Source organism: Adiantum capillus-veneris, chromosome 7 (genome assembly GCF_014529385.1).
Source record: "Adiantum capillus-veneris isolate H3 chromosome 7, ASM1452938v2, whole genome shotgun sequence".
Lineage (NCBI taxonomy): Eukaryota > Viridiplantae > Streptophyta > Polypodiopsida > Polypodiales > Pteridaceae > Adiantum > Adiantum capillus-veneris.
Window position 1 is genome coordinate 157,823,928 of NC_140937.1, and position 72,089 is coordinate 157,896,016.

General features: G+C 40.7%; 2 protein-coding genes across 2 annotated transcripts; both read right to left on the reverse strand.

Moving 5' to 3' along the window:
• Positions 1-2,705: 2,705 nt before the first annotated feature.
• On the reverse strand, positions 2,706-11,133 carry LOC147454903 (uncharacterized). The gene is made up of 4 exons (XM_086516719.1): positions 9,875-11,133; positions 4,140-4,207; positions 4,000-4,037; positions 2,706-3,929 (listed from the first exon to the last, which is right to left on the reverse strand). The coding sequence occupies exons 1-4, from the start codon at positions 10,769-10,771 to the stop codon at positions 2,944-2,946; spliced, it is 1,989 nt and encodes a 662-aa protein (XP_086372845.1). The 5' UTR covers positions 10,772-11,133; the 3' UTR covers positions 2,706-2,943.
• A 5,837-nt stretch (positions 11,134-16,970) lies between these two features.
• LOC147454904 (uncharacterized) lies at positions 16,971-18,172 on the reverse strand. The gene has a single exon (XM_086516720.1). The coding sequence runs from the start codon at positions 17,703-17,705 to the stop codon at positions 17,133-17,135; it is 573 nt and encodes a 190-aa protein (XP_086372846.1). The 5' UTR covers positions 17,706-18,172; the 3' UTR covers positions 16,971-17,132.
• Positions 18,173-72,089: the final 53,917 nt, after the last annotated feature.

Below are 72,089 nucleotides of genomic sequence, written 5' to 3' on the forward strand. Positions count from 1 at the left end.
CTCTCACTCTCTTTATCTATTTCTCTCTCTCTCTCTCTATCTAACATTTCTCTCTCTTCATTTATCTCTTTCTCTCTCTCTATTTCATCTAATACTATCCAAACAATCATTTTCAAAACATGCGTGACAAATCAATCATTTTCAAACGTGCGTAGCAAAGCAACCATTTTCAAACGTGTTTAGCAAAGCAACCATTTCAAACAAACCGTGAGAAACAATCATTTCCTAATGAACGAGGTATGTTATAATGGATTCTCTATTTTTTAAATTTATGTGTGTGTGTGTAGTAGAAAACAAAAGGGGAAGAGGGAGGATGTGCTTTTGTGTTTACCTCTTCTTTGTAGCGTGGTTGAGCTTTGAATAGGTTGAGCGTCCAAAGAAGATGACGGAATACCCCCTTGACGAAACTTGGACGAAATCCTCTTCGACGAAACTTGAGAAGCTTGGAGAAAGAGAGAGGGGGAAGGGAGAGGTGGGAGGGGGGGAGCTTTGTTGAAGGAGAGAGAGAGTAGGGAGGGAGATGGGGGGGAGGCTTGTTGAAGGAGAGAGAGGGTAGGGAGGGAGATGGGGGGTGGGGGGGGGGGGGGGGAGGGGGGAGAATCTTGGGAGCGATAGCGGAGAGTAAGAACGTAGGGTATGTTGCAAAAACACGGCATACTCTACCTTCTTTCTTTTTTTAGGTGCCAGTTATTACCACGGATATTACCGCGGCTATACATTATATTATTTTTTAGCCTTTTGAGTTTTATATATATATATATATATATATGTATATATATATATATATATATATATATATATATATATATGTATATATATGTATATATAGATACATATATATACATATAGATATATGTATATCTATATGTATATGTATATGTATATATATATGTATATATGTATATATATATATACATATATATAGATATATACATATATATATATATGTATATATCTATATATATGTATATATATATAGATATATACATATATATATATATATATATATATATATATATGTATATATCTATATATATATACATATATATAGATATATACATATATATATATATGTATATATCTATATATATGTATATATATATATACATATATACATATATATATACATATACATATACATATAGATATACATATATCTATATGTATATATATGTATCTATATATACATATATATACATATATATATATATATATATATATATATATATAAAATTGAGATACCTATACCAACCATCCCTTTTACATACATGTATCAAACAAAAAAGGGAGTGGTGTGTATAAGCTTGCTAACAGGGTATAACTAAAAGGACTAGAAAAACCCAACACCCCCTCCCCATCAAGGAGGGAGGCTAGTACTCTATACACGAAACGGGTAAGCAAAGCTACTAAGTATCTGATTTGTGAAATTCTAAGCCTTCGACACATGGTGCATGTGGTAATTAACAAAGAGATGGATAGATTAGCATTTCTTATGCATATACTTGTAGTTTCTATTCATAATGGAAAATTCTTTTGGAGAATCGATCAACCTCAAAAAATCCAACCCTCTATACTTCGTTGAAATATTGTTTAATTTTGTTTGTCTTGATTTTTTTGTATCAACTATTAGAATTAATTAGTGCAACCATTATAAGATTAATCAATTACAATTGAGTAAGAAAGAGAGTCCAAAATGGGTGGCCAAAAGGGCATGGCACACAAAACTACCTACAAACATGAAGAAAGGTAATATAAAGGCTACCATAAGGACGTGCAAAATTAAACTACCTACAAACATGTATTTTGACACCCATAAGGGCTTAAGGTGAGTGCCACTAATCTAGACTACAAACAATGTTTTCTTAAAACCAAGAGACGGACTCTCATGTACACTTACAACTTTTAAGCGAGGCAAAAGGTGACTTGGATATAATTTCACAATGCTCTTGACATCCGCTTCATAACAATAGGATACAATTACATAGACTTGTTGTCTACATAAGAATATCAACCAAAATTCATTTTGAATATGAAGATAACCTCCTTCGTATAGCTGCAAGGTTTTGTATAAGTATTTAGTTTAGTTTAAGAATTATTATTTTGATGATAAAAAACATACGATGGAGTCTCAATTTGAATATTGTCTCTACCTAATTGAAGACTATAACTGCACACACACAGGCCAGGTAATGCGCATGCCATTGATGTATTAGCATGCTTAATGAAGTTAGGTTTTTGTGTCTTTATTCATTAGGCTTGTCTTTTTTTGGTACAATGATATTGATATGCGTACAATTTTTCATACTTGCAATAAGTCTTCCCTTCTCAGCAATTATAAAAAGTACAAAGGATATTAAAAGAAATTAACCCATATTTAAAATTGTTAATAGGTAGTTAAAACATCCATTTTTTCTAACAACATTTTTGTTTTACTTTCGAAATATAACAATAAAATTTCTTGTTGTAGATGAGATGTAATAAAATTGTAAAAAAACCAACCACTTTTTGTGGCCCATTACAAGCCTAGTGTTTACTTTAACCACACGAAGTGCACTTACAATTTTAAGGAGGTGCACCCTGTAAGGATGGATCCTCAAGCGTGCTCATTGAAAAGAGTTGTGAATTTAAAGAACCAATTTGTGTTGGAGGCTGCTAGTTACAAAGCCAATTATCACAAGTGCTAAGGCAAAAACACCATGAGAGCATGAACAATCATACAAATCGTTGAACTTTGCTTCTTGTGTGGAGACTAACAAAGTGGCGCCTAGGCCGAGCTCAAAGTTTGAACAAGACGAAATATACAAAGATGTTGGTAAAAGCTCTATAGCTAGATTCTAAAGGTACACATGTGTTTACAACTCTTCAACGTTGATGTGAGTATATTTCTTTCTGTGGTACAAACACTATTTCATGAAAGAGTGTGTAAAATATAAGGCCAGTTAATCAGGGAAAGTCCGATCTCCACTCGAAGGGATCAGTGTTAAGGTGGCACTCAGGAAGAGGAGACGATGGAGGCCTCCTCAACGGAACGGGAGACGGCGGGTGTACCACCCACACTGACGAGGAGGCCGCATAATCCTGCAGGCAGTCGGCTACCGCTGGCCGAGCGCGATCTTGAATGTCGAGCAGCCGTCGGATGCACGGCTTGCATTTCTTTCTCCAGCGGCTCTTTGAGTTCTGCTGCATCTGTTGCTGCTTCCCTTGATCACTTCCGCTGTCGCTGTTCTCTTCTTCTTCGAACTCCTCGTCGTCTTCATCGTCGTCGTCGTCGTCATCCTCCTCTTCTTCTTCTTCATCTTCTTCTTCTTGCACCCTTGCCACCCTCCGCGCCCCTCCATCCTGCAATACTGAACTCCTTGCCGGCTTTTGCCTCTTATCGCTCCCCGGGGCTGGCCTTGCTGATCTGCCAACAATATTAATGAGGGGCTCCTTATTCCGCCGCTTTGCAAGCCTCCGTGCTGCGCTTGTAGCGTGCTTCTCCCTCATCTTCAGCGTGTGGTAGTGGCAGAAAGGAGCCCCGGGCTTCACCACCTGGTCTTTGCACTGCCATCGCCGACCGTCTTTCCGTCTGCAGCGCATGGAGTCGGCAAGAATGGCATGATCATGGGAGGAATCTGGTGCGGCTGAGGAGTAATGAGTAACGTCGCCATTGGCTGCAGCTGCATCGCGTTTCCTCTTCTTGGATGCGCAATTGCTGGGAGAGAGATTCTTGAGTGGAACGCTAATCACCTTCTCGCTTGCAGGCAGGGGCGTTTTCTTCAGCTGCGTGCCGGCCTTCGACTTCTCTATGGGGAATACCTTTACCTTTCTTTCTGATGTTATGATTTTGCTGTTGATCGGGGCGTGGTGGGCGTCTAGGTTCACACGGCCCAAAAGTCCGGGCGCCGCCTCATTCACAAGGCGTCCGCTCGAGCGCGCACGGCGATGACCTGAAACAAATTTTCTTTTCTGTGAAATAGTGTCCAATCAAAAGTTAAGTAAAAGAGGGATTTGTATTACCCTGCCAGCTAGAAACGGGCCAATCCGGAGATTGATCACTGTCCGTAACACATGCCACAAAAAGAAGAGGAAAAACTATTAATTACCTCAAATTCAATTTTCTCGTAACTCAAAATCAAATGGGGTCTTTCGTAACGTACCTGCTGCTGAGGCCTCCTCTCTCCTCTCTCATTGATTTCGACCCGCCTTGTATTTTCACGTCAGAGCTCTGCCCCGTCGAGAACCAGAATTAGAAGCGCTCTCTCTCTCTCTCTCTCTCTCTCTCGATTGCACCTAGTACGTCCACTGTCCACGCACTCTACTAGTCTATACAAAATTAGTTCACATGTACAACGACCACACCACATACATAAAATCACAAGGAATTTTGTCGCATACTACACATGACCAGTGCTAATTTGCTCAACAAGAGCTTTTTTAATTTTCAACATATCCTGAAATCATTCAGCACCGAAATTCATCTCTCCAATTTACAGCTCAAAATGATGAACTGCATGGGGAGCGCGACTAGGGTGCACTCCCGAGTCCCACCATAACTTGGACAAAAAGAAAACAGCAGCTTATTAAGCTCAACAAAGAGCAAGGGGGACTTAAGCCCGCTAAACTTACATTTTTCAGCATGTATAGGTTCAGTGTTAAAAAAACTTACACCTTCTTTGTTGCAAGGTGTGAGTCATTGTCCCTGAAGTCATGCATTGGTACAGATCGGATGTGGCCCGGAGGCCTTCCAAGTATTAGACCTAGAATTCTTTCGTCTCCCAGGAAAGCATTCAGTAAAGAGGTCAACACCCTAAAATTACCTGCATCGAGACCGACATTGAGGTGGCGGAATGTGAACCTGCCACTTTGCCGCCAAACCTGCCGCTTATACTCACACACCCAAACCAAGGCAACTAGCCTAGCCTATTTTTCTGCAGAAAATACTAGAAAATTAGAAGAGCTGCTGTGGAGTGGACTACACTAGGGCCGTTTTTTACCAGATATCCAAGACTTCCACGACAAAAACAAGTCCTAACTCCACCATCTAGGCATAGTTCTTCCTAGTACATGATCATGCAGGAACATATATAGCATCGGTTTCTCTCCAAATTGAACACCATCTAATTTGCTGCTGGGAACCCATCAAAGTGTAGAGTTAATGATTTAGAAGACTGTTAGCATTCTAATAATAGACATGGAGTTTTAAAAGGGTACCGGCATTCAGTACAATCAACATTACAAAAAGAAACTTCTAGCATGTGAACTGGGAAGACAGAAGGGAAACTTCCACCTACAATCTCAAAGTTGAGACTTGACTGGCAACCTGCAACCTCAGGCCTAAGAATTAAAATCCTTATCAAAAAGCTCTACCTTAGAATCCTGTGGAATTTTAAGCAAGGAATATACTGTCACAGACAAATTTCAAAGAGCTAATGTCTAAAATTCTTCCCCTCAACTAATGTACAAACCATCTATTATAAGCATGAACAATGGCTTCCTTCCAACAAGAGCTATGTTTAGCAGCCACATGATGAGACCAACAAACAAGAGATCTTGATCACAATTCACTAGCTTCTTCGCTTATCCTGTTAATATATTTGCAGCAGAACTAAGAAATACTTGGGGGTGGATTGATGACACAGCACAAGTAGTGTACCAGCTTTTCCACATCCACATATAGTGTTGATGGATCATCATGTTAGGGCCTCTGGTCCCCGGGGGTGCACCACCTATAAACATGTAAGTGTATCATGTGCACTCCACAGGAGGGTGTATAGTAACTCCTGATAGTTTCAGGCTCACATCTAGAGGAGGGGCTACAAGTTTGTGAAGAAAGAGGGATCGTTGTTTTCCAATGTCAAAATGTGTGTAGAGAGGGTGTTATATGGACCCCTGATCACATGTTATCTACGAGTTTTCAAAGGTACACCCCTGAGCTCTGGTCCTCAGAACATGTATCCTAATTAACCAATGCACCATGAGCAATCTGGAAAACAACTTCTTCATTAGGACTTCAGAATGTTGTATATGCTTCTTTGGTGAACGCTTGATGACAGTTTGATCGAGGGCTGTTCCAGCACAATAACTAATGGGTGCAAGATTTCTGTCTTTACGTTGTAAGTGATGATCAATACACATGTAAACTTTGGGATAAATTATAAATGCAAGATGTCCATGCTCCCTAGAACTATAACATGCACATTCTAATCTCATCGACCAATTATTGATGCCACGAATTTGTGTTAATAAATTGCACTTCGACTATGGACGAATATATTTTAAAAGCTTCCCATACTCCTTGGTCAGATGACAGAAACTGTGGCTTGCCAGCTGAAACAAGCATATGGTATCTAGAGATTATCTACATCACCTACAAGGCCTTAAGCATGCACATCTGTCACCCATGTGCACAATTCAGAGTTTCTTGCAATTATAAGTAGAGCATTGTAGACATCTCGTTTAACATGATAAAGTCTAGGTATACTTTCAGAGCTTCTTTCAAGGTCGGTAGGACCTCGGGTAGAACGGTTAACCAAGAGGTGGCTTCACACTTGCCATAATAATTAGCTGGCTGAAACAATCGTAAACACTTACCTCAGCATGCCAAAATTAATGACATTATAATATGGTTCAGATTACATTAGTATACAGTACTCAACTCCTGCCTCCCAACATTATCTCATTTTGATGCATGGTGCACACTTGTGAGGCCCCCTTATGAGGAGAATCCATTGGTGTACACATCTTTAGTGAGATTCCAGCTTAAACACCAAAATGGTCATTGTTGTTATCACTGAGCTATGCGCTCGGCCCAAATTATTTCCTAAAATATTTCCTATGATTCTATATCAGGTGTGTGAACTAGTGGGTGGTCGTGAAAGGTCCGTAGCTGCGGGCGGTGCATTGGCATAGTCCGTAGCTGCGGGCGGTGCATTGGCATAGTCATGCCGCTTAAGCCGTCCATACTGTATACTGCACTAGCCTGCCACCTTTGCTCAACACCATAAATAAAGATCATCGCTACAAGCCGAGGCATTATATGTTTGTGGATATCCAGCCCCAGCTATTTGTATACACTATTACCTTAAAATGTTTAATCACAATCTAAGCTTTACCTTGAGAACTTTCAGGTGGACAACGCTATCATATTGTATCTTTTGACAATCAAAATTTGTTATTCTCTTCATTATCTAAGTTAAAATATTTCTCAGCTACTTCCATTTACTACAAGATCCAAACTTTGCTGTTATTTTATAGTACACAGATGTCTCTAAGGCACCAATACTGAGCCCTTCTCTTTTAGTAGGTCTTAATGACCATACATGTAGAGCACTTCACACTTGTACTCTCAACACTTGTGAATTCAACACAAGGGGTCTTTCAATTCGTTCCACTTTAACAAAAATAGGGACCTAACCAGCTTAACACCGTGAGAGTTTCTTAAGAGTGCACTCGGCCCTAAGGCTGCAAATATTTTTACATGCATAATGGATCAGTTTTATCTAATTTCATTAAAGCTGTATTTGAAACTAAGCCTGCATGTTCTCCCTACTTTAAAGACTGCCAATATAATCTCTGTACATGCAACTGAATGGATGCTATGCAAACTACTTTGTGTTATTAAGGAGTTGTGCTATGGTCCACATGAGCACAGGCAATTGAATACCCATGATAAATAGGGATATTTCACGTACACAAAGACGGAGCTATAATTTACCATTAAGAGAGAGCCACACATACATAATACCGTACCAGTCTTATAACAATTCTGATATTTCTATCTTACCAACATGATTGGACGAGTGATTGGTCTATCCTGATTTTTGCAAGGAAGAAATTAATGATTGGCTAAATGAAGTAGAAAACAAGAGGGACACCCTTTCTAAGACCCCTCTAGGGATAAATGATCTGTAAAGAACCTGATATCAGGAAGCCTCTTGTTAATTACAAGACTTGAAGATCTTATATTGAACTTCTTCAATACAGCCCTTCAGTACTAAGAATACGCAACTAGAAATTTTGTAAAGGGTGGTATTGACATTCCTAAGAAGCCCCTAGCACCACACAAAGACTTTGGAGGACGAGAACCTCAATAAAAATCCAGTTCCAAGCTGAAGCATTTGACAAAGTCTTGTGTCCACATACCTTGGGGAGTACATGCACCTCCAAAAATGCAATTGTACTGCGTGATTTCAAAGCAGTAAGGGCTTTTTTGTCTGATAGGTTTTGAAACTTTATTAAGGCTACATTTGCAAGGTTCTTTATTGCATTGTGGGAATAAACCCACAAGCTCCTTAGAAGAAAGAGTTAAGTACTAGGGTTTTCTAATACCCTTTAGAACGCACGTGATATAGATTATTTCCTAGAGGTGAACCTTGAGCCACCTAGAAGATGAGCCTTATTTTTATGAGAGATACCAAATGTCACTTACCCGGCCTTTCTTCTTTTCTCCACATGTAGTTTGCATGTGTGAGAGCTTGATACACATGACTGGTCACAGATAAATATAATTTGTATCCATTGCTCATACTGAGTAGGATTGAGGCAGATACTCGGTCTCAATACTTGACATAGGAGTACGTTAGCAATCATGCGAAATACAACCAGCTTTGCCACACCAGACCGCTGATGTAGGTCTTATCCGCATAAACAATTTGAACATGTGAGAGACTTGTAACAGTCTACATCTTATCCAGACTGATTGGTGGAGTGCAACAGCACTTGATACTAAGAAAGGGACAGCAGGGCAAATGGAGTATTGACAATATGCCGAGGACTGACAATGGCCCATGCCGATGGCTATCCTAGGCTTCACTTAGGGCTAGCTGGCTCTGCCAATGCTTATCTTGAAAAGGTAAGCACGGAAAATAACCATCATTTTTTTCTATTTGCTGGTCGCAATGGTGCATTCATAATTAGAAGGAAGCTACAGCTCATTAGGGTGTGTCTTGTGTATATCATTTGTTGTGAGGAAGGAAGTCAGCTAATCTTGTTTCATTTAATACCGCGGAAACTTTTTGTTGCATGCTAATCTCTAAGCAGGAGCACCATATGATTAAGCAATTGCAAGGCTCATGGACACTTAAGTGCAACCAGATAATTTTCCTCGTAACCAGATCGATTGTTTTGGTTTTTTTTTGGTTTTTGCACATAGGTAGAGCTCATTACATAAAGTAGGATGTGCACACGAAGTTCGTATACTAAAATTTGGCAAGGTATGCATCTGAATGCGATCGTGACAAATACCACCTTTGCCACACCACTCAAATCTTCTGGTCTGATTGCAAAGCAGCAGAGTGCAAGGGCACTAGGTGACGAAGGCTCATTAGGGCAGAGAGAGTACTTTTCATATGCAGGAAATATGGGGGCGCTGCGTAACTGCTGGTTTATATCGTAGGCTCAACACATACTTGACTCAGACAATATAAATTAAACCAAATACTGGCAACGGCACATGCCCAGTGCAGGGCGCTGATAATGACATTGCACACAGTTCGGACTCTAAAGCTAGTAAGCGAAACCATAATTTAGAAAAGACCTCAGATATGAGCTCTGAGAATCAGGCAAGCTCAGCACGAAAAGGGTAAAGCTGATGAGCAGGCACAAACCACATCAGAGGCGTGAGGTGAGTGTAGTACCAGCATTTCCGTTTCTTGCATGGCACAATAATTAGAGAGGGGCCAGAATGCTCTCACTGATGGAAAAACCCGCAAGCCAACTAAAATTATAAGAGAGGACACACAGATAAGTAATAATTAAGAGCTCGGCCGGATGCACACAGCAGCAGCTGGACGCATATTCACTCACGCTAACCTACTTTCCTCTCCATACAAGACTTCATTAAACACAAGGAAAATTTTTATAAGGCTGGAATATTGGAGGTTGGACGTGGTACCTCTGACTCAGGCGCCTCCTCTGACAAGGGTTGTGGTTTCCGTGTCTGAAGCAGAGAGGGTTTCTGCTCACTGCCGCCTACCCTGGCGGAGTCGTCGACTTCCCATTGCTGCTTCAAATTAAGCCTTTTTGTGCCACAGGAGACGGACGTGCTGCTGCTGGATGGCATCATGGTATCACTAGCTGTAGTGCGCAGCAGCTGATCGTTGGGGATCATGGGCCTGGGCGCTGCAGTTGCATGACGTGGCACGCTGTTCAGAATGAGCTGCAAGGGAAGCATTTTGCGAGGTTGCTCAGAGGCACCGTCGTCAGCGTCTGACGGATCTGTGTGGCGAAGCTTGCCGGTGAACTGTTCAGATCCGGCCAAAATTGCCCGTTCCTTGCAAGCGCCTTCTGATCTCTCTCCTCCTCCTGCGTGACAGCTTCTATTTTCAGCTTCCCTCTTTGACGCTATGCATGTTTCATCGCCCTCTCCATCTAACATGTGCTTACGGGCCCTATATTCCTGCTGATGCACTTCTGTATCTCTCAGCTTAGCTTCTCCAACTGTCATCGTCTTCCTCGTCATGCCTAGACCCTCGCCATCCCCTCCTCGCTGCGCAATAATATAGGGTTTTGCATAATGACGGGCTGCAGGCGTCGCAGCTAGCTGCTTCTTGACTTCTTTCTCAGAAGCTAAAGAACCGCCATGACCAGAATTAGTTGCTGCTGGTGAAACTAGCAACAATCGATCCTCCTTGACGGGCCAACTGGCAGCACATAAAAGAGCCTGTCTGGGATCTTGAAAGCTAGGGTTAGATTGTGCGCCTAATTGAGGCGGGCATCCATTGCTGGTAGCAAGCAGCTCGGGTTTAACAGAAGAGGTAGCTGAGGGGGGCCGCTTTCGTATACGTGTCATGGCTATGGAAGCTTGAGAAGGAGGAAAGAGGAGTGCTACTTGTTTCTATGTATGTAGAACGCGCTATGGTGCAGGCTTATGGTAACGAGCCTAAACAACCTAATGTGCGGATACTATAAGCTAAAGGCAGAGAGAGAGAGAGAGAGAGAGAGCAGGGAAGGCATGAGGAGTGCGAACTAAGAAAGTAGAGCGAGAGTTTGTATATTAATGCAGACGCCTCTATTCTAAGCGGACACACGCAGAAAATCATGAGAGGCAAAATCACAGGTATAGCAAGCTCCAGGGAAGAGAGAGAGAGAGAGGAGGGGGTAAGGTAACTTAGGGTTTTCTCAGGAGCAAGAAAAAGAGAGGCAGAACCTTCTCCCGTCTCCCTAAAAATAAAATTATAATGCTGCTGCTGCTCATGTTGTGCATATAGCGATCTATAAAAAAAAAAAATCCCACGAAAAAGTGGTCCTCTCACTTTGCCGTCGCCCAAAGTGCGGCCCCACATCCTGTCCTGTGCCACACATGAATTCACCCCCCATCGGATAAAGACGCCCCCATTTACATTTTCAACGAATTATGCTCCCTCCCTAGAGAGAGATAGAGAGAGAAGCGTGAAGAGAGGGGGAGAGAGATTTTCTGAAACGTGATGAGAGAGAGAGAGAGAGAGAGAGAGAGATTTTCTGCAACAAAAGCATCTCACACTAAAACTTTGTCGACCATGAAGATAATTGAGCTTTTTATATACGAAAGAAACCCTTACAAAGGAATACAAAATTCCAAATCAATTATGGAAGAGTATGAAAAGGTAGCCTTTACTTGTTTCCTTCAATCTCTTAGCTTTAAGAGATTTAGAATGAGAGCTTTGAAAGCAATCCTACACCTTCTATTGAAGGATCAACGAGCATTGTATGTAAGCTCAGCTAAAAGGGAGCTTCAGCACTAAAGGGCATGGGAAATTTTTGAAGCTCAAGCGGTGGGATCCACGACAGCGAAGTCAAGACACGGCGATCAAGACGTGCGCAATCGTAAGATGTCGAGGTAAACTAGGACACGAAAAGGTAAACTTGGACAAACAGGGGGGGCTGTCCGAGTTTATTTATCATTATTTGGTTTGCCCATATGTCAACTTTCCCGTCACGGGTGTAGCGGTTAAAACATTGGGCTCTCATGGCGGTCGCGCGGGTTCGAGTCTCCGAGCCTCCTATCGACGCCCATTTTTTTCCGCCATCCATCCGCCTCGAGATTCCCCCTTTGGATCCCCACCGCAGATCCCATCTCTTTTCTCCCGTGCCCTTTAGTGCTGAGGCAAAGCGAGGTCTTTGAGTGTGGTGGGGGTGAGTTATGGTAACCATTGTCCCCATTGGACTATCGTGCAATATTTAAATAACTTCTCTTCACATATATTTTCATGAATTAAATGATCATCTTTTTTAAGTGATTTTTAAAACTCTTTCAACCTATGTAAACTTATATTTGTTTTTTCTAATTAAAAAAGCATTTTTACGAACTCGCGTGTTACAGTTACATATTTTAAGATGAACCTCTAGCGCTATAATAGCATAACTTACACGATTGCACAAGATCTAGCCATAACAAAGAATTGGCGTATTAAAAAAGCTTAACATGGAAGAACGCTTTCTTCAAGCAAGTTATGAATTTTTGTAAGAGGTAAAAATAATCTAAATAGAGTGGAAAAATTTATAGTAGGGTCTATACATTAATTCGAAACATAAAATAAGAAAGAATCTACCAAAATTGTCGCATGCATTTACAAATTCATTTTCAATGGAAAAATTAATTATTAGATAGTTTTTCGACTTGACGCAAGGCAAAAAGTTTCAACAGAACTGGAGGTGATGAGACAAAATTGTAGTAGTCTGCATGAAGATGTACAGCGAACGTCCCCTTGCGGGAGTGGGGTAAGGGACTTCAGGCTTACGACAAAAGGGTCTGGATAGGGCTGTGGATGGGAGGTAATTCGGGCGCATCGACAACAGAGCTATCATCAAAAGAGCAAGCCGATCTTTAACTATAGCAAGACAGAGGATGTGCAGGTACTGTAGACCCATGGCAAGGAGGAGGAGGGTAGTTGAGGCAGGTACAGGACACAGAAGCTGAGCGACGGGCATAGCAAGTGAGGCTACTTTGCGTTGCTTTTTAGTACAGGGTAGAGGACGGTTAGCTTAATGATCTGCTCTCTCTCTCTCTCTCTCTCTCTCTCTCTCTCTCTCTCTCTCTCTCTCTCAAAGTTATACTATTCACATGAGCTGCATCTGTAGGGCAAGGCGTACATCGATGGAGAAAGGGGGCAACAAGGGCAGTGGGGCAAGGGCCGGCTCACATAATGGACCATGGTTTAGTTTGATAAAAAGGGGGAATCTTTGGAGGTATCTAGGTATTTTATTTAAAGGCGAGCCAGTATATCTCTAATTCGCAGTAGTAGCAACTTCTATTCTTAGTGATTGATAGTGATGGCATGTCTCGATACATGGGGTATTCGAAAGGTATATCTATCATATACATTGAACGAAGTAGTTCTATTCCAAAGTTAGTTATCATCACTAAAAATGAACTTCTAAGACCAAAAATTAAAGTGGGTCTTTCCTAGAGTTAGTTGTCATCACTTGAGTACTAATATGAACTACTGAGAACAAAAAGTGGATATCTCATGAGCGACGTTGTTAGTGACGGCCTGCACAATTTCATGAGACAATACCAAGGCCATTCTAGTCAAGGCTTAGCCCTCAAAGCGCCATATTAAGAACATCCCTATTCTTACACACTATAAGGTAAATATGAAAGGATTCTTTTTTTTCTTTTCTCAAGAAACTTGTTGGATTTTTTTCCACATATAGTAAAATTTAAAGTCCCTAGTTTTGTAAATGTAATGTTTCAAATTTCACATACACTTACTAATTTAAATAAAATGCCCCATATTTGAAATTCATATTATACTCATTAGAATTTCAAAATCTTACTAAATGATCGTAATTTACACGTACAAGAGTACCCTTATTTAACTTAAAGATAAGCATTTACACTTAAATATCTAAAGATGTAAAAAAAACCTCCATAGAACATGTTTCAAAATAGGTATTTCAAGAGTTTAAGGGTTCACTAGCTTATGCCTATTGTATCATGGAATTATTTGCTTAGAATTTGAAACTAATGGCATTTAATTGTGCACGAAACAATAAAAGCTGATTAATTTTCAAATGTAGAATCATAATAATAATATCCACACATTAATTAATAATCAATTTCCATGATACTATAAGATCTCGCACTAGAGGAATCATATGTATAATGATAAACTCGACCCATATAAGCATTCAGGTTGTAATTCACAATGTGCAAGCCTTCTTTGTCATGTTCATTCAATCAATTAGGCCTATTTGAAAAGGTGCCCAGACTTATAATAACATTTTCGAGGTTAAAATACACCAGTTTTCTATATTCATTTTATACATAACCTCTTTAATCAATCTATGACACTTCTTAGTGTATTATACATGCAAATTTAAAACGTTTTCATTGCTAATACATAGGCTTTAGATCAGCTATTCAAAAATTGATGAATTGATCTTGCTGCTATATCACACTACGCCATGTTCGGCGGTCAGTGGAGACTAATCAATCCTAAGTATTGTTTATTTCCTAATTGATCAAGATGGTTTCTAGGCTTTACATCATAATCTCTATCACCAAGATCAATGGTTCATGAGATGATTACACACATGATTGCTTCTGATCTATCAACCTTTAGCCATTCTATTTATTTGTAAATTGTTGCTACCGAAAGATCAATCAATGGCCACATGAAGCTTCATCTAGACGCTTGATGGGCTTTTACTAGAGGAGTCACTATAATAAAAAAATTGCATACTACATATGTGGGTTCAATAGTAAGGACTATTTTATTTTATATTTTCTCACATTTTCATATACAAAGGGTGTTAAAAAAATAGTCTTGAAAATTTTTTTATAGCTTGAACAGGAAAAGGGTTTTTATATTGGTAAAAAATTCACAACTAAGAAGTTTCATAAATAGTCATTGAACATGTACACACGATATATAGGTTTTACATATAGTGATCCCCCACGCATGCTCCTATTAATGAAACAAATAGGGGCTAGTCATAGACCAATATTGGCTATTCTCACACATGCTTCAAAATCTTTTGAGTTTTTAAGCAAACCTATGTTTCAAAAGATAAGCCCAGATTTTATAAATTCGGTGCGTTTGGAGAAAGATTGCAAAAATATAACTACTTTTTTGAGGTTTAGAAATTATTTACTCTATATTTGATGGCTAAGACTTATTAAGTTGCTTCATGAATTAAGCCTAAATCTTGTAGCTAGGTTTTTGGAGATTGTTTTAGGATATGTTAAACAACATCGACCATCGACACTACTATAATACTGACCTACAGCTTGGGGTTTCAAACATACGTCAAATTTTCTTTTGCGCCTTAATTGGAAGAAAAATTTACAAATTTGATCCTGATTTCTTTTTTTTTTACTTTATTACCTACAGATTGTAGAAGGACTTTTTGATCCTTTCTCTTACTCTGGCTGACTGAATTATTGGATTTCTAAACTATAAAAATATAAGCTAAGACCATTTTTCCCAAACACTAACTAACTGCGGTTTAATGATATCTTAGCTTGTAGCTCCTTTTCTATGTCGAATAGAAAACATTAATTAGCTAATTTTTCTGTGACCACTCTACGGATTGACTTGGGGCTTGAAAGCATCTTGGCTTGTGGCTTGTCCATAGTGGGGTACTGTTAGCTCAAGGACACGGTCTCACTTATCATATGGATACTTCTCAGTGTTCTTTACTAACATAATAGAAGTTTTGATTGCATGATCGAGGGCACAATATCATAGTTCAAGGGCTTGTGGCTTTGAATTGTAGCAAGAACCTACAAGACATGCCTAGAAACGTTCAGATTGCAAGAAGCCTGATCATCTTCTACCATTTGGTTTTTCCAATTCCACATATATATAGGTGAGACCAACTTGATTAGTAGAGTGAGCCATATATACATAGCTCCAATATTTCCAATTCCACATCCATTTAGCTAGTGTGCTTCTAGTAACAAAGAAGGAAGGATGGCTTGGGTAGCTCATTCATTACTAATGCCCAAGAGCTTGAGTTTAATTCATTTAGCAATTTGAATTGAGAAGTGCCTAGAATCCTAAATTGTCCCAAGAGAGAAGGCCACCCATCGCAATGGTAGATCCATTTATGTCTTTCCTCTACTTTACGATAGATAGGATGACGCCACCATTGCAGAATGTCGTATAGAGTTTTGTCTTACGAACGGTTTGAATGTTGCTTAGGGCCGGGGTCAAACGATGTGGTGGCAAAGGAAAGGAATTAATTACTTCTCCTCTACTGCTTGCATTTGCACAAGGCTTCTCCTTGTGCATCCAATGAGTCATGTAGCTATGCAATTGGTGGCGAGCATAGGTCCTCCCATATATAGTTTACCGGTGGCAATCTACATCTTTGTAGGGTGGGGGGGTTGGCTTTGATAGTGAAATGTTGTGGTCGAAAATTGTAGGGCTCTAAAACTACCAGCTAGCAAACTCCACCGCTGCCATCGAAGTGTCGTTGCCTCGTCTCAACTCGACGTCCTAAGATGCCTAAGAGTTAGGAATGGAGAGATGCGAGCTCGAAGTTGAGAGATATAACATGATAACATGACATGGAAGTCGGGACTTTTCCATGTAACATACGCACAAAATTTTAACAGCTACGTCAACTACATGGAAATCGACTCTGCATGTGGGGCATGCAATGTCAAGCGAGCTGATAAATATATATAACCGATATGCACAAGGTAAAGAAAAAATCCCGCAGACGGGGATCCGAGTTCGACTCTTAGCATGACAAATGGCAAAGAGAGGAGTCACGCGCCTCAGGCACACACACCAAAGCGGCTAGCAGGTGATCTGCTCTCGTGCAGGCAGCACTCTCGAGAGTAAAGAATTACGCTGCAGGCTTGTAAGCCTTGACATGGCAAAATTTAGCAAAGTCTGACCGCCCGTGTCTAGTGCAGCAGTTACTGTTTTGAATCACTTTACTATTTCCTCAAAACCCTATTAACGGATAAGTAGCATACAATCGATAAACGAAACATGCGAATGGAAAAACCCTAGAAGCAGCAGTACTGGTACCTGTGAGCGATCTGTGGCTTTCATTATATTCAGTGAGCGCCTGACGTGTTCAGTGATATTGAGAGGGGGAGCGACCCTCTCTTCCACCACCTGCAGCGCCTCTAATGAGCGGTCCTGCAGGGCCCACTTCCTGATGTTCCAGCTACTTCTCGCCTTATAATTAACGTGGTGTGCAGCTCTTCATCACTTATTGTGCTGCTGTGCTGGGATGCGACTCAGTAATTCTACTGTTGAGGATGAGCTGCAGTGGCCGCACCTTCTGCGGGGATACTCATGTGTAGCTTCTTGGGCGGCGACCGCGGAAGCGGGCCCTGTCTGCTCGTTGCTACCATATTGCTTAAGCCTATTAATATTCACCCTCTTTGTACTGTGCCCTGCTGCTGATGCAGATGTCGCCCATTCCCCTATTTGTAAAGCTCCCTCAATTAATCCACAGCTAGCTAACCCAATTCGAGTTCTACTATCCTTGCTGGGCTCAATAATATTGCCCATGACTAGGATACGTCTCAGGCATGTATCATCGACACCATCACCATCTTTACATGAATTGTCCGCACCATTATTATCATCGCCGTCATCTTTGAGAACATGATTACAGCTGTCATCGCCAACAACATCATTATCGTTCAGGACATCGCTTCCATTATACATATTGCCCAGCATGATAAACTTCTTCTGCTGTAAGACATGCTGTTGTGAAACCATATTATTACAGGCTGATCCAACAGTCGAGACGCCTACATTACAGTTTGTCATATTCAGCTCAAGCCCAATATCCAGCTGCACCCGCGGTGATGACAGCAGACTTCTTCAGAGGCAGCAAGTGGCCCCTGCTTTTCCCAGCACGTCAAGATGCTTGGCGCAAGCAGTGGCGGAGGCTTCTTGGCTGAGGCCGCAGGATGATACAGAAGAGATTTCTTTAGATCTTGTAAGCTAGGGTTAGCTGATTTTCGCCTACAGCTCCAATTAGATGATGCAGGCCTACATTGCTTGTGCAGGCACCGGTTTGCTTCTCGGTGGAGGAGGGATCAGCTATCAAGCGGCGCTTTCTAATGCGCATGATGGCTATGGTGGCTGAACCACTTAGCAGAGAGACAGAGTGATGAGCAGTAAGCTATGGTAATATAAGAGCTGGGATTGCAGGCTCATGCATATATATTCGAATTGACCTAATTCGTAGCTATAAGAAAGATCACGGAGCCTTAACAAAGGGGTGCAGATCAAGAAAGAAACATTCTGCTGAGGTCTTATTCTAATTAGTGCTGGAAAGATGGGTATCACGGTAAGCAAAATCACAGTTTGTAGCGTTGCGTTACGTTTAGGGTTAGTATAACCAAATCGCAAGGTTACTAAGTTACTTTAAGAAAAGCAACATGGAGCCCCTGGCCTGAGACAAATGGGAAACTGCGGCTCCCAAAGTCCGGCCCCACATGCGACTCCTCAGCTATAGCCCCACTGTTAAAAGTTTGCATCAACAAACTTTTTGTCAAAAACTACCTCAACCTTGAATCTCAATCCAGTCTTCTTTTTCATGTCACACACAAGCGGCATTATATGGGCTGGCTAGCTGGCCTCATCACTATAGCACACGGGCATGCTCAAATGAGATCAATGGTGGAGGAGGAAAATGCGGGGCACATCAATCATGGACCGTCAGATCTGACGTTGTTTCGAATTTACTAGTTTTCCCTTACAAATTTGCCCCGAATTAACTAATCGACCCACATTTACAATATGACATCCCCTATATTTCAATGTACGTATGAGGGCGTAGTGGTTAGTGCACATGGCGCGTGGTGGAGAGGTCGAGGGATCAAGACATGGTGTGCGGATTGACCCGAATTTATAAGCCTACCCGAGTTTACTTTTCTTTCCAAAACTATCAAATGCCCTGAATTTACAAATGTGCATTTGACGGCCCAAATCACCTTAGTCGTCGATCCCATTTTAGCATGCCCGTGCGAGATAGTATGAGGACTAGATTATATGGACTGGCTAGGCACTTAGGTACCTTTTTCACTCTATGTGTGGCTCTATCACTTTTGCACGCTCATACAATTGAGGGAGAAGATGGGGTTGTGGAAGGGAAGCCGTGTAGAGGTTCTTGGCAAGCGGGTAGGCTCTCGTCCATGGGCAAGATCCCTTAGGCGAGGAGGGAGCCGAAGCTCGACCTCCACCATATTGCAAGCAGTCGAGCTCACTGGGAGTGCAAGGCAGCGGGGGTGAAAACCCGTCGAAGGTGCACGCTCGACAGAGCAACACACTACTCTCCCCTCTCAATCTTCCTCACGCTACGTGGCAATAAAGCCCGCCATTGCTTGGCTTTGCAGAGGGCGTCCACTTTTTTCATTTTGCTGCTCACCAAAAACAAAATTTGGGGGCATTAAATCAAGAGGGGGTGCCCATGGAAGCCCCCCGTCCCCCAATCTTCCCCTATTTGCCATAGGGGGGCCATAGGCAAGAAAAGTCAGGCAGAGAAGGCACAAGCAACAAAAGCCATGGATTGAGGGCGAACCAGACTTCAAAAAATTCTCAAACATTAAGACCTTGAGCCAATTGCAACATACTCCAAGAAGCCCTTATTATCGATTTTCAACATAATGGACAAGTAGAGGGATATACGTCGATGTGTTTAATCGATCCATAACACGTGTGTACTGCAAGCACTAAAGTGATGCAATTTGTATTTTGGTGAGCTGATCGGACAAGACATGGTCTTCTCTGACAAGTATAGCAAGTTGGTAAAGTATCAAGGTGCTTTGACGAAGGCTATACGGCCTTCTAATTCAGCCTCCATACCATCTACTTATGGTTTCTACTTGGCACAGCCAAGGGCAATAGCTTCAACATCACTAATTATCTCCGATTTATCAACTAAATTAGTAAGCCTAATTACTTACGATTGTGGAGGTTCTTTGGCAGTTTGAGATGGTTCTCAATCGATGATTTCTTCAAGATATTTCTTGCTTGTGATTTAGCAAAACCATACATCATGGACCCCATATTTGGCTCTCTAGACATGGAGCTGCCTGAGAATCTTTTTGTCGATTTTAAAATTTCCTTGTAATTATTGGGCTACAAAGAAACGCGAGCAGAGAAGCAAAGAAAGACATCCTTCTTCTACACTTGGATTACCAAAAGCCATGACAAGGAAGAACATTTGCGCAGTGGTGGCATTATGTTGGCGCAAGCAAACACTAGGTCTATCAAGGAATGAACATAAGAAAATATTCGAGCAACTCTTGGACCACCACTACAAGAGGTACTTCACATTAGCGATGCTCGCAGTGCGACGGTCAAAAGTGAAAATCCACGGTGTCGCTATGGGCGTTGCTATTTTATTTGTTACATAGTGACGCTCATAGCGATGCCAACGCCGACAGGGGTAAAAAATAAACCAAGAGCACCCGAAAACTCAGATCTCAAATCTGAGTTTTTGACGCTCAAGCAAAGAGGTAACCCACGATCTCCCTCTCTCTCTCTTTTTCTCCCCTTCCCCCCCCCCCCCCCCCCCCCCCCCCCCCCCCCCCCCACACACACACACACACACATAGACATACACGAGGAGAGGAAGGAGAGCCAGGCAATTTAGATTAAGTTAGATTACATTTAGATTTATGTTTATGTTGAGTTTAAGATTAAGTTATCAACTTTAAGGAACAAAAAGAAAAGAAAGGCAACTTCTTTTGGAACAAGGTTGCAGGGTTTTGAATGTACATGACAAGAAACGGTCGATATGCCTCTGGTTGAGACCGTAGCCGCACAAAATCTTTGAGAGTCTTTAAAAACCTCTCTAAAAAGAACAAAAAATTGTGTGTGCACTACTCCACATATAGCAATCTCCTCCACCACGTGAACAAGAGGTGAATTTGACTAAGAAGGGCCGATCGAGGAAATGCATCTTCAATGGCACACACAGTTTCTGTTGCAAGTGTTTGAGCAGCAGGCAGGGATAGCATCTATTTTGATTTCCTTGGAGCTCATAAATCTGCAAAAAAACACACAAGGATACACTAAGTGCTAGTTGAAATTATTGTGTACATAAAAAGGTGTAGTTGAGTAGAGTCTTGTGGTGTACCTTACTAGCTCTCCTAGTTTGAAAAAAGTGTCCCTGACTTTCTTGTCCCAATTTATACACATACTCACCGACAGAATGAACTACAATGTAAATCAGGGAAAGGGAAAGTGAGTGATAGTCATACACAAACTATATATAGAATAGGGAGTATGAAAATTACCTGAAGCATCTTGTGCCAATCATGGGACTTCAACCTATACAAATTAACGATTCCACCCTTCTTTGCTTTTGTGAAAGATCCCTTTAGTGACCTCATGTATCCTGTTGGTGTGCGAATAGAGGCAATGGTACCCTTCACGTTGTCTAATTCTTCTTTGGCTAGCATCCATGGTGCTTTAGGAAGCACAATCTTTCCATTTGGAGCACGACGTGGAGTAACAAAGGCAGGGAGACGTTTTAAAAGCCGGATTGTTGTTGTGGTGTTCTTCCCAAATGGTTGCCCAATCTTCCATCGTGGGCTTTAGAGGGGTCTTCCCATTTTTTGGAGCCATGTGCTAATTATACCCTTGGGGTAAGAAACAATGGGTTGTTTGGATAGATTACCTTGCGCAAGGAATTGGGCCTCTTCGTCACCAACGATGGCCCGCAAGTAGGACATGCATTGTGCCCCGATGTGGACAACCCTGCATACATATCATATTGTTAGAGAGATGAGTGAACTAAAGTGAACTAAAGGGAGAGAGGAGATAGAGATAGAGGAAAGGGGGTTACCAAAAATATCTCCAAGCTCAAGATAGTCGTGCATAGTCCACATAAGGATATCCCTCACAATGGCCTCTCTCCCTCCCTTTGCAAGTGAGACATCGACAACAAGAATGCCTCTCCATAACTCCTCCAACTCCTTGATGAGGGGCTCGAGGTAGACGTCAATATTTGACACTTAGTACTTCCCGGCCCGGCACAAGCAAGGAAAGAAGTATATTGCCTTCTTGGTTGTCTCCTATGGTGGAATATTGTAGTTGACGATCACCACAGGCCAAGTGCTCCATGAAGTAGACTAAGTGCCAAAGCAATTGACACCATCACTTGCTAACCCAAGCCTCAAGTGTCGAGACTCCAACCCAAACTTTGGCCATTGAGTTTCGATGTACCTCCATGCAGGTGCATTGGCAGGGACACGCATCATTCCATCATTTGAGTGACAGTTTGTGTGCCACACGAGAAGATCCACGATAGACTTGATTTTAAAGATGTGTTGGATGCAAGGAATTAATGAAAAATGTCTCAATACCTTGCGGGGTAGGTGCGCCCCGCTCACTCCTATCTTGTATCGTGCCTCCCCGCACACGAGACATGAGGTAGCATGTGCATGCTTAGCATACAATCCTTGATACACGCATGGATGCGCTTATACTCCAGTCCAAGTGTAGTGACATACGATCTAGCTCGTTGACAATCTGGAGGCATGTGGTGATCTTCTTGCAACATTTTGCCCATCAAACGACAACAAACATGCGTATTAGTATAATTGCTAGAAGATGGCACCATAAAGCGAGTGGAGAGTATATAAAAGCCACATTCCATACTTACAGAAGTAGTGCATCGACACTTGCATTACTCCAACTGAATTTTGCTTGCAAGTTGAAGACTTCCAACGATACTCGGAGCACCGAGTATCATGCACCGTTGTAAAGAGGTGTTCGGGCACTCGTCATCAATCTATCCTCCGTTTCGATAGTTCGTTTAGTGCAGGGCTGACAATCCTCCTTGCACACGTTGCGCTCATGAGCTAGTAACTCATCACACATATCGAACATGTGCTCATTCTCTACCTCAAAGTGCGACAGAGACGCCATAGGAGCTTCCAAAGTAGAGCCAACGGGAGGATCACCATGCGGTGCACCCAAATCGCCCAGTCACTCTTGTCTCTGCCGTTCGGCCTTGCGTGCCGGTGCACCACCACCGAATACACACCAATGGGACACCTCCTCAAGCGATGGGTGAGTCGCACTCTCATCTCTTCGAGTGCTTTTTCGAGGATACCAAAGCCCTTCGTTCTCCACGTGCTCCAAAGCAATGCGCCTCAAGCGAGGGATGCACTTGGCAAGGAGAAGGTAGTTTTTCCTTGAGCCAACGATCGCACTTAGGGACTCCAGGGAGACCACGATCATCCCAATCGATGTCCGGCACATGCGAAATGTTGTTTATTTAGTCATGTATCTTAAAAAATAAATAAATTAGAAAAGCCCTAAATTCCATTTAAAAAATTACATAAAGTTAAGGTCAAAGGGAATAAATGACAATGAGTGCTAAATTTATTTTTAACTAAAAGAGAACTTTAAAAATGCAATTTAATAAACATTTAAAATTACTACAAAATAAAGTATCCATAAAAATTAAAAATCTTCATCACAAAAATCCAAAGGATAAAAAATGAAATAATGGATAGCTAAGGGTAGAGGGGGTGATTTGTACCCCCCCTCCCCCTGCAACCTCGGATTTGCATGTATCCGTTTGAAATGACCAGCCGTTGTAATAGACGCAGTAATGGGTAGGGTAATATCCGCGGTAATGCCTGGCGCCTAAAATAGGCAAGAAGACAGAGTATGCCGCATTTTTTGTTGTATACTCTGCGTTTTTGCTCTCCACCATCGCTCCCAAGCTCCCCCCCCCCTTCTCCCTTCCCTCTCTCTCCTTCTCCAAGCTTCCCAAGTTTCGTCGAAGGGGGTTTTGTACTCCAAGTTTCCGCCATCGTCTTTGGAAGCACAACGGCGAAGGGGGTTTTCCGCCATCGTCTTTGGAAGCTCAACGTAGCCGAAGCTCAACCGTGCTACAAAGAAAGAGGTAAACACAAAACAAAGCACCTCCTCTCTCTTTCCCTTTTGTTTTCTACTACTACTACTACTCTACACACACACACACACACACACACACACACACACACACACACATGCATGCATAAATAAAAAAATAAAAAAATAAAGAATCCATAATATACCTCGTTCATTTGGAAATGGTTGCTTTGCTCGGCTTGTTTGGAAATGGTTGCTTTGCTAGGCTTGTTTGGAAATGATTGCTTTGCTGGGTTTGTTTGGATAGAATGTTAGATAGAAATAGACAGAGAGAGATAAATGAAGAAAGAGAGAGAAAAATAGATAGAGAGAGAGAGAGAGAGAGAGAGAGAGAGAGAGAGAGAGAGAGAAATTTAAAGAGAGGGAGATAAATGGAGAGGGATAAATAGAGAGACAGGAGAAAGAAAATAGATAGAGAGGGAGAGAAAGAGAAAGAGAGAGATAGATAAAGAGAGTGAGAGAGAAAGAGGGATAGAAGTAGATAAAGAGAGAGATAATTAATGAGAGGGAGATAAATGGAGAGAGAGAGAGAGAGAGAGAGAGAGAGAGAGAGAGAGAGAGAGAGAGAGAGAGAGATAAAGAGAGAATGAGAGAAAGAGTGAGATAATTAATGAGAGGGAGATAAATGGGGAGAGAGAGAGAGAGAGAGAGAGAGAGAGAGAGAGAGAGAGAGAGAGATAAAGAGAGAATGAGAGAAAGAGGGAGAGTTAGAGATAGGGGTAGAAATAGAGAGAGAGAGAGAGAGAGAGAGAGTAAAGAGAGGGAAAGAGGGAAAGAGAGAGAGATATAGGGAAAGAGGGAGAGAGAGAGTAGATAGAGAGGGAGAGAAATAGAGAAAGATAGAGAGAGAGATAGAGAGGGATAGAGATAGAAAGAGGGAAAGAGAGAGAGATAGGGAAAGAGGGAAAGAGAGCGGACATAGATCCAAACCAGCAGCAGGCTCTTTCTTTACGAGACCAGTACCTCCGAGAGACAGAGAATTTGTTTGGTCGCTACACTCCGCAGCAACTTGCGACCTACGATATTTCTCGCAGACTACACCATGGGGGAGTCAAGGAGGGACTCCTTACCTACAGAGCCTCGCACCGACGACACCTCAATCTACATCCCCTTCCTATCGTCCTACTCCCATTCCATCACAAGGTTCCACTCCCATGGCATCACAGGGTCCTACGCCACTCCATTTCACTTGTGCTTCACCAGAACACCGTCGACGGACTTCCTCTAGCAGCGCGCGTCGACACTCTCATCTCAGGGCAACGAGCACCGTGAGAGACGAAGTGGCGGCGGATCTTGTGGTTTTGCATGTTTGGTAGTGGCTAAGGAACGGAGTCTCCACTTTCAGAGCGTGTCGCCCCTGACACAGAGGACGAGGATACTGATGCACCCGTGCCAGACACGCATGGGTGCTACTACAGGGTTAAATATGGCGGGGAGGTGGACTTCGACACAGCTCAAGGCAGTGCATTTCGATGCCATCTACAAATTGTTATACATTCAATATATAAGAACTGTTTTATAAAATTTAGAGACCAACTGCTCGATCATGCATGGTACATTGAGGACGCTCTGTTAGCTAGATTTCCAAATACTCCCAATCAACGTTTTTCACAACAATGGTTGGAGGGCTACATAAAGACATTTCTGAAAAACAAGCAGTCCAGTGTGCGGCGTGCAACATCCAACCAGTTGAGAGATCTAGACAGGAGTTACCGCGGTGGAAACATGGCAGAGCGGAGTGGAAGTGGGCAATGCAAGAAAAGAGCGATCAAGCTACGACAGGCTCATCATATAGACAACGATGCGAGGCTCGCGCAAGACAAACTCCCACGCACTATGGCTCAGGAGGCAACGGAGCTTGGAAGGATAAATATGTAAGATTAATTGAATTAACGTCGATCGGTGATTATAAAGATTGTAGTTGATGATTTGGTATTGTTATTGCTAACTTAGAAAATATCACTCTCTCTCTCACCACTTTTTTGTATCCATTTTTTTTGCCAAAAAGAAAAATAGTGAGACAAAAGCAACCATATGATTTGATCACCAACCCATTGAAGTTAAGGAATTTTATCTCATGTCCTATAAAAATCTCTAGTCTCATCTATATGAAATGAATCGTAAGAAATGGCTGTTTTGGGCAAAATGGACAGGTCCGTCAACTTTGGAGGCTTCTTGTGACCAAGAGATGAGAAATTTTACAAGTTTCTCATTTTTCCATATGTAGTCATCCTTGAAATATAAGCTCATGAAAAGATTTTCCAAAATGCATGGATCTACCATGGTTTTGAAGTTTTTTTCAAAACCCTGTAAGGACACTTTTATGTCATGTTAGGTTACCAACCTAGTGTTAATCTTCATTCGCTAGCCTTGCTCTTTGATATATCATCTCTCATTTGGGCCCCTTTACCATTGGCCCGGTGTTGAGATAGATCCGTAAGCACATGTCTATATTTTAATCCTTGTTCTCGTTTATTCTTCCACATTAAATGATCAGTTTAATATGAGAAGATCATTTGGGTTGGTTAGATATTAGATTTTATGACATTACCTCTCTCTTGAAATCATAGTCATCCTCGACTATAAGGTAGGAGAGATAAAGCCTTAATCATTAGTCAATGTTTCCTAGTAGATAGAAGATCCCTTTTTACCCTACGACATCATTCCAAGATGGATGACTAATCCATTTGGTACTTGGGAGACACAGGTGCTGCAAGCATGTCTGCTCTTTAGTTCATTTCATTCTCCCAAGTAAAGTGAAAATTTCTACTTGGTGTTTGAGAGACATCGTCATCACGAACATGATTCTAAGAATGTATACTACTTAAATTTCAGCACAATAAAAAGACAATTAGTCTTATAAGACAAAAACATTGATCATTTAAAAGAAACATGTACATTTTCTTACTCTAATGTAGAATTGTAAGCATTGACAAGGTTCATACTATCCTTAAGCTTTATTCCTTGCATCCATCTAGCATCTTCAAAAGGATAATTTTTGAACTTAATAATTAAGATATCGTCGAATAATCTTACCATGTCGTAGTACTTACCATGTCGTAGTACCTTGTGTTCATGCCGAAGGATACCTTTAGGTCGTAGCACCTCTTCTTGGTCTTCAATTTTTGGAGGGTCTTCAATAGTTGGTTCACTTGGGGGCTGTCCTTTGTAGGGCTTATGTAGGCTCACATGAAAAGCAATGTGTATGAGCCAATGGTTGGGCAGCTTGAGCTGATAAGCCATCTCATTGATTGGCTTCAAGATTTGAAAAGGACGATAGTATATTTTTGCTAGTTTAGCATAATACTTTTGATGGCCCGTAGGATTTTTGCTTGTTGTTTTCCTATATTGAGCCTTGGGAAACTTAAGTAAGACCCAATCATTTTCTTTGAACATTAAGGCCCTTCTGTGCTTGTCAGCAGTAGCTTCTTGCCTTTGTTGTGAGAAATGGATATAAAGTTGATTAGCTATAAACTTTAACATGCCTCCTTAATCTTTTGGAAAGATTCTTGTAGATCACTACTATACGTATCAGCAACGAAGATCTTCCCATGTACTTTAAGTAGAAAGGGGCTTTTAGGTCCTCCCTGTATGATTTCAAAAGGTTCTTTTACTATAGAAGTATGGATAGTATTATTGTTTGCATACTCTACAAGGGGTATGTACTTCTCCCATTGTGAGCGTTGATCTAATTCTGTAACATAAGTCTTTAGTAGATCGAGAATCATAAAATTGGCTATCTCACTTTGGCCATCCGTTTGTGGGTGATAGGCCGAAGAGAAATTCAATCTTGTACATAGATTTTCAAACATACCTTTCTAGAAACTACTGGTCATTTTAGGATCTCTATCTGACACAATGAATGTTGGTAATCCATGGTGTTTGAAAATCTAAGATATGAAGAGTGTTGCCATTTGGTGTGCCTTGATAGTCTTTTTGACAGGAATAAAGTGTGCTTGCTTGCTAAACCTGTCGACTGTTGTCCATATTCTTGTATTCCCATGGATAGACTTGGGTAATCCAAAGATAAGAACCATGGATATACTCTCCCATGGTGAATTAGGGATTGGCAATGGATGGAGTAATTCAGGTTGCTTCCCTCTATCATATTTAGTCTTTTGGTTTACCACACATTTTGAAACATACTCTTGTATGTCCACTTTCATGGTAGGCCAATAGAAGTATGTTTCTACTCTCAAAGAGTAGGTTGAATGCCTCTATGTCCCTCATAGAGAGGAGCATGGGATTCATACATGACTTTCTTCGAAGGGAGTGGGTAACACATAGCCTATTGCCATGGAGAAGGTAACCATCCTACAAGGTGAATGGTTTTTCTTTCTTCCCCAAGGCAAGGGCTGATATTACATCTTTAAAGTCAAAGTCAATAGCATACTCATGTATCATAGAAGATAGATCATTGTGAGTTGCTATAAATACTGTATTAACTTTTGGTCGTTGTGAAAGTGAATTGGCTAGTTGATTGTGCTTACCAACAATGTGAGCAATATGAAAATAAAATTGCAAAAGAAAATTTGCCCACCTCATGATTTGTTTATCAAAAAGCTTGGTTTGCGTCATGAAGTACTTGAGGATTTGGTTGTTCGTTTGCAAAATAAATGGAGTCTCTAGTAGATAGTGTTTCCATGTGTCTAGGGCATGTAGAAAAGCTAAAAGCTATTTTCCCCCATATATATCCGAGACTCATTCATTGGCATTGAGCCTTCGGCTCTCATATGCTATGGCATGCCCTTCTTGAAGCACACCACAAGCATCACATTGGACCTCAAATGGTTTTGAGAGATTCGGAAGCATAAGGACCGGTTGGGAGGTAAGCTTCTCTTTGAGCTTGTCAAAAGCTTTTTGCTCTTTAGCAATCCATGAGTACTTAACGTTCTTCTTTGTTAAGTCATGTAATGGTCCTGTTATTTGAGAGAATTTTGCTATGAAGTGTCTATAGTATGCACACATACCAATAGATTCCTTGGGTTAGGCCATGCTTTTATTACCTCCAACTTTGATGGATCCATATGGATACCATCTTGAGAGATAATATGACCTAAGTATGAAGAAAACATTCACTCTTCTTTTGATTGATAAAAAGCTTGTTCTCCCTCAAAGCTTGAAAAATCACCTGGAGATGTTCCTTTTGCTCCTCTAAGAACTTAGAGTCAATGATGATATCATCAAAGAACACTAGACTAGTGAATTTGTAGTAGGGTCTAAAGATTTTCTCCATTAAATGATTCAACATGGCTAGCCTACTTCATTGTAAGAGTTCAAAGTTGTTTGGCTCTGGTTTAATCTCACCATTTGAGACTATGAAGGTACACTTTGGGTAGCATTGTTGATAGCTGGCATCTGTAAAACTTCTACATAGTTTCTGTCATGTCAAACTCTTTTTTTCATTTTTTTCGGTTGAACTTCTGTTGTTTTTGTGCAATTTGCTTGGTTTGCGGTGTTTCCTCGGTGTGCGGTACACTTCACGACTTTTTTGCGTTTAATTCGGTGTGCGGTACACTCTTTGGCATTGCTTTTTACTTTTCTGGATCTTTTGAACTTTTTCTGGCACTTTCTAGTACTTTCTTCACTTTCTGCGACTTTTTTTTATATTTCTTAATTTCTTGTGAAATTTTGAATTTTCTTGATTTTTTGGTCTTTTCATGATTTTTTTGGGAAGGTTTTGACTTTTCATATATTTTTTTGTAAACTATTTTATGAATTTTGGAATTTTTATGAAATTCTTGATGGTTTTGTGAATTCTGTTATTTCTTGTGAAATTTTCCAGCCACTTTTTTATTTTTTATGGATTTTCTGTGAGTTGTTATTAATTTTTTATGATTTATCTGTGAGTGTTTTTTATTTTTTGTGATTTATTATGTGATTTTTATTTTTTTATAAATTTTTGATGTTTTTTTAATCAATTTTCTAAGAGTTTTTTTTGGTGAATTTTTCTAATTCTTTTAATTTCTAATGAGGTTTTTCTATTTTATTTTTATTTTTTATGATAGAACTTTTTATGAGGTTTTTACTGACTTTTGATTTTTTAATTGTTTTTATATATATATATTTCTTTTTAATTGTTTTTAAACCTATCCTAACCTAAACTAACCTAACTAAGGCTAACTAACTAACTACAGGGCGAGCACGAGCGCAGTCAGCGGGTGGACTGTTAGCGTCAGCGCAGTCAGCAGGGGAGACAATGGCCTGTGCACGCACATGGGAGAGAGAGAGAGAGAGAGAGAGAGAGAGAGAGAGAGAGAGAGAGAGAGAGAGAGAGAGAGAGAGAGAGAGAGAGAGAGAGAGAGAGAGAGAGAGAGAGAGAGAGAGGACACGGCGGGCAACAGGGCAGGGGCGCAGTCAGTGAAAAACAACAGCGAGGGAAGGGAGTACAGCTGGCACGAGGAGAGAGACAATGTGAGTGCATGTGTGTGTGTGTTCATTAAAAGACAAGGGAGTGACAGAGAGGGAGGTCCTAGGTAGGGTTAGAAAAATACTTTTTTCCCAACCAAAGAAAATAAGGGCAAACTTGAAGTTCTCCTAGTTTTCAGGTCAATGCAGGTAATTACACAAAAATTTTCCGGTTTTCTTCAAGGCAAGCTCAAAATCTAACCGGGAAATTAGGATTTCAGCTGGTTAAAATACACTAGACCCGGTTTTTTTTCTAACATTACGCTGGCAAAGGCAGAGAATGAGGGTGTGTGACGGGAGGAGAGAGAGTGAGAGGGAGGAGAGAGAAAGTTAGAGAGAATGTGGGTGTGGGGTATGTTCACGCGGTACAAGACAAGCACGGACGACAGAAAGAAGAAGATTTTTTTAACGTTGAAGCTACCTTCCATTTATAGCCAATTTATCCTTCCTAACCCTTACGTATGCAATTAATGTTAGCTTAGAAATGTACTTTAATATAATTAAAGACTTAAGTGAACAAAATAGAAATCCACCTGGGACTGGCCGTCGTCCATGTGCTGTTGCGTTGGTGCCTGCAGACTTTCCTCCGTAGGTCTATGACTAGGCCCAGCCAGCTCATGGTCATGAGTGGCTTTATTTCTTTTGTTGCTAATATCCTCTTCCTCGGTAAGAGGATTTCCTCTGGTTATCTTTGGAGCCTTATTAGCAGCCTTTATAAAAGGACTTAATCGATTAGAGGATTAATCAAATAACACTACAAGAGGTTGTGTGCTCTTGTGACGCTGTTAGCGACGGAAATACACTGGGTTTTTATAACCCCCGACGTCGCTAATAGCGTTGCTACGAGAGCGTCGCTATATGCGTCGCTATATAGAGACGCTCATAGCGACGGTTATAGCGACGCCCGAGAGAAATTTTTTTTGGTGACAAGGCATTGAATGCCCTGCCACCCATCAACCATACATTAGGAAATTTCAGAGGTCATTTGGAGGGCCATATGAAGAGAGAGAATAATAGAGCGCGTCCAATGAGCACGAAGGCTACGTTACGTAGGAAAGTACGTGGAAAGACTCAAAAAATAAGAAAATAGCATAAAACTTTCACGAATCTAGGATTGTAGCATCGTAATTTCCTTCCTTTTACCGAGCTTTTAGGTGCTTGCATGTGGTCCCACTTTTGATATTCTCTTATGGTCATTAACGTACTGGAGGGTGACCATTAAGCCCGCACAAGATATTGGAATTCTAAAACACTTTCCCTCCATTAGAATGCTTTCAAAGTGAATCTCCCTCCACTAAAGCTTTTCTCTGACAGCTATGGCTTCCACGTCTTCTCGCCCAAGAGGCTCCAGGTGTTTACTGTCTCTCACACCAACAACCAACAACTGCACTTTGCCTAGAAGGCCAAGTAGTAGCATATCCTCAATTACAATACCAGCTTCAATAAGTGCAGAGAACCAATGGGTTGGACAAAGGATAAACAAAGGTTCATGGGTCCTCATGCAACCAAGAAGACCCAAGAGGTCTAGTGGTATCAACGTTTACCGCTCAGCATGGAAGGCCAGAGTGTTGGATTTCAAAGTTGAAATCGGCAAAAGATCTGTAAAGGAAGTTCTTGTTCAGCATGTGTTTACCCATCCAAAGGTGATAGCAAACGGTGGAAATGTATCAGATATACATCAACCATGTTGCAATTGTAAGTACTCTTGACATGTGAACTTATTGATACTCTCATTATAACTTTTCTTATATATTTTGCAATGTTTCTCCCGCTTGTTATGAGCAATGTCTCCATTCTTCACGGCTCAATTACATTAGATTTGTCATTTTTACTTATTGATACTCTTAGTTTAACTCTTCTTATATATATTGCGGATGTTTATCCCTCTTCTTATGAGCAATGGGAGCCTGTAGAGTGCATAATAGGCCTCTTCCATGTTGTTCATGCCCACATTGGTTCTCTACAGTATTCAGGGAGGAGCAGCAAAAGACTGGCTGATGAGGGGATATTTTTTTATGACCACTTCTACCAACTCAGCTCAGGGAATAAGAATGGCATGTTGGTGAAAGTGCCTCTACCAACGGATTGGAACATTGTGGACTGGCCAGTTCCCGAGGAAACAATGGTGGAGGCAATGCGAAGTAAGCTCTACAAGGATATACAAAGGTCTCTACGTAGCTCTATTCCCACCAAACTGGTTAGAATTGCAAACTTCTGTCTTGTTGCACTCTTCATAGAGTTGTTCATAGCTACAACATCCGTGTTACGAAAACTTTGTTCATGTGCAAGTCATTTCAGCAGTCATCCTGTGACAAACTTCTTGACAGAGGATGGTATGCAAAGGAAGAGATTGGTTTACGGTGCGAGGTCGCGCTTGATACTCTAGTTGTCAAGTACATGATTGCAAACCAATCACTGTTACTCTCGTTTTGGTATATGCGATCACAAATGCTCAACGGTAAGTACATTCCTATGGACCAGGTTTCTGCAGGTTTGGAAGATAATCCTACTGTGGATGTGGAAGTGATTGATAAAGAGCATGGCCTACTGTTGGTGGTTACAATAAGGGAGCTATGCAGTCTTCAGCATTTGCGGCATGACATAATTGAAGAGTCAATGGACAAGGACCTATCAGATTTTTCCTTTTTCCTAGCTGGCCGTAAGGTGATGCGGCGAAGGGAAAAAGATATTTTGTGCAAAGAGTTGGATGGTCAGGTTGAAGTAGTGTCAATGTAACAGATATTCTTGTGAACCCAAGTGTATACAAATGACTTTCAAGACATGAAGTTTATTGAGCTCATTTTTCAATTGTGCTTTGTGAAAAAGTGTGCTTGAAATACATTTCTTTACCATGTCAAATCTCTCTCTCTCTCTCTCTCTCTCTCTCTCTCTCTCTCTCTCTCTCAATGTTAGACAAGACAAAGACATGATAGAAGAGTCATCTTAATTCATTAGAAAGTACAAACTCGTCCGTGAACAATGGACTGAGATACAATTTCTGTAAGTATGGAATCAGAATGTCTTCAAGGTAAAAATCGAAGGAATGCCCCTCGAAAGAAGGTGGTGAGATAGTTGTTCCCGCGGATTTAGTTCTCCCTTTTCAGGAGTATCATCAATCAGTAGTGTATTAGTTGCATCAAAGGGTACACCGATTTGGCTAAACGGTTTGTACAAAAGAGGTAAGTGTGGTTTTTTAGGGTGGTAGTGGCCCTCAACGGTAACGCATTTTCTTTGATCATACAAAAAGGAAAAATCTGACGTGTGAGCGTGGCATACACTGCAAACTATTCTAACTAGTGGCGACAAGTTTTGCCTTTGCATTAAAGACCATATGGCAACTCTGAAGCGCGGAAGAAGAAACTGAATAAATTCCTTGGTTCCTGGACAAACCACGACTCGACAAGTTCCCATCCGAAACGTTTGCAAATCCTCAAAGGATTCTCTGTCACCGAGAGGCACCCGCATCAGCAGCAATCCATTGACGTCCAAGATAATCAACCTCTGTAAAAGTTGACAAGTACATATAAGTAGTTAGAAGCTGAACATATTTTGCCATACTTGAATAGACATTACCGGAACAACCATATCTACAGGTAGCAAGGGTCCATACCGGGTCTCTGTAGTGTTCATGTCGTTGTTGCTCTCCTCTGCTTTATCTTCATAGTCATCATTCACATCTTCATCAGGGGTCTCCCCCATGGCTCTTTCTGCCTCATTCAAGGTTTCCTCCAAGGTCTTTTCCTCTCCCTCGGTTGATCGGCTTGCCTCATACATCCTTGCCTGATCCATATCAGTTTGCTCATCCGTAGGCCTGCTTTCCTCATCCATATCCTTTTGCTCATCTATAGGCCTGCTTTCCTCATCTTAGGTTTCAGCCATAGGCTCTTTTGGCTCCTCCACTGGATGACTTGACTCTTTCATTGTCTCCTCTGGTTGTACACTAGCACCTTCCATATGCTCATTTGACCTTTCCTCATCCTCGGCTCTTTCATCTTCTACTGATATGACCCCCTCGGTCCGTTGTGATTCCACTGTATCGGATGCAGGGGTTTGTCGTGGTGGCACGTCATGTTTTGTTAGATCAATCGTGCGGTCATCCAAGCCGCTATCTTCAAGCTCTCTGGGGCTAGACATAGTAAGAAGGTGTTGTATTAAACTTACCCGGTATCTTTGCAAATAATCATATGTGTAGTTTTTTAAAGCACTCTGCAAAATTGAAAGACCACATGGTGAGAATTCTTTTATAGACTAAACCAAAACTAACTGAATGCATTGCCAAATGGGTACCTTAGTCATGAAAGGTTTTAATGCAAAGTAGCTTTGCAGGACATATTCTGCATGGAGAAGACATCTCCAGCCGCAATAATTTCCATCGGTTTGATTTGGGACAGGTACATCTTTGATTGGGGCCTTGTATAGTTCATACCTTCCACATAGCTTGCCATAGGCAAGCAACAACCTCTTTATACAACTGCACAAAGCAATGTCAAGATGTTAGCATGAGGCTTCAAATTTACATGGATATCTATAAGAAACACTTTCTGATACAAAACACTTACAGCCTAATTTCAGGGTGGGTTCCTTTTATTGAATTGAACACCCTCACTGCTGGTTGGTCAACATCAAGGCATATGAGACTCCAGTGATGGTTGTTCTCATATGGAAAGATGATGACAATAACTTCTAGCATAGCACAGTGGAGAAACCAACTCTCAAAGGTCCCAGATGGACTGTTCTTTTGTCTAATAATCACTGACATTTGTGGATCAAGAAGAAACACCTCTGTGTGGGTGTGCAGTGGGAGTTGACTTTTGATCAGGCTGCAGAGAGTTTACCTGAGTTAGCAAACCTATTATCTGAGTTTTCAAAGCTAGCAAGATAGTAACACTTACTTAAGACAAGCATAGATAATTGTGTCTGAAATCTGAGCATCTGGATTCTGTAATAAATTAATGTCCACTTTTTCCAGAGCTAGCTTTCTGGCTCCATCTACAAATGGTATCTCTGCAAGCAAACCATCCTTCATTGAAAGTAGAGTTTCTTGATTGCTTGCCTCTATGGACAGGGTCACATTGCATTCTGTTTGCCTCTGGGACTCCACTGCTACTTTTGCTTTCTCCTTAAGCTCTGCTTCCCTCATGTCCTCTGTTTGGCGAGCAATAGTCTCTGCCCTTGCCCTTGTATTCACATCATGTGTGACATCTACAACTGTGAGTTGTGGCACTAGCTTCGGGGGGTATAACAAAATTTCCCTCATTTTCTTATCCTTGCAGACATTGGGGACTAGTAGTTTGTCATACCTCCACCTTATTCTTTTCAATGTCTAACTATCTTTGTCCATTATAGTAACCCTGTGGGCATGGGCTGCAACAATGGTCATGTCACTGAAGTACTCCAGTAGGAAGTCCTCTGCTGCTTCTTGTAGAGCCATTAATGCCACCACCTTCCACCTTTTGGTGCCCCAGGTAGCTTCTTCACATATGGACCTCACCATCCTCTGGAAGGGCAGCTTTGGTATGCATAAATCTACACATTTCTGTGCCTTTCTGATTTCTCTGAAAAGTCCCATGCAGGTTTGTAACTTCTTCACCCTTGGCCCTTTCAGAATTTTATTGGGTTTTCCAGGTCTTTTCTTTGGGGTTGCAGATCTGCTACTTGCTTTAGATGCTAATCCTGGTCCCTTGCCTGCCTTCCTTGCAGTGGCTTTTGTTCTAGCCATTTCACTGTACACAAAAAGAAGAGTCTCTCTCTCTTTCTCTCTCTCTCTCTCTCTCTCTCTCTCTCTCTCTCTCTCTCCCTCCTTTCTATAGCTTAGCATATTTAAATAGAGAGAGAGAGAGAGTGAGAGAGCCCATTACTAAAGGCACGCGTGTAGCACGTTTTGACCTCAATAAACACCTCCGCGCGCCGTTAGTATAAGGTAAAAGAAATACTCTCTCTCTCTCTCTCTCTCTCTCTCTCTCTCTCTCTCTCTCTCTCTCTCACACACACACACACACACACACACACACACACACACACACACACACACACACACACACACACTCAGACATACACTGGTCAATGCACAGTACTAACGGCGCGCATAGAGACATGCACACCGGTTATGCCTCTCTACGCGCGCCTTTGGTATAGAGAGAGAGAGAGAGTGAGAGAGAGGCTATGTGTGTGTGTGTGTGTGTGTGTGTGTGTGTGTGTGTGTGTGCTTGTATTTGTGTGTGTGTGTGTGTGTGTGTGTGTGCCTGTATTTGTGTGTGTGTGTGTGTGTGTAAGTTATATTTGTGTGTGTGTGTCTCTCTATGTGTGTGTGTGTGTGTGTATGTTATATTTGTGTGTGTGTGTGTGTGTGTGTGTGTGTGTACGTTTTATATGTGTGTCTGTGTGTCTGTGTGTTTGTGAGTGTGAGTGTGTGTGTGTGTGTGTGTGTGTGTGTTGTGCTTGTGACTGTTTGTGTGTGTTGTTTGTTAAGACTGAGCTTGGTACTGTGACAGAAACAGAGATAGAGAGATAGAGGCAAAGGCAGAGGGAGAGGCAGACCTTCGTTATGTGTATAGGTCGGCTTGCTGTCGGAGACGCAGATGACGGCTCTTACACTCTCACTCTCTCTCTCTCTCTCTCTCTCTCTCTCTCTCTCTCTCTCTCTCTCTCTTTCACTCACTCTCTTTCACGAGGTGTGGTTTTTCTCTCTCTTGACCTCTATATAAGACGTACAAAAGTATACGGTCTCAATAATGACCGCACGTGTGACAACATGCAATTATACTCTAATTTATAGTGACACGTGGGGCGCCGCCGTGTGTATCCGTTATAAGTGTGATTTTGAGAGAGAGAGAGAGAGAGAGAGAGAGAGAGAGAGAGAGAGAGAGAGAGAGAGAGAGAGAGAGAACAATAGAGAGAGAGAGAGAGAGAGAGAGTGAGAGAGCGAGAGAGAGAGAGAGAGAGAGAGAGAGAGAGAGAGAGAGAGAGACATAGAAAGAGAGAGAGTGATAAAGAGAGAGAGAGTGATAGAGAGACAGAGAGAGAGAAAGAGAGAACAGATTGTGAGAGAGATAGAGAGAGGGAGAGACACAGATTGAGAGAGAGATAGAGAGAGGGACTCCTTACTCTTAGAGAGAGAGAGAGAGGGAGGGAGAGAGACAGAGTCAGTTTGACACACAAAAAGCAATGGAGGAGACACCTCCCTTGGAGTTCCTGCAAACCCCACCAACAAAAGGTGATCTCTCACTCTTTCTCTCTGTATTTCCAACAGTTGGTACAAATTATGTGTGTGTGTGTGTGTGTGTAAACAAAGAAAAACCCAGACTGTTGTTCAACACACACACACACACACCTCAACACATACTTCCATAGACAGACACACACACACACATACACACAGACACACACACAGAGATATACACATTCTCTCTCTCCCTCCCCTCTCTGTCCCCGTTACTAATGGCGCGCAGAGCCAACCAAACACTGGCTGCAGCTCTCTCCGCGCGCCTATAGTATAGTTATGACTCTCTCAAAAGGCACGTTTACATCCTTACGGGCCTTTCCCTCAATTGAACTTAAGGCGCACGTAGAGAGTTGCAAAAAGCACGTTTTCGTCCTTGCGCGCCTTTAGTACAAATAGACACATACAAAGAGAGAGAGAGAGAGAGAGAGAGAGAGAGAGAGAGAGAGAGACTATGTGTGTTTTTGTTTGTGCTTTGGTGAGAGACAGATATATATATATATATATATATATATATCTGGAGAGAGAGAGAGAGAGAGAGAGAGAGAGAGAGAGATAGAGAGAGTGAGACTTGTCATGTTTCCTGATGAATAGGATTAAGGTCCAGTAGGCAGAAGAGGCTGAAACCAGACCCAGAGCTTGTGCCAGGATTTCAACCTTTGCAGGCTCAGTTGCTTAATGTTTCTGCCAAAAGAACTGTTGACTTTTGTTAGGACATATCTGAAGAAAAGTCAATTGGTGAAGATAAATCAGAGAGGTCACCAGGGCAAGAGGATCCCTCACCCTACAAGGCTGTGGTGCCCTGTACAGTACTTCTGAAGAAAAATACAAGAAAGAGGAATATAGACTTCTCAGATGATGCAGATGTGCTAGAAAGTAGTCCCTGTGCAACTAAATGTAAAGCCAAAGAGGATGTGTCTTCTCTGGAAGACCCAGCTGCAACTGATGAGAGGCTGTTTGATTTTGCAGCATCTTGTGGTGCTGGGGACAAGTTTGATCTAGTTCATTCTATGTTTAATCCAAAGTTTGACATTGAAGACCTGTTAGCTCAGCACAGTAATTTCTTGCAGTCCTACAGAGATAAGTTTGAAGTGATGGTGCAGGTAGGGAGGGTTGTTCTGCCTACTATGACTCTTGTGCATTTAAATGACTGTGGTGGAAAGGGACAGGTACTGAAGAAGTATAGGGAATTACCACCTTCTTGCCGACATTCAACCTGCCCTTTGCATCAAAAAGAATGCAAACTCATTCAAGAAGCCTTTGGCTTTATGATTTACCTGAACAACCTGTTTGGATTCCTCATGCAGAATCGTGATGAGGTGTTAGAGGAGCAGGATGCAGCACCAGATGAAGAATGGGAGGAGACAACTCATATACAAGAAGTCGAGGAGGTTGAAGACACACTCGACCTTGAGGTTGAGGCAATCGAAGTACAAAGAAGTAAGATGCTCTCTGTGAAAACCACAGAAATCAAACTTCCATTGGATGTCAGTAACTTCACTGAGAAGCATGCTCAGATGATGTTGCCTGTTGTGCCTGACTTCAGGATTGGAGACAGGACCTATATCTTCTTACATGATGTGCAAAGTGTCTTTTATTTAAGGGAGGATTTCTCCCTGGCTATTATTTCCAGAGTCCAAGAGGAGAGGAGTGGATTTGTTTCAGAGGATAGTAGTGATGATGAGGCAATGGAAACATCCAGCAATCCAATGGAATGCCTTCGAAGATGCTTTGAGAAAGCTGAAAAATACAAAGAGACACTACCTAATGAAGCCACCTTCCAAGCAATAAGACAAAGCCTAAGACCATCAACAAGTAACAAAGAAGTGGAGGATTGGTTTAACCATTCAGGTCAGGGGTCAACTACATCTGTAGACCTGTGGCAAGAAAACCTCTTTCTGCAGGATGAGAGCTTCATGGTAACTCTCTCTCTCTCTCTCTCTCTCTCTCTCTCTCTCTCTCTCTCTCTCTCTCTCTCTCTCTCTCTCTCTCTCTCTCTCTCTCTCTGTGTCACTTCTGACATGGTATGTGCAGTCTTGGATTGCTGACAAGGATGACTTCCTTCGGCGCCAGACTCGAGAGTATCGAGGAAGGGATGCGGCCCTAGCGCAGTACCTTTCAAAGCTTTGCGAGTCGCCGATAGTAGTTTTTCACAATTCCATGTCACAAGAGGGTTCAATAGCAACTTACACATTCAAGACACTATCACGCTTCTTGGGTGGACCGGTGCTGCCCAAAAGTGCAGATAAAGTCATTCTTGTGGACAAAGTGTTTGCTAGAGATTGTTTTGGTTATTGCCCGGGCTATACAGGTGGTCGGGCAGCGTATTACTACACCTACACAGCAATGGCACTAGCTCTTGGTAGACAAAACCCAGATGAACTTTTAGAGTATGCAAACATCTCATGATTCGTTACAAGGGTGACGTGCCAAAAAACAAAATTGAACCTTCAAAATCTTGATACACTTCAAGTAGCAATTGTATAAGATCATGTATTACATAAATTTTGTACAATGTCATCCACTCAGAGTATCTTTCTCCACTTGTGATTCACATACACCATTGTCTCTCTCCACCTTCGTTGACTTTCACGAGCTCCGGAGTTGTTGTATGCCATTGATCTTTTAACTTTTTGTTGTTGTAAATGTCTGATGGCTTGTGCTGTTGCTGAATTTGCCAAGACTTCTTTTGCCTACATTCGATGAATGATTCTACGATAGAACCATTCAAATAGTTCTCTCAAACTGTTAGCCTTGATTCGAGAGCCACCATGTCGTGTGTGCCTGAAATAAGCATTTCTCGCCATGTAATGAGACTTTTCCATCCCTTGGGTATTCCATATTGCCGGGTTCCCATACTTTTGTATAAAATATGGTAAATGATTGAAGATGATGTGCTGGATATGAAAACAGATTAGTTAAAATGTTTTACAGTCACATATTTGCACATAAGAGAGAAAGAAATACATGATAATACCATGTAGTGAGTAATCTGGGTGTCTGTCCATGCTGTCTTGAATGATTTTTTCAGAAGGTTGAGATTTTCCTTGAACTTGTTCATATCACCTTGTGACCAGCCATCTTTGTCGCACATCAAAAATAGGATGTCTATTGATCGCCAAACCTCAGCCTTCGCGTTACGAGTAGTTGGTTCGTGGTCTTTGACTGCAATATGTAGCTTTTTCCAGCTCTGATACTCTACCTTGCTAACATAAGATGTGTTATATATTTTTCCATGTTTTGTTAGCTTCGGATCTCTTGTACCTTGGGGCTTAGATAAAAACCTCCGTGCCTTCACCCCACCGATGGATGGTTTGCATGGGACATCCTTCTCAGCAGTTGATCTCTTTTCATCCCGCTGGATTTTCACATTGCCACCATGAAGCCCCATATCCGACAGTACCATTTCTAAGCACTGCAGGGCTACTTGTCGTTCTGCGGAGTTCTTAATCTTCCAAGCAAACCCGATGTATAAGTAGACCAATTTCTCCACAATTCTACAAAGGGCATGCATTGTACAAATGTGGACATTCACAAGTGGTATTTTCAAAACCGGTCGAAAAGCAGGATCCTCAATGTGACGTGTTGGAGCTTTTCTCCACCACTTTGGGTCCATGACCTTTGCAGGCTCCATGCAGAACAAACACGGCGACTTTGCCATTGCACCCATTCCACAATTATACATGCACTTTAATGTTTTGAGGTCACCTGCAAGATGCCACTGAACTTGAAAGTCTCCCCTTCCATCTACACGTAGTACCTCTCCCTGGTTAGTCTTTTGATCAATCACCTCCGGAATATTAGTTCGATGGAACACCCAATATAGAATCTCATGATCTTCTTTCTTTACTTGCAACACAAAATAAATGAGACTTAAGTAGATGTGAACATTTGAGCTTACCTGAGAATCTCGCTTACCTCAAACGCACCAAGCCACCATATGTTAGATTCTGATTGAACACTAAAATATAAAGGATCATCACTGGGACACTTTGAGAGGGCTCTATTCATTAAAGTAATAGTAACACGCTCTAGCTTTTTCTCTTTAACAAGCTCACACTCATCCAGTTTTAACACAAAATGTAATACCCCTCGTGACTCTTCAAATGTGATGTTGTAAAACTCCACCATTCTCTTCTGTAATATCCGCAGGTCCATAAAAATATTGTTGAACTCATCATATGCCATGTTTTCTCCATGGCCACTGTAAGTTGCTTTAATATGAAAGGGCTGTCCAAGATAGTCTCCCTGTGCCTCGTTAAGCTGAAGCCTCTCTTTCCAAACACTTGAGGCTGATGGTAGAAGTTTGGATTTTATACCCTTCCTAACAAAGATGGATGAGACAGACTTTTGGATAGCCGAATATCCTCTTTTGCTTACACCAAGTGAATCAAGTGTGCCTTGTATCTCTTTTGCAGGCACTGAGTTCTCTGAAATAAAGCGGTCCACTACATTTCGTTGTAGGACCTTAAACTTCTTGTCATGTACTATATATACTGCCAGGCTTCTACTTATAAGTGGCTTCAATCTCTTTCCTATATTGGCTTTGGGGTCAATGTTTTCCTTGTCAGGATAGATTGAATCTCTACATGAAGACAATGCATAAGTAAATAACAAAAAATTTGCTTCACTAACACTATTTAGGCACATGAAAACAATGCATAACAAGAAAAAACAAAAAGATTACTTAACTAAGACAATGTAGCCAACCAAGAAGCATCACCTTAATGCTCGGATTCTTTTCTTGAGACCTCCTGATGCAACCTGCAATGTTTCAAGATTGCGCAATTTCTTCTTTCGGATACGACCACCCAAGATGGTGTCCTTCATTTGACAACTTCGCACCTTTCCTTTCAGTTCTTATACCTCTGTTTTATGTTGCAAAATGGTAACCTGATCTGCAGAATGTAAATGTGAAAGGCGAACAATCTCACATTGTTGAGCTTGGAGAATGCTCTTGTAAGTTTCAGCTTCTCTTGTAAGAGATTTACAATAACCCAGAAGGCCCTTTTCTCCATCACCAGCAAAGGTCAATAAGCTTGTAGGATTGACAAACGGTGGAGACGCATTAGTCATTGGATTCTTAGGGTAGAGAGAGCCTCTCGTCCAGATATCTATGTGTTTAGCTCCTTGAGCTCTGAGCGTGTCTATGGAAGCGGGAGGTATATGTGTGTTTGTTTTACTGCGCTTAATCAATGGTTGGTACTCATTGTCCAAATCAATGTGAAGGTGATATTTGGCTCGTTTCTGGGTAACATTTGTGCCATTTGAGGAGTGCGCCATTAGCCAAATGTGCAGGTTTAATGGAAAGTGAATAGCGGCTGCGCCTTCGTCCCTCCATGTTAGCCTCATTCCCTCCATATTGACGAGGTTCATTCAATGCAACTGAAAAGAGGATTATCCCTCAATCACTACGAACGAATGTTCAGAAGAGTAAGGAATCTACTTAAAGTACACTTTTTGAACTTTTACTATGAAAGACCCAGCTCTTTATTTGCCATTTTTTCTAGAGAGAGAGTGCAAAAAATACATTTTCTTAGAAGGCCCTCCAAATGACCTCCGAAATTTCCTAATGTTGTACTTGATTCACTTTTTAAAAAAAGTGCAAGGGTAGATAATAGACCCAAAATAGTCACCCACAAGACGCATTGTTTGCAAAATTGACAAGCGTAAAATTGACAATTGTACACATCATAGGCAAAATGAATTGATTGGCAAATGTAATAATGACAATTGTACAACATCATAGGCATAAAGAATTGATTGGCAAAATGAACTGCGGTGACAAATGTAATAATATACATGGTTCAAAAAGACGTATAAAATCCGTCTCATGATACATAAGCTATGAGAAACCCTAAACTAATGCTATCTAGCTACGGCTAAACTGACGTAGTCTAGTCAGACGTCTCATCGCGTCCAAGCGGCGTATCTGTCGGATTCTGCAAAAAAAGACAATAAGACAGCTTTCAGTAAGTATAAACATATAACGACATTTATAAAACAATACAAAAAATAGAAAAGAGTAAACCCTAATACTAAATGCCGCCGCGAGAACTGAGAATGTCCATCAGGGCGTTTAAGCCCTTCCTGCCTGCGTACTCGCGCTCGTACGGTGTGGGATCACGTCCTGTCATCGACCACTATCAAAACATACAAAGATTTCATTATGTTAGAATTAAAAAACTCATAAACCCTAAACTATCGAACATAAAGAGCAATGCGAAAACACTTACAAAATCGGCCTCAAATGATGCCCATCCACCGCTCCCCAAGTGGTGCGAGCTCCCTGCCTCTACTCGCGCTCTGGCTGCATCCTTTTGTTGCTTCCACTTGTCGGGATTCTCACGCGATGCTTTCTTCGCATTCTTCCAATCTTCTTTGGCCAGCCAATCTGGCCTGTTCCACCCATGCTTGATTGCTTTTTGCACTTCGGAACGCTTGTGTTTGCAGTATTCGCGCATTCGAATCTTCATCAGGTCTTCATTGAAGCGCTGATCCCGTGTTGGAACGGGAAACTCATCATGAAGTATGTTGATGACTCTGTCTTTTAAATCACTTGGTACTTCACTCCATTTGTTTAGTATGTAGTGTCTAAACAGCTGAGAGCAAAGACCACGCATGCGCGAGATCACCTTCTTGCCGTCATCATCCATGATGATGCCGCCGTTGAAGTCGACGGAGTAAGGCAAGCCCTCTGGCCGGTGACGCGTGAACCTGGGTGTCCCGGTAGGGGTCTCTAGCAGCGTGTCGATGGGGGTACGGACGTCAGGTGTCTCCACCGACGTCTGGGCCCCGAAGCGAGGAGTGTCGAGTGGGGTGGCTCCTGGCGGAGTAGGTAGAGGTGTGTAGCTGCTAGGAACAGTCAGCCACGCAAAACCTGGCGTAGATGGCGATGCTGTGGCTGGTGTGGGGGCAGGCAAAGAAGGGGAGGGTAAAGAGCCTCGTCGAACACGAGGCGGTGTGGAGGCATCGGCGGCGGAATCCCCACAACAACCGCCACAGCCACCACTAGAGCGCCGGTGTCTAGACGAGTGTGAAGATCGTCTCGTTGACACCGAAGCTTCGGAGCGCGCCGAATGCTCCGAAAGAGAGGGAGATGCGGATGGAGTAGGAACGTGCGATGATGCGCCAGAGCGATGACGCTCCACGTACCACTGTCTCTGCTGCGATGACAAAGAAGAAAGAAACTCCTCATCATCCATACCTGCATTAAACACACGAATATTTAAACTTAATATTGAATGAATAGAGTAGACAATGACGCAAAGACCATTAAATACAATGACGTAATGACGCATATAAATACAATGACATAATGAATTGAGTGATAGAAGAGGCAAGTCGAAAACTCAGAATTTTCAATCAAAAGATGTGAGCGCGAGTAGAAAAGAGCGTTATACACCATGGAAGGTACTTAGAGAGCCAGAGCTTTTACAACACGGAGCAAAATTGTTCAAATACAATATTTGTGACTTTAAGAGATCTCTCTCTCATCCTCGCATAACTCAGCATAACTTCCTATATCTATATAGAGCTCTCCGTTTAAACACATATCCTCTGTTTCATTTTGTAGCTCCTCTGCATGCACCCCATATAGAGTAGTAGCATCTTGATGCTCGTCTGGCACCACCGCAGCGGCTTCTGATTGAGCATCTTCTCTGATCTCCTCCATTGATGCAGTTGTGATTGGCACATGGTAGCCTTCATACGTCCTTGCACTACGAGGGGCTACCTCTATGACGTACCACCAGTTTGATGTAGACTTTGTAGGATGAAATATTACCTGCCAGAGCCACATAACTTACATGAGAGCTTTCAAGCACATAACTTGTAAAAGGGGGATGTTAACTATTTACATACTTACTTGTTCACAATGCTCGGGTAGTACGAAAGTGTCTCTTAGGTCAGTCCATTTCTTAGTAGAATCCACCTCAAGAAAACCAGACTTTCCTCTACGCACAGTAGCGTTGCGACCCTCCATGATTATCTTGAACCATTGCACGTCCAACAAGTCGACAAAAAATCCTCTGTAATCGATCCTCAAAATCTCTTGTAGCGTGCCGAAGTAAGTGAGTTCCGCCACCACAGGATCTGCATCAGAGGAACGTCGTCGACTAGACTGTTCAAATTTTGCCATGATTCCACAATCTTGAGTAAAACGCTTTTGTCGATCCGTTCCACCCTAAAATGTCGACCTTTACACCATGCTGCTGTGTATGACTTATACTACAACGAAAAAAGATTATGAGTGGCCGTTCAAACGTTTAGAAATAAAGTCACTAGCTAGTCGTACATTGCAAACTTACCTTGGTCGCGCAACCCCGAGAGTACTCCCACTCTTCCTCAGTCACTTCGTCACCGCATTGTTGTGCGCTTTTCAATTGGTTGTGCAACTATCTTAAGCTCATGAATGTTGGTAGGCTCTCCAGACCCGTCGGATAGTGCATCGGTGGTCGTCTTCCCCGTCTCCACTCGATTCGTGTTCTTTGTCGCTCTTGCTTTGCATCCTCATATTGTGAAATCCACTTTTGCATCACTGGATTGTGAAGCATGCAAAATCGGTTGATTTTAGCCTCTAGATCTTCCGTCATCTTCTTCTCAACACCGAGATTGCACATGACAATCCCAGATATGCGCTCATCATCTATGGTTCGCCATAGCGTGTCCCGGGCTTTATCAAATCCATCTAGCCACTCTCCAATGTACACTAGGGACTCTGATACCAACCAACCTTCTGCCATGCTACCCTCCGGACGTGCCTTTTGACGCACATATCCCTTAAGCGTTTTCATGAAACGTTCTAAGAAGAACATCCATCTGGAATGAACTGTGCCAGCTATTTCCACCTCATCAACTATGTGAACAAGAAGATGCACCTGAATGGTTAGCATGGTAGTAGGAAAATGTTTCTCAAACATGCACACAAGCTCCGCAGCATTTAGTTTGGCGAATGGTATGGAGACTACGTTGATCTCCTTTTGTGAGATCCATTGCACCAGCTTTGCAAGTTTGTAGATTGTGTTACGGATGTCGAGAGACAAACATCCCTCAATGGCAACCGGTAAAATAAACTGTAAAGTATGTGCAGCAATGATATTAAAGTCCACATTTTATGCAATGATATTAAAGTCCACTATGAACGTACCTGACACATTTTATGCCAATCGTGTGACTTCAAACCGGTAAGCTTTCCTTCTTTAGTAAAACACGTTCGGAGCGAGTGTATTACGCCAGTGGGGGTCCGCAAAGATCGAATGGTCTCTTTTACTTTGCGTTCTTGGGCTCCTGTGAAAATCCATGGTGCTTTAGGGAGTTTTATCGATCCATCAGACGCTGTTTGCGGCCAATATTGCTCCATACGATCCGCATTTCTAAGGTCAACTCTGGCTCCCAAAGTATCTTTCTTGCCAGTCAGATGGTCCCATAGTAGATTACCCACATTCTTGAATATGTGCATTGGATCGAGCAAGTGATTGATCATGAGTCGGGGCCAGTATGGTAACTCGTGCCATAGAGATAGTCTCTTCATCCCTAGAGGCAATCCATCATCGCACATCTCCTTCTTCTCTAACCATGCTTGTGCAGACATCCTTGGTGGCTCTCTTCCCAAAAAGCCGTCGCGTAACACATGATTCTCTGGAAGATACGCTTGATGACCTTCGTAGATTTGCTTCTTCAGTGAGGGCGCCCTACGTGCATTCAGTCTAGGTCCACATGTGACACATGCTCTATATCCGCTTGTTTGAAGCCCTGCATGTATACACATGATAATAGATCAACTATGGGAAAAAACAAGATTTACAGTGTCTGAGTGAGGAGTGTCAATAGATCACATGAGCATTCTGTTAGCCCGGGATAGTCATGCATGGTCCACATTAGAATGCCTCCGATCAAAGCATTCCGTCGTCCTGTGTGTCGGCTCATATCCACCACCTCTATGCCAATCCACAATTGTTGTAGCTCTTCCAATAGTGGACGAAGATACACATCCATATTCTCCACTTTATATCGCCCTGGCACAATCAAGCTTAGCCATAGGTGCCCCTTCTTTGTAGTCAACCACGGGGGAATGTTGTAGTTGACGATGACAACGGGCCATACACTGTAAGATGTTGATCTTTGACCAAATGGATTTACGCCATCCATAGCCAAGCCTAAGCGCAAATTTCGAGCTTCCCTGGAAAAATCCAACCATGTTCCATCTATATGTTTCCAGGCTGCGCAATCTGCAGGAATTCGTAGCACACCATCCGAAGATTTATTCTCCTCATGCCATGATGCTAGGGCGGCCATGGACTTACATTCGAAGAAATGCTTGATGCGAGGAAGCAGAGGAAAATGTCGCAAAACCTTTTGTGGAATTTTTGTCCCGTGGAGATCTACTCTATATCTTTCGGAATCACATTTCGGACACTTCTCCATGTCTATGTATTCCCCTCTGAAAAGAATGCAGTCATTAGGACAAGCGTGGATAGAATTGTAATCCATCCCCAAGTTTCGCAAAATCTTTCTTGCTTCATCTCGGAAATCTGGCATCACATTGTCAGCTGGTAGTATGTGCTCTTTAAGCAATCTACAGAACATAAAAATACGATACAATCGTGTAAAAATCTATCAGATCATTATACATTTAGAGTTTTATTAAAGTAAACTAATTGTAATAGATCACCTGAAAAGAGCGGTGACGCTAGTGTCACTCTATCCAAACTTTGCCTGCATGTTGAGAAGAACCAGGAGTGCTTTCAATCTAGACATACGTGCTCCATTATACAATGGCGTATCGGCTTCACTTTTCATATCATCATAGATAAGCCTTTCTGAATCCATGATCGTCTCGATCATTTCATCAATCTCGGGCTCAAACATTGACTCGTTGGGAATGTGCTCTGCATGATCATCCCCCGAGCTGTCAGAGGCTACATCTTGTGGCCTCACATATGCTGCTTGACCAAAGCGCCTGCGAACACGTCTATTGGGTTGCAAGATTGTTGCTTGTTGGCCAGCGTCAAAGTCCGACGAGTTATAATTGGCAACAACTCGATCTATAATAGATGGATCGAACTCACCAAATTCGCGAACGTGCTGCAAAGAAACACGTCTTGTCCGTCGCACAACATGCTTGCATTGATTACAAGGACATAAGACCCTCGTTGAGAGATAGGTGTTTCGGTTGGACGGTCCCACATCCTCGTCACTACTCATAATGAGGATAAAAATCTTATAACCTGGACAACAAATTTAATATTCTATTGGCATTCTTCGTCTTATCTCTCTCTCTCTCTCTCTCTCTCTCTCTCTCTCTCTCTCTCTCTACCTCACATTCTCTAGTCATGTCCAATCCCCGCACACCTCGGTCTAGAGGTGCACGGAGATCAGAACCACCGGGTTATAATCTCGTCTTTATTGGTCAATACCTATATTTGTGGGTACAAGAAATCTACAGACCCACGTCTACATGATACTGCATGTAGTGGACAAAACCCCTTTGCCTCTTCTCTAGCTGTAGCACTTCACAACATCTTAACATCTTTTCACAGTAGATCTTTTCACTGTTCGTCTAACTCTAAACCCTAAACCGTAAGTAATTCTTGCGTGGACTCGATCTAACGTAAATAAGCGTAAATCTAAATAAACGTAAATCTAACTAAAAATAAACCTAAATCTAATTTAACGTAAGTCTACATCTAACCTAATCTTTAACGTCTTTTGGGATAGTTTCCTACGACGTTAAAACTCTCTTCTTCTTGTGTGTGTGTGTGTGTGTGTGTGTGTGTGTGTGTGTGTGTGTGTGTGTGTGTGTGTGTGTGTGTGTGTGTGTGTGTGTGTGTGTGTGTGGGTAAACCTAAATAAACCTAAGTCTAATCTAATATAACATAAATCTAAATCTAACGTAAATTATGTTATATTAAAAACAAAGAACTAAACTAACATGGATTATAAGAACCTTAAAACTGATTTAACACATAATTTTTCACATAACTCGGCAAGAGTTGGCATTCTCATCACTAAAGATGTGAGAGTAACTTCCGGCGGTGACGCTACCTCATCTCCATCCACATCTGACGACAGCAATTGGCCCTTTGGACCGTTCTTGCTCTTGTTACTAACTTTGAAGTTGCTATTGAATGACTGGAGGTTGTCTAGATGGTCATTGTCGGGGATGTAGTGACTCTTGCCGCCCTGAAGATCCACCTTCTTCCCTATCTTCTGAAGACATTTCACCAGTACTTTTGGATCGACGGAGCCCACCATGAGTGAAGGCAGCAATACCCTATATTCCATTGAGGGCTTTCTTCACCCACTTCATGCAGGCATCGCAGTCTATGGAGACCTAAATCTAATCTAATATAACGTAAATCTAAATCTAGCGTAAATAAACGTAAATCTAACTAAAAATAAACCTAAATCTAATCTAATTTAACTTAAATTAACCTAAATCTAATTTAACGTAAGTCTACATCTAACCTAATCTTTAACGTCTTTTAAGATAGTTTCCTACGACGTTATAACTCTCTTCTTCTTGTGTGTGTGCACGTGTGTGCCAATAAAAAGAGATAAATGGTATAACCTTTCTATCACCCATGCCAAGTATGATAGATTGGTTATGCCATTTCCCTCTTGAATAATAGGTCTTGAGTTCAACTCCTCGTCGGCTAGATCTTTAGGTCTTTTAATTTTAATTAGTTTCCTACGACGTTAAATTAGTTTCTCTCTCTTTCTCTCTCAATGTGTGTGCGTTTTTTTGTTTATGCATGTTCTCTCTCTCTCTTCCTCTCTCAATGTGTGCGTTTTTTGTTTATGCATGCTCTCTCTCTCTTTTCCTCTCTCAATGTGTGTGTGCATTCTTTGTTTATGTATGTGTGTGTGCGTTTTTGTTTATGTTTGTACTCTCTCTCTCTCTCTCTCTCTCTCTCTCTCTCTCTCTCTCTCTCTCTCTCTCTCTCAAAAACACTATGTGTGTGTGTGTGTGTGTGTGTGTGTGAGAGAGAGAGAGAGGGAGAGGGAAAGAGGGGAAGGGAACATGAGAGTGAGGAGAGGGAAGGAGTATACCTGGCTCTCCTTCCTCTCCTCGTGTGTGGGTGTGTGTGTGTGTGTGTGTGTGTGTGTGTGTGTGTGTGTGTGGAGAAGAAAGAGAGAGAGAGAGAGAGAGAGAGAGAGAGAGAGAGAGAGGGAGAGCGTTACCTGCTCCTTGCTTGAGGGCGCCGAAAAACTCAGATCTGAGATCTGAGTTTTTGGGCGCTCTCTGTTATTTTTTTTTAGCCCAGCCGGCGTCGCTATGAGCGTCGCAAATCTTGTAAATTTGCGACGCTCATAGCAACGCCGGGAAAAAAAAATTTTGAGCGTCACTAATATGAATAGCCTCTTGTAGTGTAATCTTTTTTCTTCCTTTTTACCCAAAAATAAGGATTTTTGGAATAAATAGGTATCCTTGTTAGTTATTGGATGAGATATTTCTCCTGTACTTCCTTGTACTATTAGTATTCTCCCATAATTATCATATACTTATGGGAGCTATTCTACTGGATTTCTCCTTAGTCTATATTCCAAGAATATCTTATTTTTTGCCTTAGTAAATTATAAGTTACCTATCCGTTAGTGGATTACTCACCCTAGATGGAATTTGATATGTTCTATCTTTAAGAATTTTTGGGTTAACTCTTAAAATTGATTTATAACTTTTCCCTTCTATTTTTACGGTCTAATTTAGGCAAAATTTACTGACATTAATTTGTTATACTAATTATTTAGGCTAAGGTAATTTTTTCAACCTTCAATAGTGATTTCAGACCTCTTGTAATTATTGGGTAATTATATAAATTCATTTACTAATTTCCTTTCTTTGGTTTATACACAAAATCTGTTACTTTTAATGAAAATAAGTATCTAAACTAATTATCTGAGGTTAAGATATTTATCATGCGTTCCCCAAGGTGCGCTTTACCTCTGATAATTATCTCAAAGTATCTTGGATTAGTTTACTATTTTACCCCTTTTATTTTTCCCCTAAAAACAATGTAATTTTGCTAAGATAATTAGTTAAAGTAATTATCTAAGGTAAATATAATTATCACGGGTTTTATAAGATGTGATTTACCTCTGATAATTATCTCAAAGCATTTTGGATTAGGTTGTTATTTTCCCCCTTTTATTTTTTCCTGAAAACAATGTAATTCTACTGAGATAATAAATTAAACTAATTATCTGAAGTTAAGATAGTTATCACGGGTTTCATAAGATGTGATTTACCTCTGAAAATTATCTCAAAGCATTTTGGATTAGTTTGCTATTTTTTTCCTTTTATTTTCTCCTAAAAATAGTGTAATTTTATTGATATAATTATTAAAGCTAATTATCTAAGATTGAGATAGTTTTTACGAGTTCCATAAGATTTGATTTACCTCCGATAATTATCTCAAAGCATTTTAAATTATTTTTCTATTTTTCCCTTTTTATTTTCCCCTTAAAATAGTGTAATTCTACTGAGATAATTAGTTAGACTAATTATCTAAGGATAAGATAATTATCACGGGTTTTTTAAGATGTGATTTACCTTTAAGAATATCTTAAAGCATTTTGGATTAGTTTGCTATTTTCCCCTTTTTATTTTTCCCTTAAAACAGTGTAATTATACTGAGATAATTAGTTAAACTAATTATCAGAGTTTAAGATAATTATCACGAGTTTTAGAAGATGTGATTTATCTCTGATATTTATCTCAAATCATTTTGGATTAGTTTGCTATTCTTCCCCTTTTATTTTCTCCTAAAGATAGTGTAATTCTACTGAGATAATTAGTTAAACTAATTATCTGAGGTTAAAATAATTATCACAGCTTTCATAAGATGTGATTTACCTCTGATAATTATATTAAAGTATTTTGGATTAATTTGATCATTTCTCCATTTACTTTTCTCTTTAAAACAATGTAATTCTGCTTAAATAATTATAAAAATTTCTCAAAAACTTACAAGATAATTTTCCTAGCATAATGACAGTCTAACACAGCTCTGATAATTATCTCATCTTATTTTAAATTTAATTAGTATAATTATCATTAATTTATGGTTAAAATGAGTGATTTCAACCCTAATATGATATAATAATTAATTAGCTTAGTATCCCTAAGCTTAATCAAAATAATTAGCAAAGAATTTTGAATTAGGAGAGAATTTTAGAGTACACATAGGTTTAATCTTCAATTAATTAAAAAAGGTTAGTGCTAACTTCAACCACAGTTGGATCATTCTAAAACCCGTCTTAGTGCTAACTTCAGCCATAGTTCCAAAAATACCAATATCAGCCATAGTTGGATCATTCTACAATGTTTTCTCAATAACCAAGTTAAATTTAACAGGCTTTGTACAATTTCTAACGTTTCAGAAACTGAAAACCTTACAAACTCTATGTTAGACTCAAAAATCTGAAACCTTACAAAATCTATGTTAGACTCAAAAATTTCCCCGATCGAATTCGTGTAGCTCCTTCTGCAAGAATTTTGCAAAAGTAGGTATGGCAGCCTAATTTAGGCTTCCCGCTTCCATCTTCCGATTTCATTGAAGATTTCTGTGCTTGTCCGCCTTGTCGTTCTCATCATCGTCATGTCTTCAGTTTTTTCATCTGAGCTCCCTTACTATTTATTATTAATTTTTGACCTATTGATTGAGAAAAATCAAAGGAAATAACAAAATGCGCTAAAAAAGCAAAGTGAAAATCCAATAATTAAGAAAATTCATTAAAAATCATAGCTTTACTGTTTTTTATTGGATTTCTCTATTTTTAAGTCGCAATATCGAGAAAAATGATGAAAAATAACAAAAAAGAACTATTTTTTGATGGTTTTCTGATAGTATATATACTAAATACACTCATAAGGAAGATTTTATCAGTGAATATTCCCCTGTTGATGAATTTTAAGGGCATTATTAGATAATTTTGCAAAAAATCGCATGTTAACATCAAACTTTTTTTTCTCCCTCTTCAAACATTGCCCTTAATTACTTAGCACCCTTCCACCCCTCTTAGATGGCGTACTCCGGGACAACTGTGTGCATGGGTTGAACAATCGTGTCTATGCATAGCGTTGGTTAGCTCTACCATGCTTTGAAGATCAATGTAGTTCAAACCAATATGTTGTGCAAGAGTTGGGTCTTGAGTAAGTAACTCAAGGGTTTCTGATGTCGAGGCTTTCTGATATTGTCTTCCAAAGAGAAAATTTTGTAGCTTGTGTGCTCTCTGCTTGATTGTGCCATCAGGATGCTTCATCACACTGAGTGTCTGGGCTTTAGGTACCAGTAATGGTTGTTGTTGAGCTTTTTCTCGCCATTGGTATCTTGGTTTGCTTGGTGCAGAATGGTGTGGTGGCATCTTCTGAGACTTAACTCTCCATTGCTTGATTGGTTTTTCTGTTTGCGGAGAAGATAAGTGCTCCTTTTTTTTTCCAAACCCATTTTATGTTAGGTTCCTTGCGCAGAGAAGCTTGTCTCTGTGTTTTGAACTTTGGAACCTCTTTTGGTTTTGTCGAGGATGTTTTGGACACCCATTGAATTGGTTTGTCCTTAAGTTGTGCTTTCAGTACCCAAATTTTCTTGACTCCTTGCATGCTACCTGTAATATTTTCTTGTCGATAGGATGGAGAAGATTGATTACTTCGTGGTTTGGTATGTTGATTGCTTCCTTTCCATTCCTCCTTGCTTGGTGCAATTGGAACAATGAGTTGCCCGTCTTTAGGTGATAGCTTGAGCTGATTTGTATCCCAATATGGTACTGCTTTGTATGTCCGCATCCAGGGAATACCAAGGATCATCGTCTCATTCATGTGTTCATCTGGTAAGCATACAAACTAATGAGGACATGAACATCCATGTATTATCACGTTCAAGTTGACTACTCCCAATGTTGGTGTTGGGTTCTTGTTGACTACTCCCAATGTTGGTGTTGGGTTCTTGTTGCATCCTTTTATTGTCACTATTCCTGTTGTCAAAGACCGACTTGTTGCTTTCTTGTACCTGGAATAACTGACTGCATTTAATCGAGCTCTTGTATCGACCAATGCATTTGTGCTAAGTTTGATGAGCTGCACTTTGATGCGAAGGTCCATTCCATCTAACCATTCCTCATCTGTTGACACTGCATCTTTTGGCATTTCCCAATGTCGGTCCTCTATTTCCAGAGTGTTGATGGGAATCGGTATCTGTTGATTCTTGAGAGCAGCTTATCGTTTGAGTACCCAAAGACGAGCTTCCTCTGGGGCTTCATCAATAACCTGCTTCGTTTAATCCTCCTTTGCTTGGTTGCATGCAGTCTTTCTTGCAATTCATTGATTAGCGGCAAATTGTATTTTTTTTAACGACATCCACTAATCCAATTAGCCATTGGTTCACCATCTAGGGTAGATAGCTTAACTTCTCCACTTGGAGATACTTCAATGATACATTGACCGTTTCTCTTTTTCTTAAACTTGGGAATGTGCTGCTTAAGGGAATAGACTAAAACTAAGTCCCCTTTCTTGAAGATTTTTGTGATGAGATGGGAATCAAATAGTGTTTTTGTTTCCGCTTTTGTGCGTAGATGTGAGCTATGGCAATTACCCTTTGCTCATCTAGCTTTTCTAAATATTCTAATCTTTCTGACAATTCATGTCCAGGCCACTCAAGATTCTTTGCTACTTTTAGTGTCGGCAATAGAAATTATATTGGCAATATGGCATCAAGACCATAAACAAGGTTAAAGGGTGTAGCATTTAAAGCTGTTTTGAATGAAACTCGATAAGCCCATAGAGTTGCATGGAGATTCATTTCCCAGTCTGTCCTTCTTGAACTAACCACTTTAGTCAATACCGAGCTAAGAATTTTGTTCGTAGGATCAGATTGTTCGTTTTCTTGTGGGTGATAGGGAGCTGATTTGTTATGGATGACTATAAACTCATTAAGCAGATACTCGATTACCTCATTAAGGAAATGAGTTCCCCAATCACTGACAATCTCTATTGGCAGTCCATATCTCGTGAATACATACTCATTTAAGAACGTGGTAGTGGTTCTGGCATCATTATTTTGAGTTGTTTTAGCCTCGGCCTACTTGGTCAAATAGTACGTAGCTACAATGATATATTGAGCTTGAGTTCTATAAGCAGGTGGTTGTATTGGCCCAACGAAATCTATACCCCGTTTTGCGGACGCTCTTGCCCCCATCATTAGTCTTAAGGGCATGCTATCTACACGTGTTGGCATTTTTGCTCATTGACAAGCATCACACCTTCGAATATATTCTTTGGCATCTGCAAAAAGTGTTGCCACCATATGCTTACCATTAAGATTGCTCTTGCAGTGGTTTCACTAGAGAAGTGACGTCCAGCTAATCCAGCATGTGCTTGTCCTATAATCAGAATATATTCGTCTTCATTTGCACAAAGACGCAAATGTTGATCCTTACCTCTCCGATACAATGGGTTTCCAATTCAATTTTCTCTTTAAAGGTGTTTACTCATATCCTTAGGAAATGTTCGACTTGATAAGTAAGTAACTAGATAGTTACACCACTTAGGAACAGGTGACATTTGAAACAATGTTACGTGAGGTATGGGTGTTTGTTTTTAACATTGAGGACAATCTTTACAAAAGAATGAACATCTCTCCTCATAGTTGGACAAAATACTCCAAGTCTCAAAATTCTTTGCATAGTTTAGTCTTCCGCAAAGTGAAGTCCTACTAGTGTAATATGTGCTTGACTTAGGTACTGGTTTTTCTCTTCAAGATTAATGCATAAGAGCAATATTCCATCTCGATTTCTTTTGTATAGCCTACCAGCTAGTAATTGATACATAGACGATTGCTTGATTAATTCGATTATAATAGGAAGTGGTATTTGTGAATCCACTTGAGCTATGGTCTTCAATGATACCATGTTTTCTGACCATCGAGGTATCATTTCCACGGAGAACAAGTAGGCACCTGGTAGATCATCGTCTACCCCTATAGGTGATTCTCTTGAAACAATCCTTGACAAATGATCTACTCTTTGATGTGTAGTGCCCTTTTTTACAACCACGTGAAATCAAATTCCAGAAGAATGATGAACCATCTCACTATTCTTCCAGTGCTGCATGGCTTGTTGACCAAGTACAACAAAGCTTGGTGGTCCACAAAGAACACAAACTTGTTGGCTAATAGGTAATGTCTATACTTTTTAACGGCATAGATTATTTCTACTCCTTCCCTTTCTATGGTAGTGTAATTATTTTCTACCAGGTTCAATTGTCGGCTAGCATAAGAAATAGGAAAATCAAAGTTTCCGTCTCCTGGTTGAGCTAGTATACAACCTATGGCAAAATTGAAAGCATCTACATGTATGTGGAATATCTTATTCCAATCTGGTGCTTTCAATATTGGAGTTGAAGTGAGAGCTTGTTTAAGTTTCATGAAGGATTCTTCACATGCCTCGATCCATTCAAAGTGTGTAATCAAGCTATACATGGGCTTTGCAATTATAGCATACATGTAAATGAACCGTCTATAATATCCACAATGCCCCATGAAGGCTTGAACCCCCTTGAATGTTGTTGGTCTAGGCAAATCAGCAATAACATGAATTTTATCCATATCAGTAGCTATGCCATTTTTAGACACTATATGTCCAAGAATTTTTCCTTGTCTACCCGTGAATGTGCACTTTTCAAGATTTAGGCAAATCCTATAAAGTCTACATTTTTCGAATACCTTTTTGAGGTGCTCAAAATGATCAACCCGGATTGATGAATGTATGCATAGATCATCCATGTATACTTCCAAGAATTTCCTCAGATATTCTTTAAAAGCATGGCTCATCAATCTTTGAAAGGTGGCAGGAGCATTAGTTAACCCAATAGGCAAAAATACCCCATTCCGTTGCAAAAGTAGTTTTATGTTGATCTTTTGGGTCAACCAAACGTTGACTGTATCCCGAAAAGCCATCTAAGAAGTTGTAAGCTTCTTTTCTTGCAAATCATTCTAACACATGGTCAGTGATTGGAAGAGGAAAGTTGTCTCTAATGGTAGCTGCATTCACTTTTTTGAGGTTGACACACACTCGTAATTTTCCATTCTTCTTGGGTACTACCACAATTGGAGATACCCAATCTGTGTGTTCAATCTCGTAAATGAATTCAACTTCCTTTAGTTTTTCAATCTCTTCTTTGATTTTCCTGGAAAATGTTTCATTATATGTGTATGGCCTTTTTCTACTTGGTTTCGCATCATCTCTCATGGGTATGGTATGTTGACAAATTTCTGGATCAACACCCTTGAGATCCTTGTAAGACCAAGCGAAGATATCTCGGTATTCTTTTAGCAAGCTTAGAAAAATCTCTTCTTCTTTTTCTGTTAGGTCATTTGCAATGTAGGAAGTCTTAGGTTCTTCCCCTGGTTCAACCAACTCTATCTTTTTTTGCGTTTTGGGGCCCTTTGTAGGACTCACCCTGTTTTCGTAATTCCCTGACAGGTTGTTCGAGTATGATTTTTTTATCTTGGAGAGTATATTTCTTGTAATGGGATGGAACATTGATTACATCCTTACCATACTCTTCTGTGGTCTCCATTTTGGTCGTATATATCTCCTTTAGAGCTTTTTTCAACTCTTGATATTTCTTTTTCTGCTCAACTCATGTCATGGTTGGCTCCTTGTCCTATTTGTTTGGCTTTGCTTGAGTATCCTTCCTTGTTTTTCTCGATGTTTATGACATTTCTGAATTTTTGTTCGAAGGATATTTGCCAATGATTTTGTCCTTGACACAATCATGTGCATCTATCTGCATCACGAATTGTGTTCTACTAGAGACTGATGGCATAGGTCTTATTTTTACGTTTCTCGTGTCTCTTTTTTGTCTATATCATTTTTGTCTTCTCAATTTCTGGTTAGGAAAGTCAAAATACTTTTCCTCCTCTCCTTTCAAGAGTAGCTTAGCTCTCACATGTTCTTTTTCTAACATCGAATCTTCTGAGGTAGTTGAGTGTTCATCTAACTCATCTGCTGCATCATAGTAGAGGTGTGAGAAGACTTTTTGAGCTTTCATCAAGTCCTTGGGTTCCTCAATTTCTCTTCAATGTTGAGGGTTGAAATCATTTGGATGGGAAAATTGTGTATCTATCCTCATTGCAAAATTGAGTAGGCATAGACGTATTCACACATACATCCATTGTCGTTAAAATTTGGGTCCACACAAATGGCTCAAACAAATGCTCTGGAAAGGGTTCAGGTACATAGGCTTCGTCTGTGCAATCCCTTTCTAAGATACATTCTTCTCTTTTTAAGCTCCCGTTTTTTGAAGCTCTCCATATCCAAATAGGAGTGTCTTTGTTCAATCAAGATGAAAGCTTAGTTTCAGCCGAAGAGACTGAATCGAACTCTTATCTGGGCATTTTCATGACATCTCTATAAGTGTAATATTTTAGATTAACCCTTGTTATAGGTCCCACTTGCTTAAAGTACAAATAATTGTTTCCCCAATCTTGGATGAGTTGTACCTGCTGCATGAAAGGTCTTCCCAATATGATTTCGTAATTGAGTTTCTTCCCAAAGTCTACTATGGCAAAAGTGTGTTGATATTCAATCCCACTAGAATTAACTATCACTTTTTCAAGCAGTCCTAAGGGTCTTTCAATGTGTCCATCAGCCAATTGCAATTTCATTCGAGTTTGTCTAATGGCTAGTTGTTCCCGGGACTCCCATACTGCTTTTGTGGCTATGGCTATGCCTGCTCCACTATCCAGTATTTCCATGGTTTCAATGTCATTATATTTCACTGGAAGGGTTGTGTTTCCTTTCCTTCTTCCCCTTCGTAATATTCTCTAATTTTGTTCATTGGAACAGATTGAATCTCTTTGTTATCCATTTCGTGTTTCAATTTTCCAATTTTTTTGAGATCAGCCCAGTTATCCCCACCTTCTCTAGGACTTTCTGTAGATCATTCCATAAATATGGTATGAGTTTTAACAGTTCTCCCAAAGTAAGAGTGCATTGGATGGGTGTAGACATGATTGAATGAATATTGTCTACTTTCAGGGTCTATTCCGCTCTTTTTACTTGAGTGGTCTTACACACTATGGATTCATCTTCGTTATCTCCCAAGTAAGAGGGTAATGTTTTCAAGGTCAATGGTTTAGACATTCCAGAAGCTTCAGATCCGCAATCCCCGTACAAGGATTGTACATCCATGTCCATATCAAGAGGTAGGTTGTCCAACCAAACTTCTTCTATAGGAGCTGACTTTAGAGTTAGGCTCCCATCATTGATCTCTCTAACTTTTTTCCATAAGTGTCCTGGCCAGTCTTCCTCTACGAATGGAATTCCGTCTTAAGGGATCTTCGTTGTTTGGCATTATAAGTTCTGGTTCTATTGTTTCAAGGTGGGGATTCTACCACCACTTCGGATTTTTCTTTAGTGTCTCTTTCCACAAGCTCTTCAGGTTTTGCCATACTTTCGAGCTTGGGTTTTTGTTTTTCTAGCATTTCTTGTGTGATTCTTGCCAAATTTTGATAAGCTTCAAGCTTAGCTGCTTCCATGTCTGGAGAAGGATAGTTTTTCCATTTGTTTTTCATGTTTTGGCCTGCTTTAAGTCCAGCTTGGTAAGCTTCCAAGGTTGCATTAATAGGCTCAAAAATTTTATCAACCAAAATTGATCCTCCAGATTTCACGGTTGTTTCTTTGATTTTGCTTCCAGTTTCTTTCACTTTTCTTCGAATAGCTTTTTTTCTTTCTCCTCGATTTCAACCCGTTGTTTCTGTTTCTCAATTCATACCTTTTGCTTCTGCTTCTTTTGGTCTTTTGAGAGGCAACTTTTGTGTTCCCCAAATCATCAGAGGAGTTATGTTTCTTTTTCTTAGCCTGATCTCTAGTGATTACCTTGGTTGGAACAATCGGTTCACTCTCAGATAAGCTACTAGGTATCACTTGGACTACATTTACTAGTATTTTCCCCTTGTTTAGAGGATTTTTAGGACAATCTTCTGGGAAGTGTCCTCCCTTTTTGCAACATTGTATGCAATAAGCTTCAATTGGCTTGAGGTTCGTATCAAGATCTGGACATTCATTTTTCCAATGATCATCTGCACACAGTTGTGACAGTTTCCCGTTCTTGGCTTAATCATGGGTCTTACCATAGGAGGTCTGACACCTGGATTAGCTACATAATACATTGGTGCGAGCTCCGGTGGAGCATAAGTCACAGGTTCTTCCATTGGTGATGGATGTGAATTATACCAATCTCCTTCTACCATTACTGTAGATGGACTAGGCTCAACATAGGGTGTAATAGGCACTAGTGCTTGTTCATCTATGACTCCTTCTGGGTGCATGTACTTTACATGCATTGCATTATGTCCTGGATACGGAGGTTGTTGACCCAACATAGGTTGAGGTCTTTCCATACCCATTGGTGGTCTTTGAGCTTGGGCCATGTTAGGCTGGTATTTGTACATGGGTTGTCCTTGTGGCCTCATGGACACGTACTGAACACATTCCCATCATACTTTGGTCGGAAGTAGCACTCGTTGGTCTCATGGTTGGTCCATTTACCCTCGATTGCACACCATTTTTGCGGTCTAATTGATTGTCCCTATTGAGGTATCCCTTGTCATGGTCCTCACATAGGTGCTTTTTGCATGTTTTTCATCATGTCGTTCATCCTTTTGAGCATGTCTTCTATGGATGAAAGAAATGTTGCAGCAGCCGTTTCCACTTGTGCTGGTTTGGTAGATGTTGTTTTCTCACTTTGATTATCCTTAGGGACATCTTCTTTGTTGAAAATATCACAATTGTCTCCTAAGTCAATAGCATCTGACACACACTCTTCTAGCATTGTATGCTTCTTGCTATAGAGTATAGCATGAAGTTCTTTGTCTATCAGTCCCTCTAGAAATAAAGATACGAGTCGTTCTTCTGCAGGTATCTTTAGCCCGGGCATCTGGCAATGCATTGTTTCATTCGAGTTGCACAATCCCTAACAGACTCACCATGTTTTTGTTTAAAGCTATAGATTTGAGCTACCGTATTATGTTTTATCCCCGTTTTAGAACAAGCAGCTACAAATCTTTGAGCTAATGTGTTTAAGTCCATGATTGACCTTGGTGGAATGTTTTGGAACCATGTCAATGCTTTTCCTTCTAATGTCATTTCAAACCCCTCAAATTGAGTATGAAAATTGAATATATGTTCTGCTCTTAGCACTTGCTTAAATCTTGCGAAGTGGTCGTATGGATCTCCTAATCCACTATAATTTCTGACCCATTTCTGAAAATCAAATGGTCTGACGCATCTGTTTGGTTCAACTCTCGGTCTCCTGCCAGTTGGTCCTGTTCCGAGTCCTTCCAACCAGACTGTTGGAAATAGTGACTCATGTAGCCCTGGATTGGCCTTAGCGTCTGTTTGGTTCAACTCTCGGTCTCCTGGCAGTTGGTCCTGTTCCAAGTCCTTCCAACCAGTCTGTTGGAAATAGTGACTCATGTAGCCCTGGATTGGCCTTAGTGTCACCCGATTTTCTGCGTGATGAGATGGTTTCTTGTTTCTTAATGTTACTCTCAGATGATCTCTCACGATGTTCATCTCTTGAAATTGTTTCTGGTCCTTGTCCCAATATCCAATCCGTTATGGAATACCCTTGATATTTGGTTTGTTCTACCTCCTCAAGAGTCATCATAACAAAGTTGTTGTTATAACTATCCCTAAACAGGTAGGTTGGTAGATCTGCAGAACCCTTATTCTTCATTTTGAAGATATCGATGATCATGGGTGCTAGTTGTCCTGATTGAGCATGCAAAATCCACAGAAGATCTTTTCTATCTTCCCAAGAATAGACTCGGATCCTAGGATTATCAGTACTAAGCCATTTCAAAGGCTTCAAATCTACTTGATTATATTCCTCAAATTCTAAGGTTGGTGGTCCTTCTTTTACTGACATATATGGGATTATGGTGTTTACTTCTAACCCCCATTTGTATATCACGTCAGGGTTTTCAACTTGTAAATACTAAGTTCCATTTCTGTCCATGTACATTTTTCCTTATTTGTTTGCCATAATCTCTTCTTCAAACTCAATACCATGGTCATCAATGCGAATAGCATACTCTTTGTTAGGATCCAGGTAAACATGAGCTCCATGGCAATTGAACTTTTGTCAACTTTTTGCAATTTTTGGCTTGGTTTGCCAAGTATGCACTCTGTTAAAGTCCTTGGACAAGTTTCAACAAGTTTGGACAAAATCTGTTCAAGTTTATTAATTGTTTTATGTCCGCGGACTCTGATTTCAAGAATCTGACTTAAGTCTCACTTTTGTCATCCAAATTTCACCAAAATTGATTTGTGTGGTCTACTTGATATGCTTGACCTTGTGGTATACTCAAATTTGCAAAATTTTCAATCTTTGAAGTAGATGTAAATAATCGCAATTATTTACTCTAGCTATATTTTTGTAATTTTTGTCCCAACTTTGACGCAGATCTATTAAGCACCTCAAGTTAAGGTCTCTAGCCAAGTTTCAACAAATTTGGACAAGTGTTGGTCAAATGGTCATTAATTTTCTGTCCGCAGACTAACTTTGCAAATTTGGTCACAATTTCCAATCCAATGATCCAATCTTACCAAATTTGGTTTGTGGGCTTATTACAACATGGTAAACCTAGTGGTATGCCTACTTGGTCAAAAAAGTTGAAAAATGGGGCAAATGTAAATAATCGCGATTATTTAAAACTAGCAACTTTTTTCATCTTTTTGGTCAACTGAGCATGTACACATGTTTATCACATCAATATAAGCCTATAAATCAAATTTCATCAAGTTTAAACAAAAAATTTCCCAATTTACATTACCCAGTTTTTTGCCAGTTTGGTGATCCAAATCTTTTATGACTTTATAAAAGTTATTTGTACACATGCAATGAGTCAATGGTATGAACCTTGGTCAAATCTGAGCTAAAAGTTAATAATCACGATTATTAGCTTCAAGCTTGAAATGAACCAATTTTTGCAGTTTTTTCAAGGATAGTCCTTTTATGAGTTATTTTAAGCCTATGAATCAAGTCAAAACTTAATTTGGCCTAAAATGTCAAGAAAAAGTAAATAATCTGAGTTTTGGTCAACTCTCGAAATTTCTAACTCAAAGTGTCCTTGAGCTCACCCACTAGTTCAAACACTTTTAAGCTTACTCTCCAATTGGATTGAATGGTTTGGAGTCTTTTCGTGCTATTTCTAGCCGTAGACCTAAAATTTTGCACTTCAAATAACAACTCACAATGATTCTTTCAGAGAGAGCAATGTTCTGAAATCCACCTCAGATCCTACTTACCCTACTCCTAGGTTCTCATGCAATGGGGTTGTGGAAAGTGCCCACAAACACTCATTTTCTTGTTTTTTAAGGTTTCCTGAGCATTGATCTTAAGACTTGTCTCGTGTATCAATCATTCTCAAAATCCTACTCTAATCCTACAACCCTACCGTCCTAAAAGCACTCGACAAGTATGATTACTTCCAAGCTACCTTTATACTACAAAAGACAACAATCTTAGGCTATGCGGTTTCTAAAACAAAGTTTTACACTCAAGTGACTGAAATCACCAAAAGCCAATCACTCATTGGCAAACAAATCACATCCGTTACAACATCAAATGACATCCAAACGTAACAAAACTTCTAAGACATATTTATAAGAACTAAGCACACATGCTTATGGTCTCAAACCCCACTTTAGGTCAAGTGCCAAAATCGCGATTATTGACAGCAGTGGATTTTTGACCTAGTCGTTTTTTACCCAGGATGCATCTAAATGCTTAGCATTGATGCCCCAATACCCCACCTATGCTTAGTTTCTTATTTTGAAGTGTAAATTCTTAGTTATGATGAAATTAGGCCGCGGGTCAGCGATGCCAAAAGCTACGAAATATTGTAATGTGTTTACGTCAATGCGAAGAGCTCTTACTTACGGTTGTAATGAAACAAACATGACTGCAATGTGACAACCGGGGAGGGAGTAGGAAGCACGAGAAGGAGAGAAGTGAGCGTCGTTAGCTCACACTGTGTATTTCATTATCCAAAACTTACAAATAACATACAAAAATTGGCTTTTATACCTTAGCCAAGGTTTTTGGTGGTCAAAACTAATAATCTGGGAGCTCTAACTAAAGATAGGCAATGACAGGTTGATACAATCTGGAAGCTTACAGTCCCAACTCATCAATTACAAGGTTTATCCAAAAATTAGGAGTTACAATATTCATGATTTATCAAAATAATAAGTGTTTTTACAATGAGAGCTCCAAAAGATGGTATCCATGGTGTCCATGTTAGCTTGATGTTGATAGAGCGATGGCTGGGATATATGCTCAGAAAAAACAAATGAAGGCTTTCCATGATCAAGACATAATCGGCAAGGAGTTTCAAAAAGGGGATTACGTTTTAATATATCACAAAGTGGCGCCATCAAACTTGCAACATTAGAAGGAGAGGAGATGCCTAATCGGATGAGTGGCTGTAGATTAAAGAATATCTTCTTCCACTGACACCAGAAGAACTCGCCACAATACATGCAGCAGCTCAGTGCAGAAGTCAAGCACAAGACATTCAGGAACAAGCATAGCAGGAATCCAAAATCAAATTATTAAAGCACAAGGAGCAAGAAAACTTTCAGAGGAAAGCACAACAGAACGATGCTCTTGATATTGCTCCGATAGCATCCATACAAACGGTAGCTACATGGTTAGGAGGAATGGATCTACACATTAATTTACAACTTGCCGATGGCACCACCGAGCGAGCATTAGTGGACACTGGGGCCATTAAAGCTAATGTGGTTAACTACTCCACTTTCAAAAAAATCACACGGGAGCCTCTAAAGCCAAACACTATGGGGTTCAAAGTAGCAAACAAAGGTACTATGGACAATCTGGGCCACAGAAATTACCAATCACCATTGATGGAACAGTTTATCCGCAACAATTTCATGTGGTTGATGATCAGCATCTTAACGAAGCAATTATTCTGGGAGTGCCGTGGATGCGCACTTATCAAGCCGCACCATCTAGCAGGACAATACCTTACTGCTCAAACAAGCGGATGATTCTTTTTCCATGTCCTTCGTACAAACAGACCATGTATGGGAACCTCTACCATCGCCACATGCACCAGCTCAGCGATATTCCACAACCGTAGTCAAGAAAATATAGGTTTAAAAATACATCATGCAAACCAATCCTAAGCAATTGTGGATACCAAAACAACAAAACAATACAAGTTTGCCTACATTTCCTACACAGAAATCAGACCTCGCCAAATTTCCTACGGCTTTTGTCAGACGACCTAGGCCAATGGAACACCACCCTCGACAACCAAACAATGTCAAGTGGGTATGGAGACCAAAACAAACTCGCTCACATGATGCCTCTTCTAGTGAATCCACAAGCAAGCAATTTCAGTGGCAATAAAATCAAAGCCAACAAGCAAAACAATCAACAGCATCACAACTTCTACAAGTCACCATCAAACACAGGGCACGTCTTCTACAATTGATACTGTTCGAACCACATAGCTTCAATGTGACCTCACCATCAGCAACCCCACTGAACATATTGTTTAACACCTCTCTCTTGCACATCATTTTGTTCCCCATGCATATCCTCCATCAGCACCATAGAGCCACACTATATGGCTATGCATAAACACATGCTTTGTTCCCATGCACTCTACCACATGTTCGTCGGGGATGACTCACTCTAGGAAGGGGCAAAAATGTAGCAGGACTATCATTTGTATATATTATTATTATCAACTTATTTCTTTTCTTTTTTCTTTCCTTTCTTCTTCTTTGAAACAAGTTTTTCAGAGCCTTATAAACTCTTAGCCGGCATAATCATAAGCCATACCGTCATCATCTAGTACCAGGATATAGAAGGGATGTTACACTAATTTTTGGTTAATTTTTGGCCGACTAATAATGATTGTAAATAATTTTCTTTTACAAAAAAGCAAAAAACAATAGATAATCAACAAAAATTGATAAGTTGAGCCAAGAAATTTGGAATTGACTTTTGAAAGCAAACGGCGAAACTTCAAAGCAAGGACTTCGAACATGGCAAATATGGGAAGATTTGAGACAAGATGGATTTTGAGCCAACTTCTAAAGGATCAAAATTGCAGATTGAACTCCATTTGTCAACGGAGCGTCAGAATGATGAACCATTCGAACCACAGGTGATATGAACAACAAGATATGATCAATGGAGGTAAGTATAAATGGGGCATTCCGGGTAGACTAGGAACATATAGTCAAATGGGGCAACATAAGCTCATTTGCATTTAGAGAGAGAGGGAGAGAGCCACAGAAGCATAGAGTTTCCGGATTTGTTCTTCCCACTGCGACCACCTCGGTGGATCTTACTGCACCAAATTTGACAGGTATGATCATTAACCGTGCAAGATCATGTGTGTATGCCCCATACTGCATCAAAATTGTCAAAACAACAGATCAGAGAAGTACAAATTCACAAAATCAGCAAACTAACAAGGCCAATGGGGAAGTCCAAAACCCATCAAAAACCAAAAATATTTCACGTAGACCCCAAATACCTGACAGAATCAGGCAGGATAAAAATAGTAGCAAAAGGTGGTGGAACATGCATCGCGATCCATGTTCCTCAAACCCTAGAATCATAGAAATTTCTACAGAAGTAACCATAGAGGGCCAGGAACAAACTCCTATAACTAGATTTTTAAAATGCATCCTAACATGGATCGCGATCCATGTTCCTTTTTGCCAAAATCAGGGCAGAAGTGGCTCACTAGCTGGGAAATGCAAACATAGTACTGGTGTTGCAAAAATGATCACAAAAAGTGCTCTTAAGATCATCAAATCCTCCTGGTTTGCTACCTTCAGTCTGAAAATGGTCCTTTGGTCATTTCCAAAAGGAAAAAAGGTGGGATCACAGAAAAAAACCCATGGAAAGGTCAAGTGTTGGGATGCCAGCAAAACTTCTGAAGAAGGGCTAAAGACAGAGTTCTTGACAAGTTTCCAAAATGCTACTTAAGCCAATGGAAAGACTCCACACTCTCCTCGGAGCATATTAACAAGGAAATGTAACTTAAGGATGGTTGTAGGATCAAAACCAAGCAAAGGATTACTTGCAAAATGGGGAAAATTGCAGGAATCAATTTGTCCCATCAAATGGATTCAATTTCTGAAGAAATTTGACAAGGAGCCAGGCAAAGCTATGAACTACATACCTAAATCATTGGGAATCAAGACAATGATAGATCTCAGGCAAAACATGTGCCCAAAAATGGTTGCAAGAAACAGATATGGTCAAAACAGAAAAAACATGGCCATAAACTAGGAAATGGGGCAAACTAAGGAAAAACATGTCCAAACTTGAAAATATTTCACCAGTGTACTAGGAAAACCTATAGAAACATATGTGCAAAAGAACTGTATCAAAATTCTATCCAACATGGATCGCGATCTATGTACCTTTTTGCCCAATCAAAGCAAAAACCATGCCATCTGACCCAGTATGTTCAAGAAAGCCAAGCCATGGAGTTTCAAGACATTTGAATCCCAAAATCCACTTCAAAATACCAAATATCTCTAAGTCTGCAAAAGATTTCCAAAATTTAGCCCAAGTGTCAAACCATTGATCCAAATCCCAAAATTTTTGGACCAAGGCATCATCTAGATGAACCCTACTAGATGTTTTAAAAAGTGTGTTCCCCTATCGCTCACTATTTTGATAGGTAGTCCATATCTTGTAAAGATCTGTTCGAAAAGGAACCGAGTTGTAGTTCTTGCATCATTTTTTGGGTCGCCTTTACTTCTGCCCATTTTGTCATGTAGTTTGTTGCTACTATGATGTTTTGTGCGTGTGTCCTGTATCCTTGAGGTATGATGGGACCAATGAAGTCAATGCCCCATTTGGCAAAATCACGTACCCCCATCATTGACCTCAATGGCATTTCATCTCTCCGTTGGGGTGGTTTTGTGGGTTGACATTCAACACATCATTTGACATATGTCTCTGCATCCATAAATAGGGTTGGCCACCATATGCCTAAGTGTAGCACGAGCTTTGCCATTTTATCAGCAGAGAAATGTCCCCCTGGCTGTCTTGAGTGTGCTTGATCTAAGATAACATAATATTCACTTTTTGTAGCACACAGCCATAGTTGTTTGTCCTTTCCCCGCCTATACAGTTGGTTGGCATTGAGCAGATAGTGTTTGGCCTCTTCTTCTACAGTTTTCATTCTTGCTTTGTCCCATTCCTCTGGGAAGGTTTAATTTTTTAAGTACTCAACTATATGAGTACTCCATTTGGGTGCTTGTACTACTCTAAACAGGGTGGCATGTTCCACTAGAGGTTGTTTTGTACAGCTATCGTAGGATTTTACATATGTATGGATGTTGTGTTCCATGTTTGGCCAGTAGACTCCCAGTCTCTTTAGACGTTGGACTGTCTATGTTTCTCCATTGTGAAATCCCATATTTTGTATATGAGCCTGTTTGAGGTAGTAGGAGGATTCTTCGGGCTGTACACATAGACTCAATATCCCATCCGTATCGTTTTTGTACAGTCGTCCTGCTAAAAGATGGAGATTTTGTGTTTGATGTATAATTGATGGTTGTCTTTCTATCTGTAATGAGACAATTGTGAGTAGAGGAATAACCACTTCGTCCATCTCGATACCATTTCGATGTTAAATAGATACGAATCGAGAAGATCATCATCGACACCCTCAGGTGCTTCCCCATGAAATAGTCGTGAAAGATAATCTGCTCGTGTGTGTGTGTGTAGTCCCCTTTAACACAACTACCATGAAGTCAAACTCAAGCAATAGTATAAACCAACGAACAATTCTTCTAGTGTTGCAAGGTTTGTTTACTAGATATAGCAGTGCTTGGTGATCTACGAAGAAAACAAACTTGTTTGCTAGAAGGTAGTGTCTAAATTTTTTGACAGCATATATCATCCCCAGACCTTCTCTTTCCATAGTGGTATAATTTTTCTCTGTGTTGTTTAGCTACCGACTAGAGTAGCAAATGGAAAAGTCCATTTTCTTCTCTCCTGGCTGGGCTAATATGCATCCAATGGCATAGGCTGATGCATCCACATGAACATGAAAGATTTTTCTCCAGTCAAGGGCTTGCAAAATTGGAGCAGAGATTAATTGCTGCTTCTTTTTTTGGAAAGCCTACTCACATTCTTTCATCCATTCAAACTTAGCAATGAGGGCGTAGAATGACTTAGCTATTACAACATACATATATATATGAAATGCCTGTGGTACCCACAATGCCCCATAAATGCTTGCACTTCTTCAATCTTTGTTGGCCTCGGTAGTACATCAATTATTTGTACCTTCTCTTGATCAGTTGAAATTCAATTTTTGGACACAATGTGGCCCAAAATTTTACCTTGTTTCACCAAGAAGATGCATTTTTTTGGGTTTAAGCAAATACGATATGTTTTGCACTTTTCAAAGACTTTACCTAGATGAGTGATGTGGTCACTCCTTCGATTAGAATGAACACAAAGATCATCCATGTAAATCTCCAGAAATTGTTTGAGATATTCTTTGAATGGGTGGTGCATTAGTCTTTGAAATGTAGCAGGGGCATTGGTCAGGCCGAAAGGCATTACCCTGTAGGCAAATACACCCCACTCTGTCACAAAAGTTTTCTTATGCTGATCTTTCGCTTTAATCATCAACTGGTTGTATCCTGAGAACCCATCTAAGAAACTATAGGCCTCTTTCCTTGCTACCCTCTCTATAACATGATCTGTTATTGGCAGTGGATAGTTATCCCTGACGGTGGCTGCATTTACCTGTTTGAGGTTTATACAGACATGCAGTTTTCCATTATTTTTGGGTACCACCACAATAGGGGACACCCAATCCGTGTGTTCAATCTCATAGATAAACTCAACGTCCTTCAATTTGTCTATCTCTTCCTTAATATTCTTGGCAAAAGTCTCGTTGTACGTGTAAGGATGTTGTCTAGGTGGTCTAGCATCACTCTTAAGGGGTATCGTGTGCTGACAGATCTCAGGATCTATCCCTTTTAGATCCTTGTATGACCATGCAAAGACATCTTTTTATCGTCTGAGCGTATCGAGTAGAAGTTGATCTTCTTCGTCAGTAAGGTCCGTGGCAATGTATGACGGTTTAGGCTCCTCGCCTGGTTCTGCTAAGTTGATGCATTTGGCTTTTTCAGGCCCATCATATGAAGTTCTTGGTTCTTTGGGATCTCGTTTGGGTTTCTGCACCACAATTTTTCTATCTTGAATGGTATACTTCTTATAGTGGGGTGGTGCATCGAATTTATCATCCTTTCATTCCTCGTCATTTTCCATTTTGTTGTCTAAACTTTCTTCAAGGCTCGTTTTAGTTCATTGTATTTGATTTTGCGCTCCAGTTTGGATAACTTCATCGATTTTTCGGAGTTGCTTTCTTCTTCTGGTTTTTGTGTGTTCACCTTTTTTTATTTTGTTTTGGTTGAGTCAGGTTTCATGTATCTCTTTGAAATCCCGTCTTTGAGGCAGTCCGTTGCTTCTACTAACCTTAAGTACTGCGTTTTGTCAGTAAATAGAGGTACTCAGTCCTCGTTGTGCTTGTTTTGGTTATTTCAATGTTTATCTCGATATCTGCGTTGTCTTTGAGGATTTTGGTTTGGGAAGTCATAGTAAATCACCTTTCAATCCTTCCCTTTGATGTTCTGACTTGAGCTACTAGACAGCTCGTCATCTGCATTATCCTCTAACAACTTATCAGTCGAGTCTTGGAAATCTTCTTCGTCCGTTTGGTCACAGTCTCTTACTAAGATTTCATCCAATATGCATCGGTACTCGGTAACCCCCTCCTTGTTAGGGACTTCCCACTCTGACCTTGGATTTAGGCTAGCACCCAACATCTGGAATGGAATGATATCATATCCTTCCTCATCATAGAATCTGGTGAGTCATATCGTTTACACAAACATCAACAGTGGCTAGTATCTATTGCCATCCAAAAGGTTCAAACATCTCTTCTGGAAAAGGCTCTGGTATATATGCCTCATCTTGTGCAGTCCTATCAAGAATGAAATTTTCCTTTTTTGAACTTCCACCTTCAGAAGCTTGTCCTGTCCACTAGTGAGCTTTGTTCTGTAGCCAAGCCGGTATTCCCCCCTCTTGGTCAGTTGTGGAGTTCAAGTCTTCTCCTGGGGTTTGTTCTACATCTCTATAGCTATGATCTACGACACTAATTTTTGTAGTGACATCCTTGTTCCTTATACAGATATAGTTGTAGCACGAATCTTGCACCATTTTGAGTTGACGCATGAATGGTCTGCTCATAATGATATTGAAGTTGCTGCTCTCATCAAAATTCATAATAGCAAAAGTGTGTTCATATGAAATTCCGCAAGAGGTTACTACAATCTTCTCCAAGGTGCCAATGGGTCTTTCCAGATACCCATCTGCCAATTGAAGTTTCATTCTAGTCTTTTGGAGAGTACGTTTTCCCCATTTTTCCCACAATGCTTTGGTAGCTATAGCTATTCTAGCCCCACTATCCAATATTGATATCGACTTGACCTCTTTGTACTCCACCGACAAGGTAGTATTTCCTTCTTCACCTTCACAATAATCCCCTACC

Bases quoted from the DNA above. Each gene is read 5' to 3' on its own strand.
- LOC147454903 (XM_086516719.1), bottom strand. From the start codon at position 10,771: ATGACACGTATACGAAAGCGGCCCCCCTCAGCTACCTCTTCTGTTAAA. The intron at 4,208-9,874 runs GTACCACGTCCA...TCGACGGGGCAG, and splicing joins AGGAGGCGCCTGAGTCAGAG to AGCTCTGACGTGAAAATACA. The intron at 4,038-4,139 runs GTACGTTACGAA...TGTTACGGACAG, and splicing joins AGAGGAGGCCTCAGCAGCAG to TGATCAATCTCCGGATTGGC.
- LOC147454904 (XM_086516720.1), bottom strand. From the start codon at position 17,705: ATGACAAACTGTAATGTAGGCGTCTCGACTGTTGGATCAGCCTGTAAT.